This window comes from Canis lupus, chromosome 29 (genome assembly GCF_011100685.1).
Source record: "Canis lupus familiaris isolate Mischka breed German Shepherd chromosome 29, alternate assembly UU_Cfam_GSD_1.0, whole genome shotgun sequence".
Taxonomy (NCBI): Eukaryota; Metazoa; Chordata; class Mammalia; order Carnivora; family Canidae; genus Canis; species Canis lupus.
This window is the reverse complement of record NC_049250.1, coordinates 41,271,438-41,343,526: the sequence shown is the minus strand read 5'-3', so window position 1 is coordinate 41,343,526 and position 72,089 is coordinate 41,271,438. Positions and strand designations below refer to the sequence as shown.

General features: G+C 48.3%; 1 protein-coding gene across 1 annotated transcript in view; it reads left to right on the top strand.

Moving 5' to 3' along the window:
- GDF6 (growth differentiation factor 6) overlaps nt 1–1,504 on the top strand; it is an 18,983-nt gene extending 17,479 nt beyond the window's left edge. Inside the window, 2 exon segments of the mRNA XM_038579260.1 lie at nt 1–300; nt 716–1,504. The exon segment at nt 1–300 is cut by the window's left edge and continues 1,255 nt beyond it. The gene's annotated coding sequence lies outside the window, so the exon portion shown is untranslated.
- The last annotated feature ends 70,585 nt before the right edge of the window (nt 1,505–72,089 follow it).

The window sequence follows — 72,089 nt, the reverse complement described above, 5'->3', positions numbered from 1 at the left end:
CCTTTACTGTTGCTCTTTCTGGTAGGGGAAAGGGGAACTGGAATGGATGGAATGACAAGAATGAGTCCAAATGGAACCCCCTGAAGGATAATGAGAAACCACAAGGCCTGCCTCCAACGGGCTGACACTGAGGGGTGTTAACCAGGCTGGAGGTAACCCAGGAAAAGCCCTTTTGCGGTGTCTGTTTCTAATTGATCTCTTTGAACAGAACTTGTCAAAATTCAGACATCCCCTTTTAAAGGGAAGGTGATCTTCCAGCTAAACAGAAAGTCAGCAGGGCTGGGAAGCCGTGTAACTAAGGTAAGAGGTGCAGAGGACGGGGAACGGGCCAGGAAGCAGAGGGTGAAGTCAGGAGGAGAGACGCTGGGCCCCTCGGAAGGAAGGAAGGACAGATGGACAGACAGACAGGGAGACAGGGCAGGCCAGAAGCAGGGAAGAGAAGGACGAAAGGGGACTCAGCTCCCTGTGCCCAGAGATTTCTTTAGAATCTGTGTTCCCTCCTCTCTCTGGAACATTCCTGAAAGATTACCAGCCAGCAATAGCCCAGGGCTCCCCCAAAAGAATTGTTTCAGATTGTAATTACCAGTTAGGCAATGTTTTTAAAACTTAGTAATGAGAAACTGTGAAAAGAGCAAAGTGTTACATTGAGCTTGGGGTGGGGGACGGGGGAGGGACAGTGAGGAAGGAGGCAGGGGTGGAATTATTCGTCTTTCAGAAGGAAGCCGGAGAGAGCAGCGCCACGCCATCTAGATACCCATTCCCAGGCTGTCAGACACAGGACCTTTCCCCAGCCTGCACCAGTATTATCTTGCAGACATTGCCCGTAAGCAGGCCCTTTGCAGAGTTAGTTTCCTTCTCAGCTTTGACCATGAAATGGTTTAAACAAGGGAACCAACCATTAAAAAAAAAAAAAAGTCTTTGTTTTTCCTAAGTGGTTTTGCTCTCTCTCAATCTAAACCTGTTGCTGGTTTGGTACAGAGAACTACAAACTGTCCAAGAAAGGGTGAGAATGATAAGAAATGCTAATATAAAATGCTAAGTAAAAAAGAGAAAAAAAAAAAGACTTGGCCAGGAGAAATAATTTAAAATGCACATTTGCTTTGGATGCACTGTTGTTCTGTTAAGGCTGTATATATTTGTTTATTTAAGGTGACTGAAAGTGCAAAGAGGAAGTGGACAGCATGCAATTCATCTTAATGTACAAACGTTATATGCACTCAAATGTTATAATTTCTAATATTTTTAAAGTTTATATTCGAGTTGTACAAAGTTAAGCATTAATCAGATATTTCATTCTTTCATAATGTTATCATTTTCTTAAATATTATTACAAAATTTTAAGTCTGTCTAATGGAGAGTTTTTTTTAAACTGTCTACCTCACTATAATACAAGTATTTACAACACTAAAGTTACCAGAGGTCGATTTTATATTCAAACATTTTTTTTTTTACAATACACTTTTCCTGGATGATACTCAATCTAATACTGTATTATTAAACTCATTTCCCCCCTTAACAACTCGGCCTGGTTTATGTGGATCTGTTTAGAAAAATCCTTTTCTCGAGGAATTACTGTCTATGGTGTTTTGGTCCAGTATGGGACGGGACGTCCGCAAGGGCACTGATTACTTAGATGTGCATCACTTAGAGCATTGCACTTTTTCTTCCTAACTCTTCCACGAGTCTTCATGAAATTTTCACTCCCCGGAATAAAGCCAAATCCTTGTCAACCGGTAGAGCAGCGTTCATAAGCCGTAACTCGTTCCAGCATATCAAGACCCCAAATAAGAGTTGGATTATTTCCGGGCGCCTTGGATGTTGAAGAGAAGCTGTCAGTCACTTGAGGCAACCGAGGCGCCAGGGACTGCCGTCCACGTGGATGGCACGGGCCCGCGGAAGAGAGGCGCTGTGTCTCTGACCGTGGGCTCCCGCAGATGAGGCTGCGCTCGCCGTCCACGCCCGAGCCCTCCCGCGTGGCAGGTACCGGATGCACATGCGTTATCTCATTTAAACTCCGCGGAAACTCCGCAAGACGGGGGCAGTATTTTATGCCCACTTCACAGGTGAGGAAACTGAGGTGCGGAGAGTTTAGGTGACCCGTGGCTGGTCGTGGCCAGGGCATGGCCCCTCGGCCTTTGACCTGGTTCTCCCAGACTCCAGAGCCCGAGGCCTTAGCCCTCTACAGTCTGCGCCCACATCACCCGCCTGCTCTCCGACTGGTGCCTAAATGCCCGCGTGGGGCATTGGCCGTGGCTCACAACCACGGGGGTCGCCCAGCTGTCCCGGGGCCACCAGCACTGACGGGGGTGGAGTGTGTGAAGTGCGTGCACCTGCTGGGATGTGGGAGCGACATGCGCTGCTCAGGGCGTCCTCAGCATAGGCTTGGCCCCTGGAAACCCATAGCCTAGGTCGCTGCTGGGCCTCTGTAGAGTCTCTGCAGTTTTCTGGAACTGCCTGGGTGTGGTTTCTGGAACTGCCTGGGTGTGGTTTTGTGAGGTTTGGTTCTAGAAATAATGGTCAATAATGGTTGTAAGTGGCCTGTGTGGGACCGAGAAACATTTTCCCATGGAAACAATGTGGGTTTGAGTTTCCAGGTCACTTTGCATAAGTTTTATTTACCCAAATGGAACTTTTTAATAAAGCAATTTTGACTTCTGGGTCTTGGGAACAGATAATCACCTGGGAAAGAAAAAAGGAGGCTCTTGCTCCTTTTTTCCTGGGAAGAGGCAGTTTTTGAAACCGTTGAGGATTCTTTGCATTTTTCCATCACCCTGTCTATATCTCTCACCCAATTCCCCGACCTCCCAACTGCCCCAGGGACTCCCAGCCCTACACTGTTACATATGTCCCCACTCCAGAGAGCTCCCTTTTCTGCATAAACATTTCCAGCCCCAAAGTTATTTTGCCCTCTTGCCTCCATCGGAAAGTTTACTCCTTCGCTCAGGCGGTAGAAGCAGCGCCATCTGATTGAATCACGTGAAGGTGTAAATATCTCCTCGCCCCTAACCTTGGAGACATCTGCATTTAAAGAAAAGAATCTTGGTTAACTCAGATTTCTTATGAGTGATGTGAAAGACGGTAGAGAAGAGTCTGGAAAGTTCGGGAAGTTGGATGTGATCCAGGCACTAATGATACAGGGTGATTGGACAGCCTTGCTGATGTGGACTTGCTGAGGTCCCCTGGGGTCTAGTTTGAAGAGACTGTCCCTAGCTCACTTGTTTTACAAATCAATATCCCACGTATTAAAACAAAACGTTAAATAACTTTGCTGCTTTTTCTGAAGCTCTTGAGTTTACTGGGTGTAGGCCCCATAGAGAGTTTGTGGCCCTTGATTTTGCTCCTTGCTTGTGTTCTCAGCATCCAAACTGATATCCAACCCACGGCACATGCTCAATAAATATGCAGAATGGATAAGTTTATGAATCCTATTTTGCTTGTTAATCTGATAATTTTAACAAGCGCTTTGAAGGGAGCCTTAGATTTATGTCTCTTCATCTCAGGTTGAATGGATCAACGTCCCTTAATCAATTCCAGTTATAAATCTAGTTAACAAACTTCCTTTGAATATTGTACACTGCTTTTATCAATTTAATTATTCAGTTTGCTTTTAAAGCCCTTCACATTTCTCTAACAGGAAAAACCTTCCTATGTACTTAAAGCACTCCCATTTAAAGCCAGTGAACTTCTTAAGATGATGACTTTTAATTTCTAGTAAGCATTTCAACACTGTTTATGTCATCCATTTATCCTTATTTTTTTAAAAAATATTTTATTTATTTATTTGAGAGAGAGAGAGAGAGAGCATGAGCCATGGTGGAGAGGGAGAAGCAGGCTCCCCACCGAGCAGGGAGCCCCATGTGGGGCTGGATCCCAGGACCCCGGGATCATGACCTGAGCAGAAGGCAGACGCTTGATGGATGGAGCCACCGGCGCGCCCCTGTTTATGTCATTTGGCTTAACATCGAGAATCTAAAATTAATTACCGAATTACACATTTAAATTGATTTCCGAAGGCTAGCCTGTTAGGCACCTTAATAAACAGCAGCGTTTATTTTTTTTTAATATTTTATTTATTTATTCATGATAGAGAGAGAGAGGCAGAGACCCAGGCAGAGGGAGAAGCAGGCTCCATTCTGGGAGCCCGATGCAGGACTCGATCCTGGGACTGGAGGATCGCGCCCTGGACCAAAGGCAGGCGCCTAACCGCTGAGCCACCCAGGGATCCCAACAGCAGCGTTTAAAGCTTGCAAATGTTTTACATACCAAATATATACAGATTGTCTCGATGACTAAAAAATCACTATTTTTGAACTTAGCACAACCGTGCTAATGATTCAGATTCAATTTACTTCATCTTTGTACTGTATCCCAAAATTTCCTTGGGTCAAAGACAGTAACCCACTGCTGAAAACTATAGTGTCACAAGCAAAATGGGGAGACGCCTTCGGCAGCCTGTGACTGCAAACCTACCACCGGCTCCAGCGAGAAAGGAGACGCGTGCCCCCCGGGACGCTGACCGCATGCCAAGCCCCCAACTCTCACCGTGCTCACAACGTGAACCCCAACGCCTATATGTTATGAGTCAGGGTTCTCTTGGTTTCGAGATAGGTTATTAACTATTTTTTCCTCCTGATTTTAGCGCATTGAATTCCACATTCCTCATTAAGATCATAGCTAGCTTTCTTCACCGATTAACTGGATTTCACGTTTATTTAATGATCTTAGGACACACGTTGGTTTTCACCTTTCGCTTTAAAATTACTTCACTAAAATAAAAGAAATAAAAATAAAAAATAAATTAAAATAAATAAAATAAAATAAAATAAAATAAAATCACTTCAGTGCCAGGGCGCCCGGGCGGCTCAGTCAGTTAAGCGTGTAGCACTTGGTTTCAGCTCCGGTCATGACCTCAGGGTTGTGAGATCGAGCCCAGAGCTGGGCTCCAGGCTCAGCCCGGAGTCTGCTTGGGATTCTCTCTCTGCCTCTTCCTCTACCTCTCTCCCTGCTCATGCTCTCTCTCTCTCTCTAAAATAAAATAAAATCTTAAAAAAATAAAATTACTCTACTGCCACTTTACTGACTTGTTCTGCCCTTACAGAACTCTTCCACAACCTCCTCCAACTTTATTCTCAAGCCCTGGTAATCAGAATTCTGCATTTCCCCCCGTAATCCTCCCTGGTGGAAGAGCTCCGACTCTTCCGGACATTGAGATGCTGTCTGCTGGGAGCCGCACGGCCCTTGGTCCTGGTCTGGCTCCGTGGTCCCGGTCGTTATTAGACTGTGTCCATGGAAACACAGTGCCTATGCTTAGGAGGTCACAGGAGCAATATCATCGCGACTATGATCCTGGGAGGCAGTCTGTACGAAAACTCCAGGTAGCATCACTCTGCTTTACAGATGAGGCAGCCGAGGCTTAGGCAGTGTCAGCCACTCGCTGAGAGCGGCCCGCACACAGCCTGGCGGTGCCCGGAGCCCAGCCTCACCTTCTCCCTCTGGGGCAGGAGTAGCTCCTAGAAGCCGGCGCGGCTGCCAGGCAGTGTTCGAGGCTCCAGGGGACTCCCCGCGTTGGGCGAGAGGCAAAGGGACATCCAAAATTGAGTTCCAGGGCTGCTCTCTTTACCCAAACTCTGCATTTTTATAGCTGGTTCTTTTCCTTTCCAACCCACAAATTCCCTGAAAGCTTAATCCACCTTTTCCCATAACTGTTGAGGAAGTAGGGAGATTAGGATTTAGCTCTGACGGGCGGGGTAACGGCGACAGCCAGGAGTTCTCTACCGTCCGGGTAGTCACGATTACAGAGGACGCAGTGCCTACCTTTCCAGGAAGTCCAAACTTCTTAGGAACAAATGTGTTTGATTTAAAGAGTTTAATAAATATTTGTTAGGTATTAGGGTCATCTCTGGCGAAAGGCAGGCCTCACCACATGTGACCGAGAGTGATCACGTGAGTAGAAAGTAGAACCTCTTTGTTTTTGAAAATTCATATTTCCAAGTGATTATTCTTTTACTTCTTTTTTTAAAAAAATTTTTATTTATTTATTCATGAGAGACACAGAGAGAGAGAGGCAGAGACACAGGCAGAGGGAGAAGCAGGCTCCATGCAGGGAGCCCGACGTGGGACTCGATCCCAGGACCCAGGATCACGCCCTGGGCCGAAGGCAGGCACCAAAATGCTGAGCCACCCGGGCGTCCCTATACTTTTACTTGTATGGGGAGACCTTAATCACGATGATTCAGTAGCAGGAATGTGATACTAGTTAGTATACTGTTTTTTTTTTTTTAAAAAAAAACCTTCAAAACAGCTAGGAAACCAATAGTATGTGTCCAGGGAATTTTAAAACAAGTTTAACAGGATTATTTACTCTTGACCTAGGGCAATGACCAAATGGGATTACATCTGTGATTCGATTTGGCCCTCCGCAACTCCAGGTTTGGTTGCCCTTCTGGAGCAGAGACAATCTGTGTCTTTGTCCAGAAGACCTGAGGATTTTCTTGTGAATGCCAGCTGACTGACACCAACCAGTTGTGCCCTAAACTTTTCTTTTTTAAAAAAATTCTTTTTTTAAAAAATTTATTTATTTATTTATTTATTTATTTATTTATTTATTTATGATAGAGAGAGAGAGAGGCAGAGACACAGGAGGAGGGAGAAGCAGGCTCCATGCACCGGGAGTCTGACGTGGGACTCGATCCCGGGACTCCAGGATCATGCCCTGGGCCAAAGGCAGGTGCTAAACCGCTGAGCCACCCAGGGATCCCCTCTTTTTCAAAAAAATTCTTGATTTGATCTCGACTTTGGATTTTTCTAAGTTCTTAGGAAATGATGGACTCAAATTTGCTGGAAGAAAGGAGCCATTGGCCTCCCAAATGTCTTCACTCCTTTCCTTTGAAACTAATATAGTCATTTCCACAGGGGAATATTTACTTAGGTCGAGCTAGCCTTAAAAGTCTTGGAGTTTCGGGTTTAATTTTGAGACTTACCTTATCTCCAGTTTTTTTTTTTATTTTTATTTTTATTTATTTTTATTTTTTATTTATTTATTTTTATCTCCAGTTTTATACCTAAAATCTCCGACGAGTTGAGCAAATCTAGAGATAATTAGCTTCTGAGTTACATTATTAGTTTTGCCGTTACTAAATGGTTTTTTTTTTTTTTTTTGCCGTTACTAAATGTTAATGTTTATGAGACAACACTAGCATTCAAGTCACTGTAGAAGATTTAGATTTATTCAAGACCTTTGGTTAGAGAGCTCAGTTCATGGTTTATTCACACCAGAAAGAATTTTTAACGTTGCTGACCTTAAAATTGCTATCCAGAGCACATGGCCATCTACCTTATAAGAATGTTTGGTTTAGGCTTAAACAAAACTGTATATATTCATTCTGGATTTCAACTCTTGCCGAAACCTTACTGCTGAAGTTCATTGGGAATGGGTTGCCGGTGAGCAAGAGCCTCTGCCATTGCAATGAACAAATGGTTCTTCAAATAAATAGACACTAGTTTCACTAAAAAGCCATTGTCTGATTTCTAAAGGTTACTTGTATTACTTGGAAAGTGACTTCTCAGCCAGCGCATCGGTAGCTGTTGTTGCCTGGCCGTCAGTGGGAGTGCCCTGAACTGAGCACTAGGACAGCACAGTGATTAAAATCCACCCGAGGCATGATCTGAACAGCCGTTGTATCTTAGAATTCCTCCAAAATCTTTGAATCTGGGCTATCTGTCTTGTGGTGGGACACAGGGACCGCAGATCTGGCTCCTTCCTATCAGTGTCTCCCAATCTCTCGGTGTGACCCAGGCTGTCGGTGCTTACCCTATGATCGTATTTCCTGGGTCTGTGCAACTCCACCTTTGTTCTCTAGTAGGGGAGTAGCAAGGAATTCGTACCTTCCCTAGAAATTCAAGAATGTGAGGGAGACATCATTAGGGCAGGAATTTTGCTCCCTCTTTCTGGAATGTTGGTGGCTTTTGTGGTTGGTGGTGAGATTTGATTCTCTGCTAGTTATATAATGTTATAGACAATGGTGGTGGTAATGGTGGTTGTAGGGTCAGTCATTTTAACCATTAGAAATTAGATATAAAGTTTTGACAATAAAAGAAGGTTGTATCACTTAATCCTTTGTTCAGTTTTATTTTTTATTTTTTAAAGATTTTATTTATTTATTCATGAGAGACAAGGAGAGAGAGGGAGGCAGAGACACAGGCAGAGGGAGAAGCAGGCTCCTCGCAGGGAGCCAGATGTGGGACTCGATCTGGGGTCTCCAGGATCATGCCCTGGGCTGAAGGCAGGCGCCAAACCGCTGAGCCACCCAGGGACCCATGTTCAGTTTTATTTAACAGAAACCTCCAGGTTAAGAGTACCTTAAATTTAAAAAGTTTAGTTTTCACACACGAACAGAAAAAGTTAAATGATAGGCACTTCGGGGCTTCACAGGGTTCCACAGTGTCTTCAGAGCCTGAGATTCCTAACTTTCTGATCCACCGTTCTATCTAGTGCATAGTTTTCATATTCAAAGTCACTTCATGGTCCAAGATGGCAGCTGAAGTCCAAGCATCACATCCCAGCTGTAGGCCAAAAGAAAGAGGAAGGTCAGAAGGAAAAAAAGGGCTTCTCCTAGCTGGATCAGCTCCCTTTAAGCAACCTTCCCACAAGTCCCAAACAACATTTCTTTTGATTTTTTTCATTGGCCAGAATATACCTACACTTGGCTTGCAAGGAGACAAGGAAATGTAGTCTTCTCAATAAAGCCTACGATCGGTTTTTGGTTGGGCAACAAGTAGCCTAGGGTTTTAATCCATGGACCCAATCCTATCACTTACATCTCCTCTTCCCTGAAGATGTCCTAACCCTGAGAGCTCCTCACAGAGAGTACACTTAGCTATAAGGGAAAACAAGTGTCCCTAAAGTGATGGTGGAGGAGCACCAACCTGCCAGTAAAAGCTTGACTGGAGAACCAAGCTGAGGCTTGGAAGACAGGCGTTTTGCTCTCTCCCTCCAGAAAATGCCTGGGTCTACAAAACACACTCTGATTTAGCAACATCGGTGCAGAAACAAAGGTTAAACTGAAAAGAAATGTGTTAAGTGTGTATTAAGGGAAGTGTTGACCAGTAAGGCAAATGGTAACTCTGACCAATCAGAATAGGAACTCCTCCTGCTGTGGGAAGGTGTTAACTAGGGAGAGACCATCAGGTAGAAGGTCTTATCTCAACCTTAGGTTGCCTACTGCAGAGGTTCTTGTTAGGCTGTACGCACATCTAGACTTGGATACTTACAGATGTAAGTATCCCATCCCATTATATATACACATAGAAATATTCCATAATGATGGGATTATATAATAAGCCCATTATATAATCCCATTATTATATACATGCAGAAATATTCTGTGTTTTTATACATTCCCTGTGTTCATATAATATACCACATAGTCTTATAACTCTGAGCTCTGCAACTACTGGGTCCTTAAGTTGTGCTGAGATATTGGGCCTGGGGCAGCCAAAGCCTATAGCAGATCATGTCTACCCAAGAGGAGACTCTTCTGTTTGCCCCCAAGTGTTTCACAAACATTACCACTTTCAGTGTGAGCTCTGGTCCCCCAAATGCTATACATTAGTTTATTCCAGACAATCTTATGGTATGTGTCACAAGAATATCACTTTCATTGTCATTTATCAGTGATGGAAAGTAAGTATAAACTCAAGTTAGTTGTAGGCATCAAACCACACTTACTCTGACTGAAATGAAGTGCTGACCTGGGATCGCAATCGGTGGATAAAGGTAAGCACTAGTCAGGGTAACCGTAATGAAGAACTGAAACCTCCTTGGCTTCCAGATCAAACATCTTTAATGAGGTAGATGACAAGATCAGGTTACTCCAAGAAATTACATTTGACCCTTGAACAACTCAAGGATTAGGGATGCTGATCCTGCATAGCTGAAAATCTGAGTATGACTTTTGACTCCCCTAAAACTTAACTACGAATAGCCTATGGTTGACCAGGAGCCTTAACAACAAGCAAATAGTTGATTAACCTATATTTTGCATGTCATGTGTATTGCATACTGTATTCTTACAATAAAGCTAGACAAAAGAAAATCTTATTAAGAAAATCAGAAGAGAAAATACATTTTCAGTGTTGTATTTATCAGAGAAAATACACATGTAAGTGGACCCATGCAGATGAAACCCATTATTCAAGAGTCACCTACATAACATCAAGATATTGTGACTTTTTCCATAATGAAGAGCAAAACTAAAAGCAATATTTCATGACTTGGATGTTTCCAGTAGGGTTTTGTGAGGCCATGCCATGCGAATGGCATCTTTTGCCTCATCCCTAAAGCATTCTACATCGTTCATTGTTTAACACTGATCTTTATTCCACAGACGGGCAAAATGGTAAACAACATGAGTGTCGAGTTCCTTTCATGGAGTGAGCTTTGGGTGCCTGATAACCTCATATATTATTTTGCTTCCTAAAGTTAGATTACAGGACGAATACTTCTTATAACAAGGTTGCTCTGAGAGACACTCACAAGCCAGTTCAGGCTCTCTGGATGTGGAATGGTCTGTGACTGGGTCATGGCACCAAATTACACAGCTTTTTTTTGAGAGAATGTGTAGTCTGAAAGCGTGGACCATAAAGATAAAATATAGAAATACATAGACACATATTTCTAGCTCTTTTACAGAGCTTTTTCAAGTTTAACAAATGACCTAGTATGTGGAAAGTTAATTATCGTTATCATCATTATTATATGTTTTTGGTTAGATTTTTGAAAGCTACATTATTTTCGACTGATGATAGAAATGATAGTTCAAACGAGCCTCTAGTAAGGTATCATTCATTCATTAGGGAATTGTGACTCTGGGGACATCTATCATGTGCCAGGTGCGTGTTTGGCACTAAGAATACAGACTTAAATACGGAAATTCCCTTAAAAGAGAAGGCTTGCTAACATCATTGCAGCACAACATGGAGAATATGATTAGAGACTTGAACATGATGCCGAAGAGTAGAAATGACACCCCCTTGAGTTTTTAGTGAGCCATTCACCCTGATGGTTGATCTCTCACGTTGGTGAAGTGGGTGGGTTGCCAAGTTAGTGTGCAGTGTGTGGTCACCAAATTGTTTTTTCTCTCTTCCTAAAAGGAAATATACCTTTGAAGAATCAAAGTTTTGACACACATCCTATTAACCCCACTGAGCAAACTCATCTGGACTTTATATTTTATTAAGCTATCTTAAAGGTCACAGAGTGGGCAGAGAAATAAAACTTGCCATGTTATCTTGGATAGAACGAACTCTGAGAACGGATATTCAGATGAGCCAATATAGAGAATTCATCCTGCCTACCCTCACCCCCCAACCAAAAAGGAAAAAAAAAATAGGTATGTCAATAGGGTCAAATTCATCTGCATAACACAGAAAGCCCCAAATAACAGTGGCTAAAACCAGAGAGTTTATTTCTCTCCTATAAAAGCAAAATTTGGAATTTGACATTGCAAGATTGATACGGTGATTTCTTAGACATCAGAGGATTTTTCGTCATTTAAATGTGCTTTTCATCTTCAAGTTTGCCACATAGTCCAAAATAGCTGCTGGAGCTCCTGTCAGTCTCATCCATGTTCCAGTAGGTAAGAAAGAGAAAGAAGGAAAGGCAAGAGGGGTACACTCCCGTCCAGCAGCGTCTGTTATCTCTATGGAGTGCTTACGAAGTTTCACATAACACTTTAGCTTGTATCTCATTGACTAGAACTCACAGGGCTTCACCTGGCTACAAGGAAGGGAAATGTAGTCTTTTGCCCCGGGCACATTATGGCTGGAAATAAAGCCGAGGTTCTGTAATCACGGAAGGAAGAGGAACATGCACATTGGGAAGATATTGGCAGTCTCTGAGGTAACAGGTATGAATACAGATTGCCAGGTTTTTTTAAAAAATATTTTTATTTATATATGAGAAAGAGAAAGAGAGAGAGAGAGGCAGAGACACAGGCAGAGGGCGAAGCAGGCTCCATGCAGGGAGCCCGACGTGGGACTCGATCCAGGGTCTCCAGGACCAGGCCCTGGGCTGAAGGCGGCGCTAAACCGCGGAGCCACATGGGCTGCCCAGATTGCCAGGTTTTTAAGGGAAGTGTTGGCCGAACATAATAAAAGTCATATATGAAAAACCTGTAGCTAACATCATACTCAGTTGTGGAAAACGGAGAGCTTTCCCCCTAAGATCGGTAACAGGACAAGGATGTCCACTTTTATCACTGTTATTCAACGTAGTATCGGAAGTTGTAGTCACAGCATCAGACAAGAAAGTGAAAGAAAAGACATCCACGTTGGGATGACGGTAAGATTTCCCACGTGGGAAATTACCTTTCCCACGTTCAGGGAAAAGGTAAAATTTTCGCATTTTGCAGATGACATACTATATAGAGTATAGAGAAAACTCTAAAGCCTCCACCAAAAATCTACTAGAACTGATCAATGAATTCATGAAGATCACAGGATATAAAATCAATATACAGAAATCAGTTGCATTTCTATACATTACTAATGAAGTAGCAGAAAGAGAAATAAATACCCTTTACAATTACACCAAAAATAATAAAATGCCCAGGAATAAACTTAACCAAGGAGGTGAAAGACCTGTATAAAACACTGATGAAAGAAATCGAAGATGATACCAACAAATGGAAAGATGTTCCAAGCTTATGGATTGGAAGGACAAGTATTGTTAAAATGGCCACACACTCGAAGCTATCCTCAGATTTAATGCAGTCCCTTTCAAAATATCGGAAAGGGAGACAGAACATGAGAGACTCCTGACTCTGGGAAACGAACTAGGGGTGGTGGAAAGGGAGGTGGGCAGGGGATGGGGGTGACTGGGTGACGGGCACTGAGGAGGGCACTTGATGGGATGAGCACTGGGGGTTATGCTATATGTTGGCGAATTGAACACCAATAAATAAAATTTAAAAAATATCAACAGCATTTTTCACAGAACTAGAACAAACAGTCCTAAAATTTGTATGGAACCACAAAAGACCCTGAATAACCAAAGCAATCTCGAAAAAGAGGAACAAAACTGCAAGTATTGTAGCCCCAGATTTCAAGATATATGAAAGAGATTTCAAGCTCTTTCAAGCTCTAGAGATTTCAAGCTCTAGGAAGCAGAACAGTATGGTACTGGCACAAAAATAGACACGTAGATCAACAGAATAGAATAGAGAGCCCAGAAACAAACCCACGATGATATGATCGATTCATCTTTGACAAAGGAGGAAAGAGTAGGCAACGGGAAAAAAAGACAGACTTTTCAACAAATGGTGATGGGAAAACTGGACAGCTGCATGAAAAAGAATGAATTTGGACCACCGTCTTACACCACACACAAAAATAAACTCAAAATGGACTAAAATGTGGTACCCGAAACCATAAAAATCCTAGAAAAGAGCACAGGCAATACTTTCTCTGACGTCAGCCACAGCAGCATCTTTGTAGATATGTCTCTTGAGGGAAAGGAAACAGAAGCAAACATAAACAATTGGGACGACATCAAAATAAAAAGCTTCTGCACAGCAAAGGAAACATCCAACAAAACTAAAAGGCAACGTACTGAATGAGAAAGATACTTGCAAACGACATATCCAATAAAGGATTAGTATCCAAAATACATAAAGAACTCCGGCAACTTAACACCAAAACCCTACAAACAACCTAATTTAAAAACGGGCAGAAGATGTGAATAGACATTTCTCCAAAGACAGGCATCTCTCTCCAAAGATGGCCAATAGACACAGGAAAAGATGCTCAACATCTGTAATCCTCAGGAAGTGACAAATCAAAACCACAATGAGGTGTCACCTGACACCTGCCAGGATGTCCAAAATCAAACACACAAGGAGCACGTGTTGGCGAGGATGTGGAGAAGACTGGGATCCCCATGCGCTGCTGCTGGTGGGAGGAGCCACTGTGGAAAACACCGTGGAAGCTTCCCCCAAATTAAAAATAGAATGACTGTAAGAATCAGTAATTCCACTGCTGAATATTTACCCAAAGAATACAAAAACAGTGGTTCAAAAAGATAGATGCACCCGTATGCTTATTGCAGCATTATTTACAACAGCCAAGTCACGGAAGCAGCCCCAGTGTCCACGGGTAGATGGGTGGAGAGACAAGATGTGGCACAGGTACACGACGGAATATTACTCAGCCATAAAAAGAACGAAATCTTGCCATTTGCAACAACATGGTTGGATCCAGAGGGTTAATGGTAAGTGAAAGAAGTCAGAGGGACAAATACCATCTGATTTTACTCACATGTGGAATTTAAGAAGCAAAACCCATGAACACAAAAGGAAGAGACAACCCCAAAAGCACACTCTTAACTATGGAGTATAAACTGGTGGCCGCCAGGCGGAAGTGGGAAAGGGAATGGGTGAAATAGGGGAAGGAGATCGAAAGTACACTTACAAGGAGCACTGAGTAATGTACAGAATTGCTGTCACTACACTGTACACCTGACACCGATACGACTACGCTTTAACTAAAATAATTAAAAAAATAATAAATAGAAAAACTAGAAGAAAATAAAGCGCAGTGTTGCGTAAATTCTCTCACGGTGTGGGGCATGTTCATGGGACTAGAGAAGCAGAGGAGCCAGCGATGTAGGGTGAGGCCCCCCCCCCAAAAAAAAAACCCAGAAAAAGTTGCCTATTTGTCTCATTTATGAAGAAAATGTATCTTTGATATTACATAGTATCGTACGATGTGCATGTAAGGTATTGCCTTCTTGGGGCGCCTGGGTGGCTCAGCAGGATCTGCCTTCAGCTCGGGTCACGATTGCGGGGTCCTGGGACCAAGCCCCATGTTGGGCTCCCTGCTCGGGGGAGCCTGCTTCTCCCTCTGCCTCTGCTTTTCCTCCCTGCTTGTGCGCTCGCTCTCTCTCTCTCTCTCTCTCTCTGTCTCAAAGAAATAAAATCTTAAAAAAAAAAAAAGAAACTGTTTTCTTGGGGCACCTGCGTGGCTCCTTTATTTGCAGGCCCAGCTCTTGATCCCAGCTTGGGCCTGGGTCCCGGGCCGTGAGTCCAAGCCTCGTGCTGGGCTCCACGCTGGCGGTGGTGCTTACTTGAGAAAAAAAAAAAAAAAAAAAGATACTGCTCTCTTGACTTATCTGGAAAACCATGACCTTGTGAGGGAGAACGATCTCGCCGGGTGGCCAGGCCAGCGCGCTGGCCGCGTGCCCTAGGAGCAGTGGCCGCGGGTCCCACGCACCAGGCAGCTGCACAAGGGTTAATGTGCTCGCGCTCACCCGGGGCTGCAGGATGCAAACCAGTAGGCCGGGGCATTATTTTTATTGTGTTGACACAGACGCGTTTTCGTAAAGATTTATAAGAAACTTTTAATTTTTCAAAAGACTCTGCCTCTTGCTTTTCAAATTCCATTTTACTTATGTATGTGTCATCCGCGCCACAGCCTCGCTGGGGGAGAACAACAACAAGAAATATTTCTCTTTTCTTTAGGGTTTTCTGTTCACGTGGAGCATTTTTATGGAGTCAGTAAAGGGCTGCTTCCCCGGGAGGGTTCCCGCCGGAGCTGGTGCTCAGAGAGGTCGCCGCGGGTGGGCCAACCAGGGATCGGTCCCCGAGGGAGCAAACTAAGGACCCCACCCACTGCCAGGGGAGGCAGGAGGCTGTGCTCCGTGGGGTCCTCGCTTCCCACAACCGGGGACACGGCCAGCCCCTGTACGCTGGGCCCACGCAGCCGGGGGGCCGACACTGGGCCATCTGGTCCCCGACGCCGCCTTCACGGCGCTGCCCTGCTGCCTCACCCGCAGGTGAGGATGCAAGAGGCTGCGCCATCTCGCATCCCCCACAGAGCCTTGGGTGCCGGGACACCAAGCTGCTGGAAATCCAACCGGGCTCCTCCAGCGCCTGTTTCCACAGCCGAAGTGATGTGTCCATTTTCTGAGCCCTGCCAGGGCAGGGGGCAGGCGGGCAGGGGGGCAGGGAAGAGGGCAGGAGAGCAGGGAGGAGGGCAGGAGGGCAGGGAGGCCAGGAGCGCAGGAGGGAAGGGAGGAGGGCAGGAGAGCAGGGAGGAGGGCCCGCCTCCGCTCTGACCCGCAGCCTCTGCTCTGACCTGCAGCCTCCACTCTGAACCTCAGCTCTGCCACTCTGACCTGCAGCCTCCTGCTCTGACCCGCGGGCCTCCGCTCTGGCCCCCAGCCTCCGCTCTGACCCGCAGCCTTCCGCTCTGGACCCTGGCCTCCACTCTGGCCCCCGCCTCCACTCTGGCCCACGGCCTCCGCTCCTGACCCGCAGCCTCTGCTCTGACCTGCAGCCTCCACTCTACCGCAGCTTCCACTCTGACCTCGCCTCTGCTCTGACCCGCGGGCCTCCGCTCTGGCCCCAGCGTCCGCTCTGACCCGCACCTCCGCTCTGGACCCTGGCCTCCACTCTGGCCCGCGGCCGCTCCGCTCAGACCCGCAGCCTCCGCTCTGACCCCAGCCTCCACTCGGCCTCAGCCTCCGCTCACTACTCCCCCTGCAACTTTCCCGATGGGAGTGAGGCCTGCCTGCCATGGATTCCTCCTGCAGGCTGTGCCGCTGGGCACGCCACCTACACCTGCTCAGTCCCCCACAGAAATCCCGCAGGGAAACCAGTACCACGCCCCACTTTGCCGCCGAGGCAGCCGAGCTCAGGGACTGTCCTAATCGGGCCCACACTGCGTGCTGAGAATTCGCTGGTCTGTCCAGCGGTCTGCTGGGCCGCGGCCCTGGATGACGTCACTGTCCTCGAGTCCGAGGGAGTGCACAGACGCATTTATGACAGTTTACAGAAGCCCACTGTAAGCTCTCCCAAGCAGAGCCGCGAGTGTGGAGCAGGGAGCACAGGGGCTGGCGAGGGGGAAGTCCCGGAAGGCTTCCAAGGGCCGCCACAGCAGCTGAGTCCTCCGCTTGCAGAGAATCACGTGGGGAGCAACCACGCCGCGGAGGAAAGAGTCGTGGGCGGGAGCCAGGCCACGCCCAGGGCAGAAGCAGCCCACGCGGGAACCTGGGGGGCTCAGGTGCTGCCGGGGCCCACGGGTCACCTTGGCGGCCTTCGCAGCCTGAAGTGGAATCTTCGGGTTTTTCCATGGGGGTTTTGAAGCACCTGAAGCCGGTGTCGACAAGGACGCAGCTCGTGCCGCAGATGTGTGAGGTCCCACGTGCAAACTGGCTCAGGACTGCCCCAGGTGGCCTGTGCACATGGGGGTGTCACGGGACCTAAGTGGGGCCTGCAGACGCTCTGCCTGCCGGGGACAACGGGCCGACGACAGGGGACAAGCAGCCGAGCCGCCGAGGTGAAGGGCCTGAAGCAGCGGGGCTCAAGAGCGCAGGCGGCGGACGGGAGCGGGAAGTGCTGTGCAGCAGGTGCCACTTACTGGTTGTGTAAGATGGGAAGGTTCTAGACTGCTGCTGCCCACCCCCACCCCACGTGCCCACGATGCTGAACCGACACTTGCAGTGCTGATAGGCTTAAGCCCCCGCCGGATGTTCCCACCGTCACAGACGTGCGTGTGCCCAGGGAGGTCCGCACTGCACGGCACATGCATATGTGTTGGCGGGAAGCTCCAGGCTCGGCTTTTGCACTTCCTGGCTCCCCGCAGGGACCGGGGCGGGGCCACCCGCGTTCACGTCCCTCCATGAAAGAGGCTGGAAGTGCTGTGTCGAGCCGCCGTCCAGGACCTCCCCGACGGTCCGTTCTAGGCTCGGGAGTGCGACTGCGATCTTTGCTTTTGTTCCCCGCGACCTCTGCGTGTCCCCACTACCCCCGAAAGGTCGCAGCGGGCACCCCGACGACACAGGAGTCCGGGGAAGTGTCCCAGTTGATGCCGCCTCCCTCCAGGAGAAACAACTGGGAGTCACGCGGGCCGTCAACCGCCTCTGTGAACCATGGACAGAAAGAGGACAGAAAAGGAGCCGCAGGACAAGATGCTCGTGGCTGCAAGAAAGCCGATGTCAAGCCTCGTGGCCCGTGGTACACCCAGGCAGCGTCAGGCACTCACGTGGCTGCGCTTTGGATTGCTGGCTCCGTGTTGAGCCCTGAGGGGGACCGCAGGCCCTGCTCGCCCTCCTTCTGGCCCCAGCTCTGGTGTCCCCGAGGACAGGGCCTGCGGAGGGTTCAGGGTTGCCCACAGGGGTCACCAAGCCCCGTAGAGCCGCAGCGGCCTCAGAGCTCCCCCGCGGGACCCCGCCCCGCCGCTCATGAGCCAGAACGTCGGTGAGGCGTCTCTGGTCTCCCCGGCAGAAGTGCGTCCCAAAGGCCCACGGGTCGTGGGACTAGAGGACTGTCCCCTGCCGAGCCTTAGGGAAAAGCCCCCGGCAACACGCGAGTGCACAACCGCCTCCCTGCAGGTGTGGGAGCCACGGCGGGGGGACAGGCCGCAGGAGAATCGCGGGGGTCCAGTGAGACCGGGGGCCTCGGGGTGCTGGGTGTGTCTTGCCGCTGTGACACCTGTCCCCTGGTTAGTGAACAAAAGCCCGTGTCCTTTGCGGTGCCTCAAGCCACTCAGAGCCGCTGTGCGCCGGAGCAAGTGCTGGAGCCGGGCCGCGGAAGGGCATCGGGGACTCGGTGCGGGCCACCGGGTGACCTCAGGCAAGTGGGCACTGAGGCCCAGCACTCTCCCCCACCCCGCCCGCCCCCGCTCTGCCGGGGGGGCGGGGCAGCCCGCTTGACGGGCCCCGTGGCCCCTGCCGGCCCCACTCGAGACGCCAGCACCCGCCGCCAGCCGCGGCCCAGGCGCCACAAGTCCCCACCTGGGCGCCACTCCTCGGCCGAGGCCTGCCCCAGGAATGACCCGCAGTTCCCGCCAGCATCCAGAGTGACGCTCCCGACAGTCGCTTCTCGCCCGGGGTGGGCCACGCGGGCTGGCTGCAAACCCTGTCGGCAGTGCCGCGCTCATTCCCGCACGCCGCTTGCCGTGGGCTCTTGCGTTCCCTGCGCGGACCCCGAGTCCAGGTTGCAGGCCCCACGGGCTGGCTTTCTAGAACGATCGGGTCGCGGGGCTCGGCGCTAGAGAGACTCACCACAGGACGTCCTGGGGTCCCCACTTCCCTCTGCCCGTGGGATTAGTGTTCTCAAAGAAAATCCACAGCGCCTGGGACGCTATAATTATCGGCGGCCATTTAAGGCTTATTCTCCTGGAGACTATAATTACCCAAAATGTTGCATTCAGGAGTATTTTACTTACAAGGGAGCGCCTTCATCTCTAAGGCTCTTTCAAGGGGCCCGAAGGGTGTTCTCTCTAATGTGTTTCCTGAAGAAGCCAGAATAAACAACTGCTGCTGGCGTGGGGCTGAGCCCCTGACTCCAGCCAGCCAGGACTGACGACGCGGCACAGAGGGACCCGCTGCCTTTCGTCGTCCCTTTAAAGGTGTTTATCAGTCCTCTAGGCCCAACTCACCACCCGACCTCTTTCCGTCGCCCATCCCACCGCTTCCTCCTCCCACCCATCCGCAACACTTCCTCCCCTGAATCCATCAACGTTGGAAAGAGCGTCAGGGGCGCCCGGGTGGGCTCGCTCGGCGAAGCATCTGCCTTCGACTCAGGCCATGACCCCGGGTCCCGGGATCGAGTCCCACGTCGGCTCCCCGCTCAGCCCCTCCCTCTCCCTCTTCCCTTCCCCTGCTCACGCATTCTTCTCTGTCTCTCAAATAAGTACGTAAAGTCCTTAAAAGAAAGAAACTCCGCTGTTTAAAATAAAAAGAAGAAAATACAAGTTGTTAAGGAGTTCTAGGCATTTAAGACGTCACGTCCCAGAGGTTGGTGGGCGTGTCATTCCGCACCACGAATCCCCGCACCCTGAGGGGCGACCCTTTCTGAGTCCCGGCAATCCACTAAATTCCCCTAGGAATGATACAGCCTAAACCAGGCCAAGGGCTGCAGAAAAGAAGAAGGGGACGCAGTGTCGGAAAGGACGCTTAATTGAAGGACTTGCCTGATTAAAGGCCACCTCCTCCGCGCGGGAAGCAGTGCTCAGCTCCGCGTCCCATTCGTCGTCACGTGTCCTTAAGAGGCACCCACCGTCCGCCGCCCCCGTTTACAGATGATGAAATCCAGAAACCGAGTGGGTTGGGGCCCTGCTCGGCTGTCACCACGTGGCTGGCCCGACGCTGGGGTCTGTCTCCAACCCACCCCCAGGCCCCGGGCCAGGTCTCTTCGAGGGCACGGGCACCCGTCCAGCCTGGCGTTGCGCAACGCAGTGGGGAGGACAGAGTGATGAGAAACCACGGGGCCCGGCCTGGGGATCTGGGGTAGCCGTGGGGAAGAGGTGCCCTGTTCCATGCGGGATGCACAGAACCTGGCAGGTGTGGCAGGACAATGGTGGACCAATTCTGCAGTAGGGCGAGGCGGTGGGCGGCTCCGGGTGGGCCATGGGTGGCTAGCTCGCCGTCGGCACCCTGACGTGTCCCCCATGGGGGCAGCCACTGTGACATCTCAGCTGGCGGGAGCTGGCCAAAGTCAGGGTGTGGCAGGCCAAGAACGGCTGGGTGAGTCGGCAGGCAGCCCGTCCGCCTGGTGTCCCAGTGCCAGGCCATCGCGTCTTCCACCTTCGCCTGTGGGAGCAGTGGGAGGGCCATGCGGGGATTCGGGCAGCTACGAACCATGCCCCTTATCGCTCACGTCCCAGCCCGAGATAAGAAGTGCCAAATATGCTCCTGGCTTCAAAAGCTAGTGACTTGCACCATGGAGGTTTGGTGCTTGAGCCAAAGCCAGCGAGGAGAAACATCAGGCTGAAAGTAGTGTCTACACTTTAATTGGACCCTGCTAAAAAAAAAAAAAATTTCAACTAAAAGACATTTTAGGACAATGAGGATTTAATTGAAATTTGACTTTGGGACACCCAGAGGCTCAGTGGTGGGAGCGTCTGCTTCAGCCCAGGTCCCGACACCCAGGTCCTGGGATCGAGTCCCACATCGGTTCCCCATAGGGAGCCCGCTCTTTCTCCCCCTGCCTGTGTCTCTGCCTCTCTCTCTGTGTGTCTCTCAGACATAATAAATAAAATTTTTAAAAAAAGGAAGTTGACCTCTATGGAAATCAGAAGTCAATGTTAATTTTCTTAATATAATAGTGGGTATTGTGATTATCCGGGACTTGTCCATATTTTTGAAAGATGAGTTATGGATTATTTTTCAAGATGAGATATATTTGCAACTTTCAAATGATTCAAAAAAAAAATCACCAACTGAGAAGACAAAGCAAATATTGGCCAAAGGTTAACAATTATTGAGTCTAGGTGGGTAATAATATGGTTGAATGATTATACTATTCTTTCAAGTTTTCTGAAATTTTTTTGCAGTAAATGTTGGAGATAAAGAAAAAATGGTTATTTCTGACCTCTCCATGGGAGAGGTTCCCCTAGAGCACCCCAAAAGAACTATACATAAAAAGAATCGTAATTAAAAGGACCACTCCCTCACGAATACCCTGACTTGGGAGGTTCCTATCAGCAAGTAAAGTACCGCCTTCCTACTGGAAACATTTTCAGAACCGCCAGGGTTAAAGTCTGAAAGAGATCCTCCTGAGCGGAAGGGAAGCTGCATCGACGTTGCTACAACCCTGCTGGCTACCCTGTGCTTCATTTCTGAGTCAAGAAAGCAAAAATATTTTCCTTCTTCCTTCCTACGCTGAGAGGCCATACTGCAAGAGGCTTTCCTTTATGACAGAAAAACAACACAGAACTCAGAAGAGATAACATCAGGAGATAGGGCAGTGGTACTGATCCCCCTCCACAGCTTCCCACCTGGTTTTTATCCACACAAAGATCATCTTGAGCCAACCATCATACTGAGGCCAACATCATCGTGAGTCTAACCTCATCTTGAGGCCAACCATCAACAGAATGCCAACCATCATCGTGAGCCAACCATCATCGTGAGCTGTCCAACCATCATCCTGAGCCAATCCATCTTTGTGATGCCAACCTCACCCCCTGAGGCCAACCATCATCCTGAGGCCACCATCACCTGAGACCACTCATCCTAGACCAACCATCAACGTGAGTCTAACACTCCTGAGCCAACCATCATCGGACGCAACCATCATCCTGAGGCCAACCATATCCTCAGACAGACCATCATCGTGATCTAACCATCATCCTGAACCATCATCTGTGATCACCATCACCCTGAGCCAACCATAAACATATGCCAACCATCTCCTGAACCAACCATCTCCTGAAGCACATCACTGGAGCCAACCACATCGTGATCAACCATCATCGCTGAGACCAACCATCACATGATGCCAACCCTCATCGTGAGGTCCAACCATCACATCGTGAGCTAACCTCATCCGGAGGCCAACATGATGCAACACTACCACCCCATCTGCCAACCATCATCGTGATGCCATCCTAATCTCCCTCAGTTCTGAGTTCGAGACATCAAGGATGCAGACTGCCCTCCTCCTGGATTGCTTTTAGGTTCTAGTGTGGGGTCTGAGGGCAAGCTTTTTCCCAGAAGACGGTACACCGTCCAGTGGACTCCATGCCTGAAGCCAAAAGTACAACTTCATATGAGGCAAGAGCCATTATGTTCTTATAAAAACAGTAACACACTCCTGCTTTCCCCCGAGCCTCCTCTGCCTTCTCTCCCAACAACACCACACAGTGCTGCCCTTCCCTCCTCCTTAACTCTCCCCACACTAATGTCGTTATAATTCACTTTATCCTCCACCACCAGCTCTACACATGCACGCACACACACGTACCACACACACACACCACAGTGTTAGGAAAGGTCTCTCTCCCCCCGGCTTCCATGCTATTTCTCCTTTTCTTTCACCACCTTCGTTGTTGCTGATCCCCTTCTATTCTGCATCTTTTTCCAGCTCTTCTTCCTTCTTACAAGAGTGTTCACCAAGGATGTGTTTTTTACTCCAGTGTCCGCAGTCTTTCTGAGAGTAATGTAAGCATTACCTGTGGGTCTTCAAAAAAGAAATATGTGCAAGCCTGCCCTTGAGTTTCTGATTCAGTTGTCTGCAGTGGAGAGCAGCCATTCATATCTTAGAGCTCCCAGTGATTCTCATATACATATCTTCCTCAACTTAGGTGAGGTTCTGGTCCTGATAAACCATCATATGTTTAAAATATCATAAGCTAAAAATGCATTCAATATACCTAACCTCCCAACATCCCCGCTTGGCCTGGCCTGTTCCTAAAGGTGCTCAAACATTTACATTAGCCTGTAGTTGGACAAACACAATCTGACCCAAACCCTATCTTATGACAAAGTGTTTAATCTCATGTGTAATTTATTAATATTGAAAGTGAACAAATAGAAGGTGGTGTGAGTGTATCAGTTGTTCACATTCAATGGTTGCCTGGCCTGCAGAACTGGGGCGGCCCCTGTCCAGCACGGGAGAGGATGGTACTACTATTACTGGCTTGGGAAAGGATCTAATTCAAAATTCCAGTACAATTTCTACTTGAATATGTATCATTTTGCACATCATAAAGTAAATAATCACGTCAAACCATCATAAGTTTTGGGACCTCTCCGACATCGAGATGAAACCACTGTTCTGTTCTTTCTCTCCTGACATCCTCATCAGTAAATGAATAAATGAATGAGTGAGTGAAGGAATGATAACTTCAAATGCTAATATTTAATATTATTTTTAAATAGATTCCTTCATTGGGATCTTAGTGGCTCAGTTGTGTGAGCATCTCCCTTCAACTCAGGGCGTGATCCAGGCCTGGATCGAGTCCCACATCGGCTCCCCACAGAGCCTGCTTCTTCTCCTCTGCCTTGTCTCTGCCTCTCCTCCATGTGTCTCTCATGAATAAATAATAAATCTTAATAAAGAATTAATTACTTCTTTAAATTAGTTGCTGTTAATATGCCGATGACCCATATCAATAAAATACAATTTTCCCCCCCGGATATGAATTTAGCCTCCTATATGGCATTTGTTAATTTCTGGTGCCACACAGCTAGCCTTAGCTCCAGCTTTAAGCGGCAATTTTGGATTTCAGCAAATAATTATTGAATGACTCGTGGAGTCATGTTATTTGTAGCCCTCACATCTACAAGCTCTAGCCTGATGTGCCGACTGCCTGCTGGACCATCTACAACATCCCGACCGAACTGGTCTACCACTGCAACTCATTGTCTCTCATGCAAAAATTGAGTTTCTAGCATCACCATCATCTCAGTGTCTTAGGCTGGAAACTTGAGGCATCATCTTGGTCTCCACACGTCTATGAAATAGTAGATCTGACCAGGTGCCAAGTCCTTTCACACTCTCAAGCTTGTTTGCAACCGTGGGAGTAAACCCCTCGTGGTAAAGATGAATGTCCAAGTACCAGATGCAGTACTCGTCCTTTATTTTGAAGAGGACGTCTTGCAATGTTCTAGACCGTTGGACCTCTAAAGGTTTCACTGATAAGCAGGCCCCTGAATCCTCTAGGGTTGACCTCTTACCCCCTCTGGGCCCACGTACCTTCTCCATATAATACCTGCCACTTCTTAGTCATCTGGCCTGACTAGCGTGTTGCATCAGTGAGTACGTCAGTGCTACGTTCTGAATGATCGGATGGCCGGGTTTTCTTTGAACTATTGTGACAGAAGACAGATAATTACCATAACCCTGGTAGGACCGTGATGTGTCCTACTGTCCACTCCAAGTGAATGCCAACTGGTTTCCAACCTCCTTTCTTGATGTGAAGTGGGGGAAAAATATTTCCCGGATCACTACATCCGTTCTTCATACCATATGCCCAGGCCAGGTCAATCTACTTTAGCAAAGATACCGCAATCTTGAAGAGCAGCCTCATGTGGGGGCTTCTATTTGATTTAGGTGTGTGGGATCTGTCATCTTCCATGATCATCTGGTATTTGTAAGGGTCACATGGATTAAAATTAAATGCAGAAATCATAGGGAACCACCACCTTTGCCTGTGTCAACCCTAAAGGTGGCAGTTCTCTCTCCCTCTCTCTCTCTCTCATTCCCCTGGGAGGCAATATAACTTTTGATTTACTATCTTGGCTGGGGGAATACCAGTTTTCATGAGCTTCCACTTGATTTCTCCACTACAAGAGTCCTTACCACCCCGAAGCCAAGGAACGAATGTGTAGGTTGTGCCAACTACAAGTTTGTCCAGGTGTGTTCATGGTCCCAGTGGACCCCTTGTGAACCCGATCTGGGTTAGGAAGCCTCTTATTACTGAGCCCTTGTGTGTCCTTACTCTAAGAGCAGGCTATCACGATGCCTTGGGTCCCCAGTGTACAAAGTCAGTCAGGACTTGAAATGTTTGACTATTTCCCTTTGCCCAGGATACAGTTACAGCATGACAGTATATGGTTACATGACAGAAGGAAAGTTCTTTTGGAAGATTTCCAGCGATAAAGCAGGAAAAAAGCACCATTTCGTAGCCTCTTAATGAAGAATGAACGCAGGCAACCATTGAAAAAATGAATGGTGATGTGAATGTCATGACGAAGGGCTACGGCCAACACAGATCCATTGCTCACCTTAGTACCACTCGAGGAAAACAGCTCACCCAGCTGCCTCCTGACTTAGCAAACTAGGAAGTGTCCACCTGTTTCTCTACCTTTCAACAGTCTTTTGCTAAATAAAATGAAGAGAACCTAATTAACCTAGAGCTAACTACCAGCTTATAGGAAATAAAAGAAATAAAATAATAAATTAAAGAATACCAAGAGTAAGCTAAGCAATCAGCCAAGTGTACAACGTGAGACATTCTACAGACCAAACGGCCCAGTTCCTTCACACATAAACAACATGGGGGGATGAGGAGTTGAGGAAAGAGGGGGAACGGGTAATGGAAACAGAAGACTTAAGTAAATGCAAAGTATGGACCTTTTTTGGATCCTTATCGAATAGTCGACTGTAAAAAGTCGACATTTCTGAGACAAATAAGGGAATTTTAAAAAGAAGTTGCGTATCCATGATATTCAGAGAACATCGTTCATTGTGGTGTGAAATGATGATATTGTGGTTGATTTAAAAAAAAAACAACACATCATTTTGATCAACTAGTGGCTTTGTTTTAGGAACTTGTTTTAAATACACAAGCAAACTCACGCTAACGTATGCTTTTTATACATCTTCTACGTTGTCCCATGTCCTGTTTCCTCCCTTTAATGAAAGTATCAGCTAATGCTGCAACATGTATAACAACGTGACAAACAAACCGGAAAAAGTTCCGTAGACTATGTAGGAAGTGCCAGTGAACACTTTGGGAGAATTATATTACTTTTGGATGAGATCAGGTGGTCGGTTTAGGCACCAGGTACCCCGTACAAATCCAGGGTCCGATTCAGCGAGCTGAGAGCACTCGGAAAGCAGATCACTCACTTACTTCCACGGCAGAAATCCATGAACCAGCCATGAACTCAAATGTCTCCCAGCTTTGAATGATGCTCACGTGAGCTGATATTCTGCCTGTCATTTTTGGATTAAAAAACAAAACAAACAAACTGGTGCCTGTGAGCCAGTTTTTGAGCAGGACGGCAGGTTTGTCCTGAAGAAGTTTCATGCACATATCTTACAAACCAACACGGATATAGAAACCAAAGTTCCCAAAACGAGAATGTCTTTGGATATCACTCCATCTCAAATATCTGAATTTCCTCCAATGATAATGTGAAACTTTCATACGATATGATCTATTAAAAGCCAAGACCTCAAGAGTCAGACCAGTGTGCAGTATTTAAAACAGCCGCTAACAAATGTCTCCCTGCATACCTTATAATTAATCTAAACTTTGTGCCCCCAAGCCTCCGCAGATTGAGGCCGTCCCAGGTTACGCCACTGTACAGAAATGACCTTGAAAGATCCAACAAACACGACTAAATACGACCATAGGTCAGAGTCACCCATTTTATGTACAGATATTTCTGTTTCCACACCCATCCTATCCACTCGTATTGTGGGTGCTTTGTTACGTTTTTTCTATCAATCATTATCGTTGAGCGAATGAACGTTTGGGGTATCGTATTAGTTCAGACTCTCTCAGTATCTGATTTAATAGAAAAACTCAAGATGGCTAAGAGTCAAGGAAAAAAAAAGATAGAGGCGGGGATTTATTTCCTTGTGTAACTAAAAAATTTCAGGCTAATCTGGTTTCGCGGGCCCAGATGAATCAGTACACAAACAATGTCATCAGGATGTGGTTTCCTTTCCATCTCCACGGTGGCTTTCCTCTGGAGGACTCTATTTTCGGGCATGCCCTCCGTCCGGGGCTACCCACACGCTCCCCACACGCCAGCACCAGGAGTGTCACCCGAAGGGCTGGCGTTCCCTCTGCCCACACCTCTGCCATCACCTGGCCCCGAGGGACTCCATGAACTCTGGTTCAGCCAGCGGAGACGCGGGGGCATCGGGGTCTCTGATTGCCCGCTCTGTGTTGTTGTGCCTATTGCTGGGTTGGGGAGGGGACCCCCACCAGAGTCATGCGACAGAGGAAGGAGGCGTGTCCCCAAGGGAAACTGGAGTGTCGTCGCTCAACCGGGAGGAACAACACGTCAAGGCGGCTATGTGCTTTGTGTTGCCTACCTGGCTTCCCGGGTTTGCTCCGGAGGAAGGAGCCGCCCTTAAGGTTGTTACTCCGCTCACCTGTCCCTAAGGTGATTCCCCGTCGCTGAAAAGTTTGGACATCAGGCTGTGACAGCGCATTTCAGAAAGGTGCTTCTTTGCTGAGGAGGGCGCGTGACGGGATGAGCACTGGTGTTTCTATATATGCTGGCAAATTGAGTTTAAATTTTTTAAAAAACTGTAAAAAAAGAGAGAGAGAGAAAAGAAAAGAAGTTGCTTCCTGAGAGCACATCATCATCATCACGGCGGGGGCACAGGAGCACCTGGTCTGGGTCTTAGAGTTAACGCGCCCCTGCTCTTCCCCCCGCAGCTCGGAAGCACAGGTCTATCCCTGATCCGGAGGAGACAGCTGCGCCCGCACCGGACGAGTCCGCCTCAAGCGACGGCCTTTCAGAACGGAAGCCTCTAACGGAGGGTTCTCGCCGAAGCTGTGGGAGGGGCGGCGCCCTGACCAGCAGGCCCGTCGGAGACTCCTGAATTTGCCTTCGGAATCCATTTCCGAACCTTGTAGACAATAGGACTTTGTCCGTCTCGTGAGTACAGAAGCCCCCCAATGGGCACGATGCCTGCTTTCTAATAGGTGGTCAAGAATACTTTGGCCATAAATATATAAGACACTTCAAATCTCCTCCGATTGACTTTTGTGACACCACTCCCCGCCAAGGACATAGCTCGGAGTAACTTTGGTCTGTTTGCCTCTTAGGAAGAGGATAAAAGGCCCTGAATTTTAAAAAAATGTACCTCCCCCCAGTATATTGTGCAGCGTTTCTGGCACCTAGCACGTATATTCTCCTTCAGAAGGACTCTCGGCTGGGGACAGGCCACGAATATTATTATGGCATGCAAAGAACAGAGGCTCCTGGACGTTAGGGCGCCAAGATCAAGATCTCCCCCTGCTCCAGCACATCCTTTCTGATCGTCACATTGCCATAATCGGTGTGACCTCCAACAAATCTCTAAAAAAGTGGTCCATCCCTAAAAGATTGATCGGTATCGTGACCTTCAAATATTGTATGCAGCAAAACCCTTTTTTCCCACAAAACATTACTGGAGCCCCGATTTAAAATAAACAAAAAGCTAAAAAGACCTAAATAATGTGAGTCCTCTGGCTGAGGGAGGTGGGGGGGAGGGCCTGGAGTCTTTTTTTTTTTTTTTTTTTTTTTTTTTAGATTTTATTTTATTATTTATCATAGAGACAGAGAGAGAGAGAGAGAGAAGAGAGAGAGGCAGAGACACAGGCAGAGGGAGAAGCAGGCACCACACAGAGAGCCTGATGGGGACTCGATCCCGGTCTCCAGGATCATGCCCTGGGCTGCAGGCGGCGCTAAACCACTGCCCACCAGGGCTGCCCAGGGCCTGAGTCTTGAGGCTCCTCTGCTAATCCCACAGCTACTGAACAGAATTGATCATCATTAAGTTTCTTTTCAGGTCCGGTAGAAAACAAAGAGAAGAAAGAGGAAGATTTTCTTGTGATGGAAAAAATATTATTGAGCACTAGTAGCCGCGACTAATGACCCTCTGACTGGTTTTTCGATAATGTCTCGTAGAGTCCAAAAACTCTACAAAACAATGAGTTTATCAAGCTTGTTTGAACACGGGAATCATGGTGGAGCTTTTATAGTGATGTCCTGGTCCCACACCAGTCCCATTACAGGTGACTTGCCAGGGGCTGGAACCAGGGCATGTGTGTGTGTGTGTGGTGTGTTGTGTGTGTACCCGTGCAAGTGTCCCAGTGATTTTATTCTGCCTCAGGGATTGAGAACCTGTGACTTGAGCCTACCATGAGATCCCTCCTCATCTCTGAGTCCTTCTCAGCCTGATTTCTCAACACTGTCTAGGCCATCCAGCTGAGCCAACCTATTTTTTTGACCCTTCAAACGATATGTTTATTCTGATGATGGGTGACTCTTCCCCTGTGGTCTAAGAAAATCTGGCAGAAGATTTTGAGTCTTGAATTAAGGTGTAAGGACAGAAGTGACATAAAGATGGATTTTCCTCACCTGAGCTCAGCAAGAGTGAAGTTGAGAATGCCTCACTAATGCCAATAGCTGGGGGAAAGGAGACAGCCCTAAAAGAATAACGGAGGCAGAATGTTCTCCAAAGTGCTGGAGCACGTGATGCAATGAGCACCAAAAATCAACAAATTAAAAAAAAAAAAAAAGATTTCCACAGAAAATGAATGAGGTGAAAATAAACCAATCTAGAAACTGTATTCCTTCCTCGCATGTGCACCTGTTTCTATATCCCAGCCCCCCTTTCACCCCCATCACCACCCACACTGAACCAAAAATGTGATTCCCAGTTCTCTCGACCCTAGCCACATCCCAACCCAGCCCCCCAACCCTTGCAGTTTTGAAAGAGAACAATTCATCTTGTTATTTTCGACGTGGGTACAGTCAATGTGAATTTCATTTCTGAAATGTGTCGCCCGACAGGTAGAACTGGATTGGAATCAGTAAGATTAGAGCCGGGAAACCGGCTTGGACATGCTGACCACGGAGCGGACACCACCTGGGATCACCTACAGGCAGTTTTCCAGTCCTTCCTGTGTCCACGTGACAGCTACACTTCTCAGCCACCTGGCAATAGTGGACATAGGGAGCGATACTGTGCATCACCGCCGGGCTGAGCCGCCGCGGCGTTCTCTCTCCTGGGCTGCAATGACCTTGGGGCCCCAGCGGAAGGCGCTGTCACAAGGTGAGGAAACCTAAATCCCGGGAAGCCCCTCCAGCACCTCCCCACCATCCCTGCACACAGCATCAGCATTCGCATGAGACAACCTCAACTTTTGAGCTCATGTTAAGTAAAGGCTTCATTCTCACCGCCAAGAGCCTTGTCTATGAGGAAGATGGGGGAAATACCAACGGATCAATCGAGAGTAATACAAGGCAGTCTGGGGCTGAGAATGAGGTCAGATGGATAGGTTGTCACGCGAGGATAGTCTGGAAGGCTTCACGAACAGTAGGCCCTGTAGAGCCTCGAGGAATATCAAGACCTTGAAGAGGTCACAGAGGTCACCGGGCAGTGGTTGAGAGGAACATCACAAATATGCCTGCTTTAATCGGAACCGCTTGACTTCTCGTGGTGCAGGATTCTATAAAGGATGGTGATAGCTCAAGTTTCCATCTGATTGTTTTTTCCAAGTGAGGAAGATCGAGCCTGGTTTGTTTTTTTAACAAACCATATTTTTAGTGGAGTCCATTATGAATCTACATTTTCAAGCTGTCTCAAGCTTATTTTATGTTGACATATTTCAAAGCTTGCAAAATTCTTGCTCGGCTGAGACGGGGTTCAAAATGAAGGAAAGTGCATAGACAAGAGCATTACTTCATAACCCATTTAAGAAGAGAGACTTGAGAGAGAAATGATCATTTGTGAGATCCCGCACGTTATCATCCTGCTATTTTAAAACACTCCTGTTTATAGTAGGCCTTGCTCGGGAGAGTCCATCGCAGACCAGGTGCCACCTTCTGCTCCGTCCCCTTCTCAGGTCTACTTCAAAGCAAGCCACCCTTCTCACGGCTCCGCAGCAGATCCGGAACCGTGCTATGCAGGGAGCCCTTACGATTCCTTTATCCGGGTCCTGTTGGCCTCACCAACTACAGGCCAAAAAATACTCTCTCCTCGACTGGCATAAGACTTGGCTCTTTTAATGTACATCACCTGCTAATACCAGATCCTAACTGATTCGTTGGATGATTCCACTCAGCAAACGTCCAGTGATGGATACCATATCCAAAGTATGCTACAAAGAGCCAAGGGACAGATAGGATGAAGATGTGGCCTCTTATCTCCAAAACGCCCAGGCTTCTATCTTCTCTTGGCTTTGTGGTTAGGCACAGAGGTTGCTCCACATACCCGTTCGGATAAATCGGGGTTTTCGCTGGTATTATGGGAAACCAAGTCCACTAACTTCGGAGCCCTGCCTCTTGACTAGCTAACTCTGGGCAAAAACCAAACAGAAGTGTTGGCCGCAGCCAAGTCACCACCCTCTCTTCCAGCCGGAGTTGGAGCGCCAGTATGGGACCTCCGGAGCCCAGAGACTTTGCTCTGCATGCCCTACCATCTCGCTGGTTGCGGAATCCACTCGGTCGGCCTGGATCTTCACGCAAAAGTAGCTCAAGACAGACGCCGTCGTCCCCCCCTCGGCTGGCCGGCTAGAGGGGGTTTTACTGAACCATCAACCAAGTCCATTACAAAATTCCTAACTAGCTTGGTGGCCCAAGCAGAACTGACACAAAAAGCTCTAGGGTATCCAGAGGAAGAAAATGTCCTCCCTAAAATCTGGTAAGTGACGGCTTAATTTAATAATCAGAAGCAGCAAGAGCAATAACCCATTTCTCTTCCTTCATTCACCTTCCAATGCACCTGGCCCTGATATTAACAGAAGAGAGGGTGAGGTTTAACTCTATAGTAGGAACGTGCTACTATGTAAAAGCATCAGCTAACAGATCAAACACGGACCATAATCCTATCACATGAAAACATAGGTTTTATTTTTTTAAGTTTATTTAATTTATTACCACTTAACATACAGTGTGATAGTAGTTTCAGGCGCACAATATAGTGGCTCACCACTTCCGTACACCACCCAGTGCTCATCACAACAACATGCCCTCCTTCATCCCCATCACCCATCTCACCACATCCCCCATCCACCTCCCCTCTGGGGACCAGCAGTATGTTCTGTATATAGTTAAGATTTTTTTCTTGGGGCGCCTGGGGGGGGGGGCTCAGTTAATCATGTGACTCTTGATTTCAGGGTCGTGGAATCGAGCCACAAGTCGGCTCTGTGTTCAGCGTGGAGTCTGCTTGTCCCTCTCCCTTCACTCCTCCTCCTCCTTCTCTCTCTTCTGATATAAATAATAAATAAATAAATAAATATAAATAAATAAAATCTTTTTTAAAAGAGTCTGTTTCTTGGCTTGCCTCTCTCTCTCTCTCCTCTCTCTCTCTCTCCCTTTGCTCATCTGTTTTCTTTCTTAAATTCCACATAGGAGTGAAATCATATGGTATTTGTCTTTCTCTGACTTATTTCACTTAGCATAATGCACTCTAGTTCCATCCATGCTGTTGCAAATGGCAAGATCTCATCCTTTCTGAGGGCTGAGGAATATTCCATGTATATACGGACCACATCTTCTTTATCCATTCATAGTCGATGGACACTGGAGCTGCTTCCATCGTCTGCCTATTGTAAATAATGCTGCTATGAACATCGGGGTGCATGCATCCATTTGTTTAGTTTTTTTGTATTATTGGGATAACCCCTCGTAGTGCAATTGCTGGGTCCTAGAGCACCTCTAATTTTGACTTTTTGAGGGACCTCCAGAGTGGCTGCACTTTTCCATTATGGGCTTTTATTTTTAGCTATTTTTTTTTTTAGTTCCATAAACCCATACATAATTTTTAATATCACAGCACAAAGGACAAAGAATTAATTTTTTACAAAGAAACAAAGGTCGGCTATTAGAGCTAAGGGACCAACAGTGATTAGTGATAGCCTGATCCAGAGCCTTCTCTCTTGGCTTTTCTAATGCATTTTATATTGTGCCTGGTTTGTTTTGTGTAGTATCTGTCTGACTTACGCGTAGCCATTGTTTGCAAAAGTGGAAGACACTTGTTTTGTTTGTCAAAGAACTGCCTTGAGAAACACACTTGTTCTGGGATATTTAATTGAACGGGCATCATCCTGTTTTAAAACACTGCCGTGTTAAATAAACTTGACCTGTGGCACCAAAGCACACCTTCCCCTCCAGCCGTGTCATGCCGCCAAACGTATTTGCACATATGTCATACCCTTACTTCCCCAGCTGACAAGAGCAAACCTCTTTCCTTAAAATAATTAGGACCTTCTCCTCACCTACCAACCCTGAGACGCTTACCTCTTCTTGGAGGCAAATTCTTACAACACACAAAATAGAACATTCTTATTTACTAGTCCCTGGGCAAAGGATTTTCCCTGAAATTAGCTGCCAGAGGTGAGCATCCACCCCTAGACTGGATTCCTCTAATGTCAATGAATAGTGTTAAAAATCGAGCAGTCTTCAAGAATTCTAAAATCAGGTAAGGATTATGCACAAATGTGCTCACTGCACATTCTTCATGATTGCAAAGGAAAAGCAAAGAAAAAATGTCCAATATTAGAGATGCTTGAGTAAATCATGATGCAAGTCTTGTAATGAAATATTAAACATCTGGGGCACCTGGGTGGCTCAGTGTTTGAGCATCTGCCTTTGGCTCAGGTCATGATCCCATGAGTCCCACATCAGGCTCCCCTGCAGGAACCTGCTTTCTCCTTCTATGTCTCTGTCTCTCTTGTCTCTCATTAATAGGGAATAAAGGGGAAAGGAGAAAAATGAGTGGGAAATATCAGAAAGGGAGACAGAACATGAGAGACTCCTAACTCTGGGAAACGAACTAGGGGTGGTAGAAGGGGAGGAGGGCGGGGGTGCGGGTGAATGGGTGACGGGCACTGAGGGGGCACTGTGGGATGAGCACTGGGTGTTATGCTATATGTGGGCAAATTAACTCCATAAAAAAAATAAATTTATTTTAAAAAAATAATAATAAATAAATAAAATCTTTAAAAAAGAAATATTAAACATCCTCTAAAATTATGTTAATACTTCAGGTGGCATGTGGAAATGAGCATCATATAAGTAAGTCAATGAGAGTGCAAAGTGGAGAAAAAAACAACTACTGCAAGAAATAGGTGAAAATGTGTATCCATCATTGTGACAGGTTGGGGGCAGGGCGGAGATTAGGAATTAAGAGTGATTATTATCCTATTCTATATTCTTTATATTTTCCAAAATTTCCACAATCGCGTGCGTTACCTCCGTGTTGGCTGTTGCCGTGTAATATAAATTAAGGCAAAGGAAAAGGACCTGCCGTCCCTGGAGCACAACCTAGTTATCACCATGACCAATTTCTAACTTATTTTAAGATAGTTTTGTGGGATGTCTGGGGGCTCAGTGGTTGCGCGTCTGCCTTCAGCTCAGGGTCGTGACCCCGGGGTCCTGGGATGAGTCCACATCGGACTCACTGCAGGGAGCCTGCTTCTCCCTCTGCCTGGGTCTCTGCCTCTGTGTGTGTGTGTCTCTCATGAATAAATAAATAAAATCCTTTAAAAAAAAATAGATGGTTTTGTGATTCTGGAACTGGATAGTAACTCATCCATTAGGAACAAGATTGTGTTTGGGGGGATTTAAAAACAGGAAGTAACTTAACTTTCATTTTAAAACACATGGAGAGGGGATCCCTGGGTGGCTCAGCAGTTTGGCACCTGCCTTTGGCCCAGGGTGTGATCCTGGAGACCCGGGATCGAGTCCCACGTCAGCTCCCTGTGTGGAGCCTGCTTCTCTCCCTCTGCCTGTGTCTCTGCCTCTCTCTCTCTCCATGTCTATCCTGATAATAAATAAATAATAAATAAATAAATAAATAAATAAATAAATACTAAAACACATGGAGAGCTGGAGGAGAAAGATCCAAACAGCAAGTGGCACCAAGAGGGAATAAGCATGGAGGTGGCGAAGGCCTAGCTTGTGTGAGGTCAGGAGCGAAGAGGCAGGGTCTGGATTCACGACTAGCACTGATGCGTCCGGGGGGTGGGGGGGATACATGAAATGGGCATCACCCCATTGTAAAGAGCTTTTCTTCCTTTTCTGGGTACCCGATTTCAAGATTTCAAAGGTTGATCCCCCTTACTCAATGCTTAACGCAATCAAATAAAGCCTGACAAAGTCCCGTACTATAAATAACCCTTCCTGCCCCTCCCCTAGGTAGGTGGACAAATCAACACCCCCCCCCCCACAGAGAAAAACGAGGCTCCCAGGCCCCTCTGGCTAAGGCCGGAGCAAGCCGGGAATAGAAGCGAGCAGTTGAGTTCCAACCAGGTTCCAAACGCGCCAAGATAGGCGAGAATTTCCAAAGAGCAGAAAAGAATGAATGAAGAGGAGTCGATAATGATTTAAAGAGAAGGCCGTGCTCTTACATTTGGTGCATCTCTGGGCTGTTGGGTTATTTTTTTAAGGGGAAAAAAAAGAAAGAAAAACACAGAAAAGAGCCCCTTGTGGTTACAAAAATCACATAGCTATGTTTATGAGGACCAATAAAACTATTAGCTGCTGGCCCGAAGCCAAGAATCCATTAATGACAGACTGGTATCTATCCAGGAATGTAAAATGTTTTACTAAATAAACACTGGGGCAGGAAACAGTCAACTTCTGTCATTATGTAAAACTTAAGTGTGATTCTATTCTGAGTGGAACAGCAAACAGGCCGGTTCAAAAGCAGAAAAAGGGAAGAAAAAAAAAGAGAGAGAGAGAAGGAAGCCGCAGCAGTGCTGGTACCAGCAGGAAGCAACAGAGCTTCAGATGCTGTACACTGTGACCAGGAAGCCCGCTGCCCGGAGGGGGACACGGCGCCGAGAACGCCAACCGTGCCACTCTTCGGGGCCGGACGGGAGGAGGAGCTGGTTTAGAAGGAAGCGGAGTTAGCCACCCCGGGTAATGGTTAGTAATTAAACTATAATGACTGATTTTTACAGTTTTCAAGGCTGTACAAACAAAAGATTAAGGCTAATTGAAATATGAGATTAAAATAACGATTGCTATTTGTCACTTGAGGCTAACCACCGCTTTCTCACACTTAGTTACATATTTCTTCAGCGTAATGAAATCTTGGGAAAAATCACCAGTAAATACAGATTCCCAGACTGCACCGAGCTTCCCATAAGAAGTGCGAGCCGAGTAACCTCCCTCCCCCGCCGCGGGGCACGCTCAGGACCTCGTATGTGTCCCGGAACCCTGAGGATTGTCCCCAACCGTGTCACGTTCCGAGACCACAGGGGTGGCCTTCAGCTTGCAGTGGCCCCGGCCCTCAGCGGGGCGGAGAACCTGATCTCGCTGGAGATCCCGAGCGGGAGATCTACAGGGTTACACAAAATTGTCACTCAGTTATTTTAAAGACGCACAAGGGCCGCAGCAAACAAGTGATCCGGACCCAACCCATCACGTTGGCCGAAAGTAGCCACGTGGTGTCCCCCGACCGTCCCGTCCCAGCGTCCGCCCTGAGCCTGTGCCGTGACCCCTCTCCCCTGTGGGTGTCTTTCATCCTTGGGAGGCCAAAACGGACGTGAGGAGGGAAAACAAGACTCAAATTATATTCCTGAAGGCAGTTCAGACGGTCAGTGATGAACCAGCTCCGACTTTTCTCGATTTGTAAAACAAGACCTTTCTCAGGATGTGGTTTTCATCCTCAGCTGTCAGATGAAAGCAAGGTCACATGTTAGGGCTCCGGGGCGGGGGGGATGTGAATTTAGGGGCAACCTTCCCACCTCAGGATATGAAATAGAAGCAGAAGATGAGGGGCGGCCCGGCCGCAGACCCAGCCCCGCGAGCCCCCGGGCGGCCCGAGCGCTTCGAGGGCTAGTGCTCCACCACGCCAGGGTCAAGTTAGCGCACGGGACCCCTGACCTTCTACATACCGTTTCCACCTTTCGCTGACACACAGGTAGGAGACCTGCGCGTGGGCACCCCAGGCCGCCGCGGCAGGCCCGCGCCCTCTCCACCGCCGGACCAGAGGCCACCTGCAGCAAAGCCCGCTCTGGGGAAAGGCCTGTCTAGTCCAGTGACCACCCAGGCAACCCCTTGAATTAACAGGAAAAAATAAATTCTGAATTAGTGAAAAGTCTGAAACAATAGAATGTTAAAATCTGTTTATTTCAAATATGTACACTTCCCGCCATAGGAAATAACCTGTCGGAAATCAGAGCCTGGCTTCAGTTTTAAAGAGAAAATTCCATTTCTCTAGATACTATTGGTGTTTTGCAACAACCAACCTTTAAAGACTGTATTAACTCACAACACCGTAACTCCGCACCAGAAAATAGCTTTTAAAAACATCCATAGAGGATCCCTGGGTGGCTCAGCGGTTTGGCACCTGCCTTCGGCCCGGGGTGTGATCCTGGGGTCCCAGAACCGAGTCCCCCGCGTCGGGCTCCCTGCAGGGAGCCTGCTTCTCCCTCTGCCTCTGTCCTCTGCCCTCTCTCTCTCTCTCTCTCTATGTCTATCATGAATAAATAAATCTTTAAATAAATAATAAACAAATCTATAAATAAATAATAAATAAATAAATAAATAAATAAATAAAATAAATAAATAAATAAATAATAAAACATCCATAGATCCAGGGGTGCGTGGCTGGCTCAGTGGAGTGTGTGAGTCTTGATCTTGGGGTTGTAAGTTCCGAGCCCTGCAGTGGGGGTGGAGACTACGTGTAAATAAATCTTTGTGAAAATAAATAATAAATAAATAAGCAAAACATTCAGAGGTCCAATATCTTAATTATTGACATCTATGGACTTGTGCACATTTGGGACTATCATCCACAATAATATCCGTAACGAAATATAATGTCTGTAAATTAAATTCAATTTCCCACATTAGCCAAGATGAAAGAAGGGGAATGCATTTTTACAGTGTTGAACAACAACAGGACTTTGTGATGCAAAGAAATTAAACCCTATCAGGATTCCACCATACTGTGCTAATGTTCTCACAAGAGTTTGTTGTCCACCACCTGGTTTATGCTATTATTTATTTAGCAAACCCCTCATTCCACAGCAAGGGCATATGTAAACCCAGTTCAAGATGAGTTATCACAGTCTAAATTAGGGAACTCTTAATAAAGAGGGTTTTTTGTTTGTTTGTTTGTTTTTTTACCATTTTTGGAAATCCCTGCCCACAACCAAGTCTGCTACCTATTGCTGGTAACAATCATACCCGATCTGACTCTAAAGTCGTGAAAACCATTTTACCAAGTCCTGTAACATCAGTCTGGCAATTTTTAAGAAGATGATTTCCATAGCTTAGATCCGTGAGAAGGATCTTTTAAAAAATAAACCCAGAAGTGGAGGAAAATTTTTTTTGACATGCTACCACAGCACAAAATTGACAGTAATCAGTAAAAAAAAGGAAAGATTAGGCAAAAATCTGGAAAATCTCAGAACAAAAGTATCCAAGACCAGGAGTAGAAACAGCTTCGTTATTTGAAACAACAGAAACGTAAAATAACACAATAGAAAATAAGACTGCGTATTGTAGATAAATCTTGGTAACCCAAATGCAATGGAATTTTCTACATTCTCTAATATTTGCAACCGAACTAATGGATAAAAACCAGAATGTTGGGCAGCCCCGGTGGCTCAGCGGTTTAGCGCTGCCCTTCAGCCCAGGGCCTGACCCTGGAGACCAGGGATCGAGTCCCATGTTTGGGCTCCCTGCATGGAGCCTGCTTCTCCCTCTGCCTGTGTCTCTGCCTCTCTGTCTCTGTGTCTCTCATTAATAAATAAATAAAATCTTTAAAAAATATATATAATAAAATAAAATTTAAAAACCAGAATGTTCACTACGCGATCGTTGTTACATACATACACCAAGAAGCCACTAAAATAACATTATTTGAAAAGACAGCAATATACAGATTTTTTTTAATTATACAAACTAAAATATACATGAAATATTTACAGTAGACGGCAATGTCCTTCCGACGTCTCGGTATTGACGTGGGCCAGGTCGTGTGCATGTGTGCACAGGCCGAGGTACGTGCAAACACGTGCGTGTGCACGCCAACAACCCACACACGTGTTCCACAAACAGATAGATGTTTGGAGGAGGAAATGCGAAGGTGGAAAAGCGATAAAGTCCTTATGACTCTCTTAAATGAAGTTAAGACCTATTAGGTCAAACCCTGCTGGGTAAATAAACTGTTCCCTGGCGTAAATTAGAAACTTTTTGGAGGTGCATTCACTTTTTTAGGCCCTTACGGTACCGTTTGGTAAATTACTGTTCCAGTGAACCAAATGATGCCCCAGGAGCCTGAAAGAGTTAATGCACCTTCAAAAATGAGCAATTTACTCTCTTCTCACCAGTAGGATATCACACACCTGCACCCCCGTGCCTCGCTAGCTGAGCGCGCCGATGAAACGTCTTCGTCCATTCATCCGTGCACGCGGGCACTCCCTGGGCAGCTGTGCAGAGGCCGCGACGTTCCCACGCTGGGAGCCCCGAGGGAGACGACCGGGAGGCCGCCCAGGGACACGCGGCGGGGAGAGCCCAACACTGGAGAAGTAAAGAAACAGGACACGCCGGGCGCCGGGGGCAGGGGGCAGCCGGTGCAGCGTCGGCCTTCAGCTGGGGTCATGACCCCGGGGTCCTGGGACGGAGCCCCGAAAGTGGGGAGTCTGCTCCTCCCTCGCTCTCTACCCTTTCCCTTGCTCATGCTCGCTCTCTCTCTCTCTCTCCTTGTCTCTCTCAAATAAATAAATAAAATCTTTTAAAAAAAAGAAAGAAATAGGACATATCAGAAGTGATCGTTTCAAGGAAGACAGTAAGACAGGCAGGTCTTAGGAAGAGACTGAATGCGGAGGGAAGTAAGTCAACCGGAGAAGGACAATGATCATATGGCCTCACGCGTACGTGGAGGATAGGAAGCAGCGCAAGGGACCACGGGGAAGGAGGGGGGCTGAGTGGGGAAAAACCAGAGAGGAGGATAAATCACGAGAGACTCTTAAATCCGGGAAACAAACAGAGGGTCGCTGGAGGGGAGGTGGGGGCGATGGGGCGACTGGGTGACCGGCACAGAGGAGGGCACGTGACGGGTGAGCCCTGGCTGTCGTACCTTATGCTGGCAAATTGAAATTTGAAGAAAAAAGAGACAGGGAGACTGGAGAGCTGCTGTGTGCCGGGCGCTAGAAGCTTCCCAGGCGTCGACCTGTGAGCCAAGAAGGTCAGTGCACCTGCGTGAGAGCGAACGGTAAGAGGTGGGGGCGCCCACCGGGGACCGGAAACGCCCGTCCCCACCAAGTTCACCTTCAGAGAGCAATCTGGTGCGAACAGGGAAAGTAGGGGGTTCTCTGTAACTTTTAAAAAATTAGAAGAGAAAATGTCTTTGGGATGTTCAGGAGCATTGGGCAGAGCTCTCCAGAGGAGAGAAACAACAAACGAGCCTCAGGGATCCTAGAGGAAGAGTCATCTAACTCTTCACTACGGTTTCAAAGGGATTCTGACCTAAATGCTTTTAAGATTTATTTATTTATTCATGAGAGACACAGAGAGAGAGACAGAGACACAGGCAGAGGGAGAAGCAGGCTCCCTGCGGGGAGCCCGATGCAGGACTCGAACCCGGGACCCCAGGGTCACGCCCTGAGCCTAAGGCAGATGCTCCACCACTGAGCCCCCCAGCGACCCAGATTCTGACCTAAACTGAACAGGCTCTGTATTGGTTAGGTTTTCCAGAGAAACAGCACCTGGAGGACGTGCACACACACATATAAGGAGAGAGAGAGAGAGATTATTTTAAGGGATTGGTTTGTGTAATTATGAGGCCTTGGTGAGTCCAAAACCCTCAGGGCAGGCCCACAGGCTGGAGGCCCAGGAAAGAGCAGCACTCTGCTGGTAGGGTTCCTTCTTGCTGGGAGGAAGGTCCGTCTTTGTCCTGTTAAGGTCTTCAACTGATTAGACACGGACCACCCACATTATGGCAGGCAATCGGCTGAACTCAAAGCCTACCTATTTAAAATGTTATTCGAGCCCACCCAAAAAAACAACCCGCACAGAAGCATCCAGAATAATGCCTGAGCAAGTATCTGGGCACCGTAGCCCAGCCAAGCTGACACGTAAAATCAACCATGGCAAGGTTCACGAGAGGAAATGAGAGCAAACGATCCAGGTTAGGGGAATGAGTCCACATACAGCGCTTCCAGGGCCTTCGGCGTCCCCACAGACCCCACAGACCCCACACCACGTGAGATTGAGGTTCCTGAGGCCAGTCTGCAAGGCCTCCAGGCCAGATCTCTGGGACACGTGGAGCCCACAGGCTTTGGCCATCCTTGTGCAGACCTCGCCACCTGGCTTGGACCCTCAGTCTGCCCAGAACCGCTGGGAGCACAGTCCCGCTGAGCCCCACTCTTCTCGTCTTTAAGAGGAGGCGAGAAGAGCAGACACCTCGGGTGATGGGTTTTCTGGCGACGATAGAGTAAGATGGGAAATGAGATCCTGCAAAGTGCCCAATGCATAGTAAGCACCCGACGCCTAGTGCTCTAGCGCTGTCTAAGGAGTCTCTGCCATCACGTCTGCTCGCCAAAGCCCTCGAATGTTGACTACAGCTGCACGCACGCGCTTGAAGACACCTGAATTCAAGTACGTGCGCACGGCAGGGTGTGTGTGCACATGTGTGCACATGCGTGCACGTGTGCACACATAGTGGCAAGAGCAGGGACAGGCCCACAGTAAAACTCCCCCAAGCAAGTAGGGAAAACACAGCTCCCCCAGTGGCCCAGCCTATTTCATCAACCAAGAAGAAAAGGCAGCATCTGTTGGAAGAGACCTCGGAGCGGAGATAATAACATTTTCTAAATGAGCTTTTTAAAGTGTTTCCTAAAGAATAATTCAGTCCTACTCTTAAGCATCCACAAGAATCCAGGATTTCACAAGCAGCGCGATAACACATCTTAATAACAACATACCTGCAAAATCCACACCCTGCTGCTCGAACGCTCGCCGGCGAGCACGATGGGCCGAAGCCGAACTGTTACCCGAGAAGGCGGCCAAACAGGGATGCGGCCCGGGTCTCTCCCCTCAGGTCACTCACTTGAACGGGGGCCGCGAATGCACGAGGCGTGTGGCGTGGACGAGCCTCACGGCCGAGGCATCACACCTGCGCGTTGCAAAAGGCAAATCCCAGCTGGCTTTCACCATAGGCGCTCCGCTCGACGGAAGGCCGGATGCTCAGAAGCTGCTCCGCTTCCTGGGCCGGCGGCTTCCTCAGACTGGCCCCGCCCGTGGAGAAGGGGGAGGACGCGGCCGTCACTCTCCCAAGAACCGAGTGTTCATAGCTGTGGGTAGGGCCAAGTGCAGAAGCCCAAGGTCAAGCCGGCTCCTCACTAAGCAGATCACCTGATAAGATCAAAACAAAGTCTTCTGTTCCAGCCCAGTTTTCAAAAAAAAAAAAAAAAAAGAAAAAGAAAGAAAGAAAGAAAGAAAGAAAGAAAGAAAGAAAGAAAGAAAAAGAAAAAAGAAAAGAAAAAGAAAGAAAGAGAAAGAAAATAAAGAATAGAAATAAAAGAGAGAAAAGAAAGAACGAAAAAAAGAAAAGAAAGAAAAGAAAATAAAAAGAAAAGCAAATAAAAAAACGAAAAAAAAAAAAGAAAGACAAAAGAAAAAGAAAAAGCAAGGACCAGCCGAGATCCTACCACACCGACCCCACCCTCCTTTTCTTTTCTTTTCTTTTCTTTCTGGAACGCGGAATCAAATCCTTATTTTCTGGCATGTTATTTTCTTATTTTTTTGGCTCGTCCCCACTACACTATATGCAACAGGGATGTATTTGGAGTGCCGGGGCCACACGCCGGGACGCATGTGCGGTACGTGTGTGTCTGTGCACACACATCCCCGTGTCGTCGCGCCAACAGCGAGCTCCGGTTGAGCGAGCGTTTTGTGTCTCAGGCGGGTTTAGGACGTTAGCACTGGTGTAAAGGACTGTCTTACAAGAGTATTTTCACGACCCTGGAAACTCATGCGTCGACCCGTTCATCTGGGGGCCATCCTTGCGCAGGGGCCGCGCTCACCTTCCCCGCATTGTTTCCAATTTCCGCCCAAGCAAGCACCAGCGCTGTTGCATTAAAATGCACATATACAACGATTCTAATTTTGCAACCAGCAAAGTGTAAGTGGACACGCTCGCAGGTGCGTGTAGGCACGGACGCTCACGGGCCGGGAGGCGACTTCCGCACGTGGGCAGCCGCCGCTGCCAAGCACTAAGGTGATGGGTGATTCGTAGTTCTGGGTTTTTTTTTGGGGGGGGGGGGGGGGGTGTACTTTTCTATATTTTCCAGCACGAACATATTTTGCTCCTTCAATCAAAGGAAAATAATATTATTTCCTAAACCAGTGAAATCTCTTCTTCAGGCATGAGATAGTGACGTCATGTGATGCTGACCCGACGTTGAGTTCCCGCAATGAACCCATGGATGACTCATGACAAAACGCCTGTGAGAGCGGTCTGGAGATGCGCATCGCGGGAATTCACCGTTCCCACCTTTCGGCCGACGGCCCCACTTCTGGAATTCATCTTAAACCCCTCACCCTACAGGCGCGTGTCTAACGACATCCGTGAACTATAACTGCGAAAAGTCGGAAATAACCAACATGTTTAACAACGAAGAGCTGGTTAAGAAAATCATGGCATCCGCCCAATGAGATATTAGGCCGGTATTAAAAACGATGTTCGGTTAAAAAAAAAAAAAAAAAAAAAAAACGATGTTCGGTCGAAAAGCTTAAAAAGAATTGGGGGGTCGGGGGCGGAATCAGGACCTAACAGTTAACGGGCACAGAGTTTAGTCCCCACACTCAAGGGTGAGCAGCACTTTTTTACAACAGTCCAGGGTCCCTTGGAGGTGTCCCCCCGGGAGCCCGAGGCCCCTGAGCTCAGGACCAGGCCTCCTCCCTTCCACGAGCTGCCCTCGGGGTCACAGGGACGCAGACAGTGCCTCTGCTCTGCAAGCTGGCCTGTGTCCCCAGCCCTTTGCCCGCAGACGAAGGGACAGTGCAGAGGAGGGCGCCGGCCTGGGCCCGTCTACACCTCAGCGCCCGGCTTCTCCAACCCAAAGCGGGGGAGAAAGAGGCTCTCCCCCACCCGCTTTGTGTTGGAAAGCGGGCGCTGAGGTGTAGACGTGTCCCAGGCCCGGCGCCCTCCTCTGCACTGGTCCCTTCGCCTGCGGGCAAAGGGCTTGGGGACACAGGCCATCTTGCAGAGCGTGAGGCACTGCTCCGCATCCATGTGAACCCCGAGGGCAGCGCGTGGGAAGGGAGGAGGAGGCCCCTGGTCCTGAGCTCAGGGGCCGCGGGCTCCGGGGGACACCTCCAAGGGACCTGGGACTGTTGTAAAAAGTGCTGCCTCCCCCTTGAGTGTGGGGACTAAACTCTGTGCCCGTTAACTGTTAGGTCCTGATTCCGCCCCCGACCCCCCACCCCAATTCTTTTAAGCTTTCTGATCTCCGAACATCGTTTTTTTTTTTTTTTTTTTTTTAACCGAACATCGTTTTTAATACCGGCCTAATATCTCATTGGGCGGATGCCATGATTTTCTTAACCAGCTCTTCGTTGTTAAACATGTTGGTTATTTCCGACTTTTCGCAGTTATAGTTCACGGATGTCGTTAGACACGCGCCTGTAGGGTGAGGGGTTTAAGATGAATTCCAGAAGTGGGGCCGTCGGCCGAAAGGTGGGAACGGTGAATTCCCGCGATGCGCATCTCCAGACCGCTCTCACAGGCGTTTTGTCATGAGTCATCCATGGGTTCATTGCGGGAACTCAACGTCGGGTCAGCATCACATGACGTCACTATCTCATGCCTGAAGAAGAGATTTCACTGGTTTAGGAAATAATATTATTTTCCTTTGATTGAAGGAGCAAAATATGTTCGTGCTGGAAAATATAGAAAAGTACAACCCCCCCCCCCCCCCCAAAAAAAACCCAGAACTACGAATCACCCATCACCTTAGTGCTTGGCAGCGGCGGCTGCCCACGTGCGGAAGTCGCCTCCCGGCCCGTGAGCGTCCGTGCCTACACGCACCTGCGAGCGTGTCCACTTACACTTTGCTGGTTGCAAAATTAGAATCGTTGTATATGTGCATTTTAATGCAACAGCGCTGGTGCTTGCTTGGGCGGAAATTGGAACAATGCGGGGAAGGTGAGCGCGGCCCCTGCGCAAGGATGGCCCCCAGATGAACGTGTCGACGCTGAGTTTCCAGGGTCGTGAAATACTCTTGTAAGACAGTCCTTTACACCAGTGCTAACGTCCTAAACCCGCCTGAGACACAAAACGCTCGCTCAACCGGAGCTCGCTGTTGGCGCGACGACACGGGGATGTGTGTGCACAGACACACACGTACCGCACATGCGTCCCGGCGTGTGGCCCCGGCACTCCAAATACATCCCTGTTGCATATAGTGTAGTGGGACGAGCCAAAAAATAAGAAAATAACATGCCAGAAAATAAGGATTTTGATTCCGCTGTCCAGAAAGAAAAGAAAAGAAAAGAAAAGGAGGGTGGGGTCGGTGTGTAGGATCTCTGCTGGTCCTTCTTTTTCTTTTCTTTTTTCTTTTCTTTTCTTTTCTTTTCTTTTCTTTTCTTTGCTTTTCTTTTCTTTTCTTTTCTTTTCTTTTCTTTTTTTCTTTTCTTTTCTTTTCTCTCTTTTCTTTTCTTTCTTTTCTTTTCTTTTCTTTCTCTTTTCTTTTCTTCTTTCTTTTCTTTTCTTTCTCTTTTCTTTCTTTTCTTTCTTTTCTTTTCTTTTTTTCTTTTCTTTCTTTCTTTCTTTCTTTCTTTCTTTCTTTCTTTCTTCTTTCTTTTTTTTTTTTTTTTTGAAAACTGGGCTGGAACAGAAGACTTTTTTGATCTTATCAGGTGATCTGCTTAGTGAGGAGCCGGCTGACCTTGGGCTTCTGCACTTGGCCCTACCCACAGCTATGAACACTCGGTTCTTGGGAGTGACGGCCGCGTCCTCCCCCTTCTCCACGGGCGGGCCAGTCTGAGGAGCCGCCGGCCCAGGAAGCGGAGCAGCTTCTGAGCATCCGGCCTTCCGTCGAGCGGAGCGCCTATGGTGAAAGCCAGCTGGGATTTGCCTTTTGCAACGCGCAGGTGGTGCCCGCGGCCGTGAGGCTCGTCCACGCCACACGCCTCGTGCATTCGCGGCCCCCGTTCAAGTGAGTGACCTGAGGGGAGAGACCCCGGGCCGCATCCCTGTTTGGACGCCTCTCGGGTAACAGTTCGGCTTCGGCCCATCGTGCTCGCCGGCGAGCGTTCGAGCAGCAGGGTGTGGATTTTGCAGGTATGTTGTTATTAAGATGTGTTATCGCGCTGCTTGTGAAATCCTGGATTCTTGTGGATGCTTAAGAGTAGGACTGAATTATTCTTTAGGAAACACTTTAAAAAGCTCATTTAGAAAATGTTATTATCTCCGCTCCGAGGTCTCTTCCAACAGATGCTGCCTTTTCTTCTTGGTTGATGAAATAGGCTGGGCCACTGGGGGAGCTGTGTTTTCCCTACTTGCTTGGGGGAGTTTTACTGTGGGCCTGTCCCTGCTCTTGCCACTATGTGTGCACACGTGCACGCATGTGCACACATGTGCACACACACCCTGCCGTGCGCACGTACTTGAATTCAGGTGTCTTCAAGCGCGTGCGTGCAGCTGTAGTCAACATTCGAGGGCTTTGGCGAGCAGACGTGATGGCAGAGACTCCTTAGACAGCGCTAGAGCACTAGGCGTCGGGTGCTTACTATGCATTGGGCACTTTGCAGGATCTCATTTCCCATCTTACTCTATCGTCGCCAGAAAACCCATCACCCGAGGTGTCTGCTCTTCTCGCCTCCTCTTAAAGACGAGAAGAGTGGGGCTCAGCGGGACTGTGCTCCCAGCGGTTCTGGGCAGACTGAGGGTCCAAGCCAGGTGGCGAGGTCTGCACAAGGATGGCAAAGCCTGTGGGCTCCACGTGTCCCAGAGATCTGGCCTGGAGGCCTTGCAGACTGGCCTCAGGAACCTCAATCTCACGTGGTGTGGGGTCTGTGGGGTCTGTGGGGACGCCGAAGGCCCTGGAAGCGCTGTATGTGGACTCATTCCCCTAACCTGGATCGTTTGCTCTCATTTCCTCTCGTGAACCTTGCCATGGTTGATTTTACGTGTCAGCTTGGCTGGGCTACGGTGCCCAGATACTTGCTCAGGCATTATTCTGGATGCTTCTGTGCGGGTGTTTTTTTGGGTGGGCTCGAATAACATTTAAATAGGTAGGCTTTGAGTTCAGCCGATTGCCTGCCATAATGTGGGTGGTCCGTGTCTAATCAGTTGAAGACCTTAACAGGACAAAGACGGACCTTCCTCCCAGCAAGAAGGAACCCTACCAGCAGAGTGCTGCTCTTTCCTGGGCCTCCAGCCTGTGGGCCTGCCCTGAGGGTTTTGGACTCACCAAGGCCTCATAATTACACAAACCAATCCCTTAAAATAATCTCTCTCTCTCTCTCCTTATATGTGTGTGTGCACGTCCTCCAGGTGCTGTTTCTCTGGAAAACCTAACCAATACAGAGCCTGTTCAGTTTAGGTCAGAATCTGGGTCGCTGGGGGGCTCAGTGGTGGAGCATCTGCCTTAGGCTCAGGGCGTGACCCTGGGGTCCCGGGTTCGAGTCCTGCATCGGGCTCCCCGCAGGGAGCCTGCTTCTCCCTCTGCCTGTGTCTCTGTCTCTCTCTCTGTGTCTCTCATGAATAAATAAATAAAATCTTAAAAGCATTTAGGTCAGAATCCCTTTGAAACCGTAGTGAAGAGTTAGATGACTCTTCCTCTAGGATCCCTGAGGCTCGTTTGTTGTTTCTCTCCTCTGGAGAGCTCTGCCCAATGCTCCTGAACATCCCAAAGACATTTTCTCTTCTAATTTTTAAAAGTTACAGAGAACCCCCTACTTTCCCTGTTCGCACCAGATTGCTCTCTGAAGGTGAACTTGGTGGGGACGGGCGTTTCCGGTCCCCGGTGGGCGCCCCACCTCTTACCGTTCGCTCTCACGCAGGTGCACTGACCTTCTTGGCTCACAGGTCGACGCCTGGGAAGCTTCTAGCGCCCGGCACACAGCAGCTCTCCAGTCTCCCTGTCTCTTTTTCTTCAAATTTCAATTTGCCAGCATAAGGTACGACAGCCAGGGCTCACCCGTCACGTGCCCTCCTCTGTGCCGGTCACCCAGTCGCCCCATCGCCCCCACCTCCCCTCCAGCGACCCTCTGTTTGTTTCCCGGATTTAAGAGTCTCTCGTGATTTATCCTCCTCTCTGGTTTTTCCCCACTCAGCCCCCCTCCTTCCCCGTGGTCCCTTGCGCTGCTTCCTATCCTCCACGTACGCGTGAGGCCATATGATCATTGTCCTTCTCCGGTTGACTTACTTCCCTCCGCATTCAGTCTCTTCCTAAGACCTGCCTTGTCTTACTGTCTTCCTTGAAACGATCACTTCTGATATGTCCTATTTCTTTCTTTTTTTTAAAAGATTTTATTTATTTATTTGAGAGAGACAAGGAGAGAGAGAGAGAGAGCGAGCATGAGCAAGGGAAAGGGTAGAGAGCGAGGGAGGAGCAGACTCCCCACTTTCGGGGCTCCGTCCCAGGACCCCGGGGTCATGACCCCAGCTGAAGGCCGACGCTGCACCGGCTGCCCCCTGCCCCCGGCGCCCCGGGGTGTCCTGTTTCTTTACTTCTCCAGTGTTGGGCTCTCCCCGCCGCGTGTCCCTGGGCGGCCTCCCGGTCGTCTCCCTCGGGGCTCCCAGCGTGGGAACGTCGCGGCCTCTGCACAGCTGCCCAGGGAGTGCCCGCGTGCACGGATGAATGGACGAAGACGTTTCATCGGCGCGCTCAGCTAGCGAGGCACGGGGGTGCAGGTGTGTGATATCCTACTGGTGAGAAGAGAGTAAATTGCTCATTTTTGAAGGTGCATTAACTCTTTCAGGCTCCTGGGGCATCATTTGGTTCACTGGAACAGTAATTTACCAAACGGTACCGTAAGGGCCTAAAAAAAGTGAATGCACCTCCAAAAGTTTCTAATTTACGCCAGGGAACAGTTTATTTACCCAGCAGGGTTTGACCTAATAGGTCTTAACTTCATTTAAGAGAGTCATAAGGACTTTATCGCTTTTCCACCTTCGCATTTCCTCCTCCAAACATCTATCTGTTTGTGGAACACGTGTGTGGGTTGTTGGCGTGCACACGCACGTGTTTGCACGTACCTCGGCCTGTGCACACATGCACACGACCTGGCCCACGTCAATACCGAGACGTCGGAAGGACATTGCCGTCTACTGTAAATATTTCATGTATATTTTAGTTTGTATAATTAAAAAAAAATCTGTATATTGCTGTCTTTTCAAATAATGTTATTTTAGTGGCTTCTTGGTGTATGTATGTAACAAACGATCGCGTAGTGAACATTCTGGTTTTTAAATTTTATTTTATTATATATATTTTTAAAGATTTTATTTATTTATTAATGAGAGACACAGAGACAGAGAGGCAGAGACACAGGCAGAGGGAGAAGCAGGCTCCATGCAGGGAGCCCAACATGGGACTCGATCCCTGGTCTCCAGGGTCAGGCCCTGGGCTGAAGGCAGCGCTAAACCGCTGAGCCACCGGGGCTGCCCAACATTCTGGTTTTTATCCATTAGTTCGGTTGCAAATATTAGAGAATGTAGAAAATTCCATGCATTTGGGTTACCAAGATTTATCTACAATACGCAGTCTTATTTTCTATTGTGTTATTTTACGTTTCTGTTGTTTCAAATAACGAAGCTGTTTCTACTCCTGGTCTTGGATACTTTTGTTCTGAGATTTTCCAGATTTTTGCCTAATCTTTCCTTTTTTTTACTGATTACTGTCAATTTTGTGCTGTGGTAGCATGTCAAAAAAAATTTTCCTCCACTTCTGGGTTTATTTTTTAAAAGATCCTTCTCACGGATCTAAGCTATGGAAATCATCTTCTTAAAAATTGCCAGACTGATGTTACAGGACTTGGTAAAATGGTTTTCACGACTTTAGAGTCAGATCGGGTATGATTGTTACCAGCAATAGGTAGCAGACTTGGTTGTGGGCAGGGATTTCCAAAAATGGTAAAAAAACAAACAAACAAACAAAAAACCCTCTTTATTAAGAGTTCCCTAATTTAGACTGTGATAACTCATCTTGAACTGGGTTTACATATGCCCTTGCTGTGGAATGAGGGGTTTGCTAAATAAATAATAGCATAAACCAGGTGGTGGACAACAAACTCTTGTGAGAACATTAGCACAGTATGGTGGAATCCTGATAGGGTTTAATTTCTTTGCATCACAAAGTCCTGTTGTTGTTCAACACTGTAAAAATGCATCCCCTTCTTTCATCTTGGCTAATGTGGAAATTGAATTTAATTTACAGACATTATATTTCGTTACGGATATTATTGTGGATGATAGTCACAAATGTGCACAAGTCCATAGATGTCAATAATTAAGATATTGGACCTCTGAATGTTTTGCTTATTTATTTATTATTTATTTTCACAAAGATTTTATTTACACGTAGTCTCCACCCCCACTGCAGGGCTCGAACTTACAACCCCAAGATCAAGACTCACACACTCCACTGAGCCAGCCACGCACCCCTGGATCTATGGATGTTTTATTATTTATTTATTTATTTATTTATTTATTTATTTATTTATTTATTTATTATTTATTTATAGATTTGTTTATTATTTATTTAAAGATTTATTTATTCATGATAGACATAGAGAGAGAGAGAGAGAGGCAGAGACAGAGGCAGAGGGAGAAGCAGGCTCCCTGCAGGGAGCCCGACGCGGGACTCGGTTCTGGGACCCCAGGATCACACCCCGGGCCGAAGGCAGGTGCCAAACCGCTGAGCCACCCAGGGATCCTCTATGGATGTTTTAAAAGCTATTTTCTGGTGCGGAGTTACGGTGTTGTGAGTTAATACAGTCTTTAAAGGTTGGTTGTTGCAAAACACCAATAGTATCTAGAGAAATGGAAATTTTCTCTTTAAAACTGAAGCCAGGCTCTGATTTCCGACAGGTTATTTCCTATGGCGGGAAGTGTACATATTTGAAATAAACAGATTTTAACATTCTATTGTTTCAGACTTTTCACTAATTCAGAATTTATTTTTTCCTGTTAATTCAAGGGGTTGCCTGGGTGGTCACTGGACTAGACAGGCCTTTCCCCAGAGCGGGCTTTGCTGCAGGTGGCCTCTGGTCCGGCGGTGGAGAGGGCGCGGGCCTGCCGCGGCGGCCTGGGGTGCCCACGCGCAGGTCTCCTACCTGTGTGTCAGCGAAAGGTGGAAACGGTATGTAGAAGGTCAGGGGTCCCCGTGCGCTAACTTGACCCTGGCGTGGTGGAGCACTAGCCCTCGAAGCGCTCGGGCCGCCCGGGGCTCGCGGGGCTGGGGCTGCGGCCGGGCCGCCCTCATCTTCTGCTTCTATTTCATATCCTGAGGTGGGAAGGTTGCCCCTAAATTCACATCCCCCCCGCCCCGGAGCCCTAACATGTGACCTTGCTTTCATCTGACAGCTGAGGATGAAAAACCACATCCTGAGAAAGGTCTTGTTTTACAAAATCGAGAAAAGTCGGAGCTGGTTCATCACTGACCGTCTGAACTGCCTTCAGGAATATAATTTGAGTCTTGTTTTCCCTCCTCACGTCCGTTTTGGCCTCCCAAGGATGAAAGACACCCACAGGGGAGAGGGGTCACGGCACAGGCTCAGGGCGGACGCTGGGACGGGACGGTCGGGGGACACCACGTGGCTACTTCGGCCAACTGTGATGGGTTGGGTCCGGATCACTTGTTTGCTGCGGCCCTTGTGCGTCTTAAAATAACTGAGTGACAATTTTGTGTAACCCTGTAGATCTCCCGCTCGGGATCTCCAGCGAGATCAGGTTCTCCGCCCCGCTGAGGGCCGGGGCCACTGCAAGCTGAAGGCCACCCCTGTGGTCTCGGAACGTGACACGGTTGGGGACAATCCTCAGGGTTCCGGGACACATACGAGGTCCTGAGCGTGCCCCGCGGCGGGGGAGGGAGGTTACTCGGCTCGCACTTCTTATGGGAAGCTCGGTGCAGTCTGGGAATCTGTATTTACTGGTGATTTTTCCCAAGATTTCATTACGCTGAAGAAATATGTAACTAAGTGTGAGAAAGCGGTGGTTAGCCTCAAGTGACAAATAGCAATCGTTATTTTAATCTCATATTTCAATTAGCCTTAATCTTTTGTTTGTACAGCCTTGAAAACTGTAAAAATCAGTCATTATAGTTTAATTACTAACCATTACCCGGGGTGGCTAACTCCGCTTCCTTCTAAACCAGCTCCTCCTCCCGTCCGGCCCCGAAGTGGCACGGTTGGCGTTCTCGGCGCCGTGTCCCCCTCCGGGCAGCGGGCTTCCTGGTCACAGTGTACAGCATCTGAAGCTCTGTTGCTTCCTGCTGGTACCAGCACTGCTGCGGCTTCCTTCTCTCTCTCTCTTTTTTTTTCTTCCCTTTTTTCTGCTTTTGAACCGGCCTGTTTGCTGTTCCACTCAGAATAGAATCACACTTAAGTTTTACATAATGACAGAAGTTGACTGTTTCCTGCCCCAGTGTTTATTTAGTAAAACATTTTACATTCCTGGATAGATACCAGTCTGTCATTAATGGATTCTTGGCTTCGGGCCAGCAGCTAATAGTTTTATTGGTCCTCATAACATAGCTATGTGATTTTTGTAACCACAAGGGGCTCTTTTCTGTGTTTTTCTTTCTTTTTTTCCCCTTAAAAAAATAACCCAACAGCCCAGAGATGCACCAAATGTAAGAGCACGGCCTTTCTCTTTAAATCATTATCGACTCCTCTTCATTCATTCTTTTCTGCTCTTTGGAAATTCTCGCCTATCTTGGCGCGTTTGGAACCTGGTTGGAACTCAACTGCTCGCTTCTATTCCCGGCTTGCTCCCGGCCTTAGCCAGAGGGGCCTGGGAGCCTCGTTTTCTCCGTGGGGGGGGGGTGTTGATTTGTCCACCTACCTAGGGGAGGGGCAGGAAGGGTTATTTATAGTACGGGACTTTGTCAGGCTTTATTTGATTGCGTTAAGCATTGAGTAAGGGGGATCAACCTTTGAAATCTTGAAATCGGGTACCCAGAAAAGGAAGAAAAGCTCTTTACAATGGGGTGATGCCCATTTCATGTATCCCCCCCACCCCCCGGACGCATCAGTGCTAGTCGTGAATCCAGACCCTGCCTCTTCGCTCCTGACCTCACACAAAGCTAGGCCTTCGCCACCTCCATGCTTATTCCCTCTTGGTGCCACTTGCTGTTTGGATCTTTCTCCTCCAGCTCTCCATGTGTTTTAGTATTTATTTATTTATTTATTTATTTATTTATTATTTATTTATTTATTCAGGATAGACATGGAGAGAGAGAGAGGCAGAGACACAGGCAGAGGGAGAAGCAGGCTCCACACAGGGAGCCTGACGTGGGACTCGATCCCGGGTCTCCAGGATCACACCCTGGGCCAAAGGCAGGTGCCAAACTGCTGAGCCACCCAGGGATCCCCTCTCCATGTGTTTTAAAATGAAAGTTAAGTTACTTCCTGTTTTTAAATCCCCCCAAACACAATCTTGTTCCTAATGGATGAGTTACTATCCAGTTCCAGAATCACAAAACCATCTATTTTTTTTTAAAGGATTTTATTTATTTATTCATGAGAGACACACACACACAGAGGCAGAGACCCAGGCAGAGGGAGAAGCAGGCTCCCTGCAGTGAGTCCGATGTGGGACTCATCCCAGGACCCCGGGGTCACGACCTGAGCTGAAGGCAGACGCGCAACCACTGAGCCCCCAGACATCCCACAAAACTATCTTAAAATAAGTTAGAAATTGGTCATGGTGATAACTAGGTTGTGCTCCAGGGACGGCAGGTCCTTTTCCTTTGCCTTAATTTATATGACACGGCAACAGCCAACACGGAGGTAACGCACGCGATTGTGGAAATTTTGGAAAATATAAAGAATATAGAATAGGATAATAATCACTCTTAATTCCTAATCTCCGCCCCTGCCCCCAACCTGTCACAATGATGGATACACATTTTCACCTATTTCTTGCAGTAGTTGTTTTTCTCCACTTTGCACTCTCATTGACTTACTTATATGATGCTCATTTCCACATGCCACCTGAAGTATTAACATAATTTTAGAGGATGTTTAATATTTCTTTTTTTAAAGATTTTATTTATTTATTTATTATTATTTTTTAAAATAAATTTATTTTTTTATTGGAGTTAATTTGCCCACATATAGCATAACACCCAGTGCTCATCCCATCAAGTGCCCCCCTCAGTGCCCGTCACCCATTCACCCGCACCCCCCGCCCTCCTCCCCTTCTACCACCCCTAGTTCGTTTCCCAGAGTTAGGAGTCTCTCATGTTCTGTCTCCCTTTCTGATATTTCCCACTCATTTTTCTCCTTTCCCCTTTATTCCCTTTATTAATGAGAGACAGAGAGACAGAGACATAGAAGGAGAAGCAGGTTCCCTGCAGGGGAGCCTGATGTGGGACTCATGGGATCATGACCTGAGCCAAAGGCAGATGCTCAAACACTGAGCCACCCAGGTGCCCCAGATGTTTAATATTTCATTACAAGACTTGCATCATGATTTACTCAAGCATCTCCTAATATTGGACATTTTTTCTTTGCTTTTCCTTTGCAATCATGAAGAATGTTGCAGTGAGCACATTTGTGCATAAATCCTTACCTGATTCTTAGAATTCTTGAAGACTGCTCGATTTTTAACACTACTTCATTGTACATTAGAGGAATCCAGTCCTAGGGGTGGATGCTCACCTCTGGCAGCTAATTTCAGGGAAAATCCTTTGCCCAGGGACTAGTAAATAAGAATGTTCTATTTTGGTGTAAGAATTTTGCCTCCAAGAAGAGGTAAGCGTCTCAGGGTTTGGTAGGTGAGGAGAAGGTCCTAATTATTTTAAGGAAAGAGGTTTGCTCTTGTTCAGCTGGGGAAGTAAGGGTATGACATATGTGCAAATACGTTTGGCGGCATGACACGGCTGGAGGGGAAGGTGTGCTTTGGTGCCACAGGTCAAGTTTATTTAACACGGCAGTGTTTTAAAACAGGATGATGCCCGTTCAATTAAATATCCCAGAACAAGTGTGTTTCTCAAGGCAGTTCTTTGACAAACAAAACAAGTGTCTTCCACTTTTGCAAACAATGGCTACGCGTAAGTCAGACAGATACTACACAAAACAAACCAGGCACAATATAAAATGCATTAGAAAAGCCAAGAGAGAAGGCTCTGGATCAGGCTATCACTAATCACCTGTTGGTCCCTTAGCTCTAATAGCCGACCTTTGTTTCTTTGTAAAAATTAATTCTTTGTTCCTTTGTGCTGTGATATTAAAAATTATGTATGGGTTTATGGAACTAAAAAAAAAATAGCTAAAAATAAAAGCCCATAATGGAAAATGTGCAGCCACTCTGGAGGTCCCTCAAAAAGTCAAAATTAGAGGTGCTCTAGGACCCAGCAATTGCACTACGAGGGGTTATCCCAATAATACAAAAATACTAAATCAAATGGATGCATGCACCCCGATGTTCATAGCAGCATTATTTACAATAGGCAGACGATGGAAGCAGCTCCAGTGTCCATCGACTATGAATGGATAAAGAAGATGTGGTCCGTATATACATGGAATATTCCTCAGCCCTCAGAAAGGATGAGATCTTGCCATTTGCAACAGCATGGATGGAACTAGAGTGCATTATGCTAAGTGAAATAAGTCAGAGAAAGACAAATACCATATGATTTCACTCCTATGTGGAATTTAAGAAAGAAAACAGATGAGCAAAGGGACAGAGAGAGAGAGAGAGAGAGAGAGAGAGAGGCAAGCCAAGAAACAGACTCTTTTAAAAAAGATTTTATTTATTTATATTTATTTATTTATTTATTTATTTATATCAGAAGAGAGAGAAGGAGGAGGAGGAGTGAAGGGAGAGGGACAAGCAGACTCCACGCTGAACACAGAGCCCGACTTGTGGCTCGATTCCACGACCCTGAAATCAAGAGTCACATGATTAACTGAGCCCCCCCCCCCCAGGCGCCCCAAGAAAAAACTCTTAACTATATACAGAACATACTGCTGGTCCCCAGAGGGGAGGTGGATGGGGGATGGGTGAGATGGGTGATGGGGATGAAGGAGGGCATGTGTTGTGATGAGCACTGGGTGGTGTACGGAAGTGGTGAGCCACTATATTGTGCGCCTGAAACTACTATCACACTGTATGTTAAGTGGAATTTAAATAAAAACTTAAAAAAAATAAAAACCTATGTTTTCATGTGATAGGATTATGGTCCGTGTTTTGATCTGCTTAGCTGATGCTTTTACATAGTAGCACGTTCCTACTATAGAGTTAAACCTCACCCTCTCTTCCTGTTAATATCAGGGCCAGGTGCATTTGGAAGGTGAATGAAGGAAGAGAAATGGGTTATTGCTCTTGCTGCTTCTGATTATTAAATTAAGCCCGTCACTTACCAGATTTTAGGGAGGACATTTTCTTCCCTCTGGATACCCTAGAGCTTCTTTTGTGTCAGTTCTGCTTGGGCCACCAAGCCTAGTTAGGAATTTTGTTAATGGACTTGGTTGATGGTTCAGTAAAACCCCCTCTAGCAGGCCAGCCGAGGGGGAACGGCGTCTGTCTTGAGCTACTTTTGCGTGAAGATCCAGGCCGACCGAGTGGATTCCGCAACCAGCGAGATGGTAGGGCATGCAGAGCAAAGTCTCTGGGCTCCGGAGGTCCCATACTGGCGCTCCAACTCCGGCTGGAAGAGAGGGTGGTGACTTGGCTGCGGCCAACACTTCTGTTTGGTTTTTGCCCAAGAGTTAGCTAGTCAAGAGGCAGGGCTCCGAAGTTAGTGGACTTGGTTTCCCATAATACCAGCGAAAACCCCGATTTATCCGAACGGGTATGTGGAGCAACCTCTGTGCCTAACCACAAAGCCAAGAGAAGATAGAAGCCTGGGCGTTTTGGAGATAAGAGCCACATCTTCATCCTTATCTGTCCCTTGGCTCTTTGTAGCATACTTTGGATATGGTATTCCATCACTGGACGTTTGCTGAGTGAATCATCCAACGAATCAGTTAGGATCTGGTATTAGCAGGTGATGTACATTAAAAGAGCCAAGTCTTATGCCAAGTCGAGGAGTAGGTATTTTTGGCCTGTAGTTGGTGAGGCCACAGGACCCTCGGATAAAGGAATCGTAAGGGCTCCCTGCATAGCACGGTTCCGGATCTGCTGCGGAGCCGTGAGAATGGGTGGCTTGCTTTGAAGTAGACCCTGAGAAGGGGACGGAGCAGAAGGTGGCCACCTGGTCTGCGATGGACTCTCCCCGAGCAAGGCCTACTATAAACAGGAGTGTTTTAAAATAGCAGGATGATAACGTGCGGGATCTCACAAATGATCATTTCTCTCTCAAGTTCTCTCTTCTTAAATGGGTTATGAAGTAATGCTCTTGTCTATGCACTTTCCTTTCATTTTGAACTCCCCGTCTCAGCCCGAGCAAGAATTTTGCAAGCTTTGAAATATGTCAACATAAAATAAGCTTTGAGACAGCTTGAAAAATGTAAGATTCATAATGGACTCCACTAAAAATATGGTTTGTTAAAAAAACAAACCAGGCTCGATCTTCCTCACTTGGAAAAACAATCAGATGGAACTTGAGCTATCACCATCCTTTTATAGAATCCTGCACCACGAGAAGTCAAGCGGTTCCCGATTAAAGCAGGCATATTTGTGATGTTCCTCTCAACCACTCGCCCGGTGACCTCTGTGACCTCTTCAAGGTCTTGATATTCCTCGAGGCTCTTACAGGGCCTACCTGTTCCGTGAAGCCTTCCAGACTACTCCTCGCGTGACAACCTATCCATCTGACCTCATTCTCAGCCCCAGACTGCCTTGTATTACTCTCCGATTGATCCGTTGGTATTTCCCCCATCTTCCTCATAGACAAGGCTCTTGGCGGTGAGAATGAAGCCTTTTACTTAACATGAGCTCAAAAGTTGATGTTGTCTTCATGCGAATGCTGATGCTGTGTGCAGGGATGCGTGGGGAGGTGCTGGAGGGGCTTCCCGGGATTTAGGTTTCCTCCACCTTGTGACAGCGCCTTCTCCGCTGGGGCCTTCCAAGGTCATTGCAGCCCAGGAGAGAGAACGCCGCGGCGGCTCAGCCCGGCGGTGATGCACAGTATCGCTCCCTATGTCCCTATTTGCCAGGTGGCTGAGAAGTGTAGCTGTCACGTGGACACAGGAAGGACTGGAAACTGCCTGTAGGTGATCCCAGGTGGTGTCCGCTCCGTGGCTCAGCATGTCCAAGCCGGTTTCCCCGGCTCTAATCTTACTGATTCCAATCCAGTTCCTACATCTGTCGGGCGACCACATTTCAGATGAATATTCACATTGACTGTACCCACGTCGAAAATAACAAGATGAATTTGTTCTCTTTCAAAACTTGCAAGGGTTTGGGGGGCCTGGGTTGGGATGTGGCTGAGGGTCAGAGAACTGGGGAATTCACATTTTTGGTTCAGTGTGGGTGGTGATGGGGGTGAAAGGGGGGCTGGATATTAGAAACAGGTGCACATGCAGGAAGGAATACAGTTTCTAGATTGGTTTATTTTCACCTCATTCATTTTCTGTGGAAATCTTTTTTTTTTTTTTTTAATTTGTTGATTTTTGGTGCTCATTGCATCACGTGCTCCAGCACTTTGGAGAACATTCTGCCTCCGTTATTCTTTTAGGGCTGTCTCCTTTCCCCCAGCTATTTGGCATTAGTGAGGCATTCTCAACCTTCACTCTTGCTGAGCTCCAGGTGAGGAAAATCCACTCTTTATGTTCACTTCTGTCCTTACACCTTAATTCAAGACTCAAAATCTTCTGCCAGATTTTCTTAGACACACAGGGGAAGAGTCACCCATCATCAGAATTAAACATATCGTTTGAAGGGTCAACAAATAGGTTGGCTCAGCTGGATGGCCTAGACAGTGTTGAGAAATCAGGCTGAGAAGGACTCAGAGATGAGGAGGGATTCTCATGGTAGGCTCAAGTCACAGGTTCTCAATCCCTGAGGCAGAATAAAATCACTTGGGACACTTGCACGGGTACACACACACACACACACACACACACACACATGCCCTGGTTCCAGCCCCTGGCAAGTCACCTGTAATGGGACTGGTGTGGGACCAGGACATCACTATAAAAGCTCCACCACTGATTCCCGTGTTCAAACAAGCTTGATAAACTCATTGTTTTGTAGAGTTTTTGGACTCTACGAGACATTATCGAAAACCCAGTTCAGAGGGTCATTAGTCGCGGCTACTAGTGCTCAATAATATTTTTTCCATCACAAGAAATCTCTCCTCTCTTCCTTCTCTTTGTTTTCTACCAGGACCTGAAAGAAACTTAATGATGATCAATTCTGTTCAGTAGCTGTGGGACTTAGCAGAGGAGCCTCAAGACTCCAGGCCCTGGGCAGCCCTGGTGGCGCAGTGGTTTAGCGCCGCCTGCAGCCCAGGGCATGATCCTGGAGACCCGGGATCGAGTCCCACATCAGGCTCTCTGTGTGGTGCCTGCTTCTCCCTCTGCCTGTGTCTCTGCCTCTCTCTCTCTCTCTCTCTCTCTCTCTCTGTCTCTATGAATAAATAAAATAAAATCTAAAAAAAAAAAAAAAAAAAAAAAAAAAGACTCCAGGCCCTCCCCCCACCTCCCTCAGCCAGAGGACTCACACTTATTTAGGTCTTTTTAGCTTTATTTGTTTATTTTAAATCGGGGCTCCAGTTAATGTTTTGTGGGAAAAATGGGTTTTGCTGCTATACAATATTTGAAGGTCACGATTACCGATTCAACTCTTTTAGGGATGGACCCACTTTTTTAGAGATTTGTTGCAGGTCACACCGATTATGGCAATGTGACGATCAGAAAGGATGTGCTGGAGCAGGGGTGAGATCTTGATCTTGGCGCCTAACGTCCAGGAGCCTCTGTTCTTTGCATGCCATAATAATATTCGTGGCCTGTCCCCAGCCGAGAGTCCTTCTGAAGGAGAATATACGTGCTAGCGTGCCAGAAACGCTGCACAATATACTGGGGGGGAAGGGTACATTTTTTAAAATTCAGGGCCTTTTATCCTCCTTCCTAAGAGGCAAACAGACCAAAGTTACTCCGAGCTATGTCCCTTTGCGCGGGGAGTGGTGTCACAAAAGTCAATCGGAGGAGATTTGAAGTGTCTTATATATTTATGGCCAAAGTATTTCTTGACCACCTATTAGAAAGCAGGCATCGTGCCCATTGGGGGGCTTCTGTACTCACGAGACGGACAAAGTCCTATTGTCTACAAGGTTCGGAAATGGATTCCGAAGGCAAATTCAGGAGTCTCCGACGGGCCTGCTGGTCAGGGCGCCGCCCCTCCCACAGCTTCGGCGAGAACCCTCCGTTAGAGGCTTCCGTTCCTGAAAGGCCGTCGCTTTGAGTCGGACTCGTCCCGTGCGGGGCGCAGCTGTCTCCTCCGGATCAGGTATAGACCTGTGCTTCCGAGCTGCGGGGGAGCAGCAGGGGCGCGTCTACATCTAAGACCCAGACCAGGTTGCTCCGTGCCCCCGGCCGTGATGATGATTGATGTGCTCTCAGGAAGCAACTTTCTTTTTCTTTCTCTCTCTCTCTTTTTTTACAGTTTTTTAAAAATTTAAACTCAATTTGCCAGCATATATAGAACACCCAGTGCTCATCCCGTCACGCGCCCTCCTCAGCAAAGAAGCACCTTTCTGAAATGCGCTATCACAGCCTGATGTCCAAACTTTTCAGCGACGGGGAATCACCTTAGGTGACAGGTGAGCGGAGTAACAACCTTAAGGGCGGCTCCTTCCTCCGGAGCAAACCCGGGAAGCCAGGTAGGCAACACAAAGCACATTAGCCGCCTTGCGTGTGTTCCTCCCGGTTGAGCGACGACACTCCAGTTTCCCTTTGGGGACACGCCTCCTCTCCTCTGTCGCATGACTCTGGTGGGGGTCCCCTCCCCAACCCAGCAATAGGCACAACACACAGAGCGGGCAATCAGAGACCCCGATGCCCCCGGTCTCCGCTGGCTGAACCAGAGTTCACTGGAGTCCCTTCGGGGCCAGGTGATGGGCAGAGGTGTGGGCAGAGGGAACGCCAGCCCTTCGGCGTGACACTCCCTGGTGCTGGCGTTGTGGGGAGCTGTGGGTAGCCCCGGACGGAGGGCATGCCCGAAAATAGAGTCCTCCAGAGGAAAGCCACCGTGAGAGATGGAAAGAAACCACATCCTGATGACATTGTTTGTGTTACTTGATTCATCTGGGCCCGAAACCAGATTAGCCCTGAAATTTTTTAGTTACACAAGGAAATAAATCCCCGCCTCTATCTTTTTTTTTTCCCTTGACTCATTAGCCATCTTGAGTTTTTCTTTATAAATCAGATACTGAGAGAGTCTGAACTAATACGATACCCCAAACGTTCATTCGCTCAACAGATAATGATTGATAGAAAAACGTACAAAGCACCACAATACGAGTGGGATAGGATGGGTGTGGAAACAGAAATATCTGTACATAAAATGGGTGACTCTGACCTATGGTCGTATTTAGTCTGTGTTTGTTTGGATCTTTCAAAGGTCATTTCTGTACAGTGGCTTAACCTGGGACGGCCTCCAATCTGCGGAGGCTTTGTGGGTCACAAAGTTTAGATTAATTATATAGGTATGCAGGGAGACATTTTGTTAGCGGCTGTTTTAAATACTTGCACACTGGTCTGACTCTTGAGGTCTTGGCTTTTAATAGATCATATCGTATGAAAGTTTCACATTATCATTTGGAGGAAATTCAGATATTTTGAGATGGAGTGATATCCAAAGACATTCTCTGTTTCTGGGAACTTTGGTTTCTATATCCTGTGTTGGTTTGTAAGATATGTGCATGAAACTCTCTTCAGGACAAACCTGCCGTCCTGCTCAAAACTGGCTCACAGGCACCAGTTTTGTTTTGTTTTGTTTTTAAATCCAAAATGACAGGCAGAAATATCAGCTCACGTGAGCATCATTCAAAGCTCGGGAGACATTTGAGTTCATGGCTGGTTCATGGATTCTGCCGTGGAAGTAAGTGAGTGATCTGCTTTCCGAGTGCTCTCAGCTCGCTGAATCGGACCCTGGATTTGTACTGGGTACCTGGTGCCTAAACCGACCACCTGTATCTCATCCAAAAGTAATATAATTCCTCCCAAAGTGTTCACTGGCACTTCCTACCATAGTCTACGGAACTTTTTCCGGTTCTGTTTTGTCACGTTGTATTACATGTTGCAGCATTAGCTGATACTTCATAAAGGGAGGAAACAGGACATGGGACAACGTAGAAGATGTATAAAAAGCATACGTTAGCGTGAGTTTGCTTGTGTATTTAAAACAAGTTCCTAAAACAAGCCACTAGTTGATCAAAATGATGTGTTGTTTTTTTTTTTAAACTCAACCACAATATCATCATTTCACCCACCACAATGAACGATGTTCTCTGAATATCATGGATACGCAACTTCTTTTAAAATTCCCTTATTTGTCTCAGAAATGTCGACTTTTTACAGTCGACTCATTCGATAAGGATCCAAAAAAGGTCCATACTTTGCATTTACTTAAGTCTTCTGTTTCCATACCCGTTCCCCCTCTTTCCTCAACTCCTCATCCCCCCATGTTGTTTATTTGTTGAAGGAACTGGGCCGTTTGGTCTGTAGAATGTCTCACGTTGTACACTTGGCTGATTGCTTAGCTTACTCTTGGTATTCTTTAATTTATTATTTTATTTCTTTTATTTTCCTATAAGCTGGTAGTTAGCTCTAGGGTTAATTAGGTTCCTCTTCATTTTATTTAGGCAAAAGACTGTTTGAAAGGTAGAGAACAGGTGGACACTTCCTAGTTTGCTAAGTCAGGAGGCACGCTGGGTGCAGCTGTTTTTCCTCGAGTGGTACTAAGGTTGAGCAATGGATCTGTATTGGCCGTAGCCCTTCGTCATGACATTCACCATCACCCATTTCATTGTTTTCAATGGTTGCCTGCGTTCATTCTTTCATTAAGAGGCTACGAAATGGTGCTTTATTCTTCCTGCTTTATTCGCTGGAAATCTTCCATAAAGAACTTTCCTTCTGTCATGTAACCATATACTGTCATGCTGTAACTGTATCCTGGGCAAAGGGAAATAGTCAAACATTTCAAGTCCTGACTGACTTTGTACCTGGGGACCCAAGGCATCGTGATAGCCTGCTCTTAGAGTAAGGACACACAAGGGCTCAGTAATAAGAGGCGTCCTAACCCAGATCGGGTTCACAATGGGTCCACTGGGACCATGAACACACCTGGACAAACTTAGTAGTTGGCACAACCTACACATCAGTTCCTTGGCTTCTGGGGTAAGGACTCTTGTAGTGGAGAAATCCAAGTGGAAGCTCATGAAACTGTGTATTCCCTCCAGCCAAGATAGTAAATCAAAAGTTATATTGCCTCCCAGGGGAATGAGAGAGAGAGAGAGGGAGAGAGAACTGCCACCTTTCAGGGTCTGACACAGGCAAAGGTGGTGGTCCCTATGATGTCTGCATTTAATTTAATCCATGTGACCCTTACAAATACCAGATGATCATGGAAGATGACAGATCCCCACACACCTAAATCAAATAGAAGCCCCCACTGAGGCTGCTCTTCCAGATGCGGTATCTTTGCTAAAGTAGATTGACCTGGCCTTGGGCATATGGTATGAAGCAACGGATGTAGTGATCCGGGAAATATTTTTCCCCCACTCACATCAGAAAGGAGGATTGGAAACAGTTGGCATTCACTTGGAGTGGACAGTAGGACACATTCACGGTCCTACCCAGGGTTATGGTAATTATTCTGTCTTCTGTCACAATAGTTCAAAGAAACCCTGGCCATCCGATCATTCAGAACGTAGCACTGACGTACTCCACTGATGACAACACGCTAGTCAGGCCAGATGACTAAGAAGTGGCAGGTATATTATGGAGAAGGTACGTGGGCCCCAGAGGGTAAGAGGTCAACCCTAGAGGATTCAGGGGCCTGCCTTATCAGTGAAACCTTTAGAGGTCCAACGGTCTAGAACATGCCAAGACGTCCTCTTCAAAATAAAGGACGACTTACTGCATCTGGTACTTGGACATATCATCTTTCACACCGAGGGGTCTTACTCCCACGGTGCAAACAACGCTGCTGAGAGTGTTGAAAGGACTTGGCACCTGGTCAGATCTACTATTTTCATAGACGTGGAGACCAAGATGATGCTCAAGTTTCCAGCCTAAGACACTGAGATGATGGTGATGCTAGAAACTCAATTTTTGCATGAGAGACAATGAGTGCAGTGGTAGACCAGTTCGGTCTGGGATGTGTGTAGATGGTCCAGCAGGCAGTCGGGCACATCAGGCTAGAGCTTGTAGATGTGAGGGCTACAAATAACATGACTCCACGAGTCATTCAATAATTATTTGCTGAAATCCAAAATTGCGCTTAAAGCTGGAGCTAAGGCTCAGCTGTGTGGCACCAGAAAATTAACAAATGCCATATTAGGAGGCTAAATTCATATCCGGGGGGAAAATTGTATTTTATTGATATGGTGTCATCGGCATATTAACAGCAACTAATTTAAATGAAGTAATTAATTCTTTTAAAGATTTTATTTATTTATTCATGAGAGACACATGGAGAGAGGCAGAGACACAGGCAGAGGGAGAAGCAGGCTCCCTGTGGGGAGCCCTGATGTGGGACTCGATCCCAGGACCTCGGGATCACGCCCTGAGTTGAAGGGAGATGCTCAACAACTGAGCCACCTAAGCATCCCAATGAAGGAATCTATTTAAAAATCAATATTAAATATTAGCATTTGAAGTTATCATTCCTTCACTCACTCATTCATTTATTCATTTACTTGATGAGGATTGTCAGGAAGAGAAAGAACAGAACAGTGGTTTTCATCTCAGATGTTCGGAAGGTCCCAAACTTATGATGGTTTGACGTGATTTATTTACTTTATGATGTGCAAAATGATACATATTCAGTAGAAATTGTACCTGGAATTTTGAATTTAGATCCTTTCCCAAGCCAGTAATATGTAGTACCATCCTCTCCTGGTGCTGGACAGGGGCAGCCCCAGTTCCTGGTCAGCCAGGCAACCATGAATGTGAACAACTGATACACTCACACCCCTTCTATTTTTCACTTTCAATATTTAATAAATTACACATGAGATTAAACACTTTGTCATAAGATAGGGTTTGGGTCAGATGGTTTTGTCCAACTACAGGCTAATGTAAATGTTCTGAGCACCTTTAGGACAGGCCAGGCCAAGCGGGGATGTTTGGGAGGTTAGGTATATTGAATGCATTTTTAGCTTATGATATTTTCAACATATGATGGGTTTATCAGGACAGAACCTCACCTAAGTTGAGGAAGATATGTATATGAGAATCACCTGGGAGCTCTAAGAATATTGAATGGCTGCTCTCCACTGCAGACATACTGAATCAGAAACTCCAAGGGCAGGCTTGGCACATATTTCTTTTTTTGAAGACCCGACAGGTAATGCTTACATTACATTCAGAAAGACTTGAGGACACTGGAGTAAAAAACACATCCTTGGTGAACAGCTCTTGTAAGAAGGAAGAAGAGCTGGAAAAAGATGCAGAATAGAAGGGGATCAGCACAATCGAAGGTGGTGAAGAAAAGGAGAATAGCATGGAAGCCGGGGGGAGAGAGACTTTCCCTAACACTGTGTGTGTGTGTGTGTGTACGTGTGTGTGCGTGCATGTGTAGAGCTGGTGGGTGGAGGATAAAGTGAACTTATAACTGACATTAGTGGGGAGATGTTAAGGAGGAGGGAAGGGCAGCACTGTGTGGTGTCTGTTGGGAGAGAAGGCAGAGGAGGCTCGGGGGAAAGCAGGATGTGTGTACTGTTTTTATAAGAACATAATGGCTCTTGCATCATATGAAGTTGTACTTTTGGCTTCAGGCATGGAGTCCCACTGGACAGGTGTACCGTCTTCTGGGAAAAAGCTATGCCCTCAGACCCCACACTAGAACCTAAAAGCAAGATCCAGGCAGGAGGGCAGTCTGCATCCCTTGATGTCTCTGAACTCAAGCCAACTTGAGGGAGCTTAGGATGGCATCACGATGATGGTTGGCCTCAGGATGATGGTTGGTCTCAGGATGATGGTTGGCATCACAAAGATGATTGGCCTCAGGATGATGGTTAGCCTCACGATGATGGTTGGCCTCACGATGATGGTTGGCATCATGTTGATGGTTGGTCTCAGGATGATGGTTAGCATCACGATGATGGTTGGCCTCACGATGATGGTTGGCCTTCAGGATGATGGTTGGTCTCAGGATGATGGTTGGCATCATGTTGATGGTTGGCCTCAGGGTGATGGTTGGCATCACAAAGATGATTGGTCTCAGGATGATGGTTAGCATCACGATGATGGTTGGTCTGAGGATGATGGTTGGCCTCAGGATGATGGTTGGCGTCACGATGATGGTTGGCCTCAGGATGATGGTTAGACTCACGTTGATGGTTGGTCTCAGGATGATGGTTGGTCTCAGGATGATGGTTGGCCTCAGGATGATGGTTGGCCTCAGGGTGATGGTTGGCATCACAAAGATGATTGGCCTCAGGATGATGGTTAGCCTCACGATGATGGTTGGCCTCACGATGATGGTTGGCATCATGTTGATGGTTGGCCTCAAGATGATGGTTAGACTCACGATGATGGTTGGCCTCAGTATGATGGTTGGCCTCAAGATGATGCTTTCGTGTGGATAAACACCAGGTGGGAAGCTGTGGAGGGATCAGTACCCTGCCCTATCTCCCTGATTGTTTATCTCTTCTGAGTTCTGTGTGTTTTCTCTTGTCATAAAGGAAAGCCTCTTTTGACAGTTATGGCCTCTCAGCTGTAGGAAGGAAGAAGGAAAATATTTTGCTTTCTTGACTCAGAAAATGAAGCACAGGGTAGCCAGCAGGGTTGTAGCAACGTCCGATGCAGCTTCCCTTCCGCTCCAGGAGGATCGTCTTTCAGACTTTAACCCTGGAGGTTCTGAATAATGTTTCCAGTAGGAAGGCGGTACTTGCTGATAGGAACCTCCCAAGTCAGGGTATTCAGTGAGGGAGCTGGTTCCTTTAATTACGATTTCTTTTTATGTATATTTCTTTTTGGTGTCTCTTAGGGGAACCTCTCCCATGGAGAGGTCAGAAATAAACCATTTTTTTTCTTTATCTCCAACATTTTACTGCAAAAACATTTCAGAAAACTTGAAAGAATAGTATAATCATCAACCATATTATTACCACCTAGACTCAATAATTGTTAACCTTTGGCCAATATTTGCTTTGTCTATCAGTTGGTGATTTTTTTTTCTGAATCATTTGAAAGTTGCAAATATATCTCATCTTGAAAATAATCCATAACTCATCTTTCAAAAATATGGACAATGTCCCGGATAATCACAATACCACTATTATACTTAAGAAAATTAACATTGACTTCTGATTCCATTAGAGGTCAACTTCCTTTTTTTTTAAAATTTTATTTATTTATTCATGAGAGACACACAGAGAGAGAGGCAGAGACACAGGCAGGGGGAGAAGCAGGCTCCCTATGGGGAACCCGATGTGGGACTCGATCCCAGGACCTGGGGTCGTGACCTGGGCTGAAGGCAGACGCTCCACCACTGAGCCTCCTGGGTGTCCCAAAGTCAAATTTCAATTTAAATCCTCATTGTCCCTAAAATGTCTTTTTAGTTGAAATTTTTTTTTTTTTAAGTCAGGGTCCAATTAAAGTGTAGACACTACTTTCAGCTGCTGTTTCTCCTCGCTGGCTTTGGCTCAAGCACAAACCTCCATGGTGCAGGTCACTAGCTTTTTGAAGCCAGGAGCATATCTTGGCACTTCTTATCTCCGGGCTGGGACGTGAGCGATAAGGGGCATGGTTCGTAGCTGCCCTCGAATCCCCGCTGGCCCTCCCACTGCTCCCACAGGCGAAGGTGGAAGACGCGATGGCCTGGCACTGGGACACCAGGCCGGACGGGCTGCCCTGCCGCTCCCCAGCCGTCTCTTGGCCTGCCACACCCTGACTTTGGCCAGCTCCCGCCAGCTGAGCTGTCACAGTGGCTGCCCCCCCATGGGGACACGTCAGGGTGCCCGACGGCGAGCTAGCCACCCCATGGCCACCCCGGAGCCGCCCACCGGCCTCGCCCTCCTGCAGACATTGGTCCCCACTTGTCCTGCCACACCTGCCAGGTTCTGTGCATCCCGCATGGACAGGGCACCTCTTCCCCACGGCTCCCCAGATCCCCAGGCCCCGGGCCCCGTGGTTTCTCATCCTCTGTCCTCCCCACTGCTGTGCCCGCAACGCCAGGCTTGGACGGGTGCCCGTGCCCTCGAAGAGACCTGGCCCCTGCGGGGCCTGGGGTGGGCTTGGAGACAGACCCCCAGCGTCGGGCCAGCCACGTGGTGACGCCGAGCAGGGCCCCAACCACTCGGTTTCTGGATTTCATCATCTGTAAAACGGGGGCGGCACGGTGGGTGCCTCTTAAGGACACCGTGACGACGAATGGGACGCGGAGCTGGAGCACTGCTTCCCGCGCCGGAGGAGGTGGCCTTTAATCAGGCAAGTCCTCTCAATTAAGCGTCCTTTCCCGCACTGCGTCCCCTTCTCTTTTTCTGCAGCCCTTGCCTGGTTTTAGGCTGTATCATTCCTAGGGGAATCTTAGTGGATTTGCCGGGACTCAGAAAGGGTCGCCCCTCAGGGTGCGGGGATTTCGTGGTGCGAATGACACGCTCCACCAACCTCTGGGAGACGTGACGTCTTAAATGCCTAGAACTTCCTTTAACAACTTTTATTTTTCTTCCTTTTTATTTTAAACAGCGGAGTTTCTTTCTTTTAAGGACTTTACGTACTTATTTGAGAGACAGAGAGAATGCGTGAGCAGGGGAAGGGAAGAGGGAGAGGGAGGGGCTGAGCGGGGAGCCCGACGTGGGACTCGATCCCGGGACCCCGGGGTCATGGCCTGAGCTGAAGGCAGATGCTTCGCCGAGCGAGCCCCCCGGGCGCCCCTGACGCTTTTCCAACGTTGATGGATTTCAGGCGGAGGAAGTGTTGCGGATGGGTGGGAGGAGGAAGCGGATGGGATCGGGAAAGAGTCGGGTCGTGAGTTGGGCCTAGAGTGACTGATAAACCACCTTTAAAGGCGACGAAAGGAAGCGGGTCCCTCTGTGCCGCGTCGTCAGTCCCTGGCTGGGCTGGAGTCAGCGGGCCTCAGCCCCACGCCAGATGCAGTTGTTTATTTCTGGCTTCTTTCAGGAACCACATTAGAGAGGACACACCCTTCGGGCCCCCTTGAAAGAGCCTTAGAGATGAAGGCGCTCCCTTGTAAGTAAAATACTCCTGAATGCAACAATATTTGGGTAATTATAGTCTCCCAGGAGCATAAGCCTTAAATGGCCGCGATAATTATAGCGTCCCAGGCCTGTGGCATTTCTCTTTTGAGAACCTAATCCCACGGGCAGAGGGAAGTGGGGACCCCAGGACGCTCCTTGTGCTGAGTCTCTCTAGCCCGAGCCCCGCGACCGATCGTTCTAGAAAGCCAGCCCCGTGGGGCCTGCAACCTGGACTTCGGGGTCCGCGCAGGGCACAGCAAGAGCCCACGGCAAGCGGCGTGCGGGAATGAGCGCGGCCACTGCCGACGGGTTGCAGCCAGCCCCGCGTGCCCACCCCCGGGCGAGAAGCGACTGTTCGGGAGCGTCACCTCGGATGCTGGCGGGAACCTGCGGGTCCTTCCTGGGGCGGCCTCGGCCGAGGAGTGGCGCCCAGGTGGGGCCTCGTGTGCCCTGGGCCGCGGCTGCGGCGTGTGGCCCGGGTGCTGCTTGGGCTTCTCCGAGCTGAGCCGCCCCGCAGGGGCCAAGGGGCCCGGTCAAGGCGAGAGCGGGGCGAGGGCGGGGTGGGGGAGTGGCTGGGCCTCAGTGTCCCACTTGCCTGAGTGTCACCCGGTGGCCCTGCACCGAGTCCCCGATGCCCTTCCGCGGCCCCGGCTCCAGCACTTGCTCCGGACGCACAGCGGCTCTGAGTGGCTTGAGGTCACCGCAAAGACACGGGCTTTTGTTCCACTAACCAGGGACAGGTGTCACAGCGTGCAAGACACACGCCAGCACCCCGAGGCCCCCGGTCTCACTGGACCCCCCGCGATTCCTCCTGCGGCCTGTCCCCCCCGCCCGTGGCTCCCACACCTGCAGGGAGCGGTTGTCACTCGCGGTGTGCCCGGGGCTCTTCCCTCAAGGCTCGGCGGGGACAGTCCCTCTAGTCCCACCGACCCAGCTGGGCCTTGGGACGCCTTCTGCCGGGGAGACCCAGAGACGCCTCACCGACGTCTGGCTCCTGAGCGGCGGGGCCGGGGTCCCGCGTGGGGAGCTCTGAGGCCGCTGCGGCTCTACGGGGCTTTGGTGACCCCTGTGGCACCCTGTCGCCCCTCCGCCGGCCTGTCCTCGGGGACACCAGAGCTGGGCCCAGAAGGAGGGCGAGCAGGGCCTGCGTGTCCCCCTCAGGGGCTCAACCCCGGAGCCCGCAACTCCAAAGCGCAGCCACGTGAGTGCCTGACGCTGCCTCGGGTGTCCCACGGCCACCGAGGCTTGACATCGGCTTTCTTGCAGCCACGCATCTTGTCCTGCGGCTCCTTTCTGTCCCTCTTTCTGTCCCTGGTTCACAGAGGCGCGTTGACGGCCCGCGTGACTCCCAGTTGTTTCCTCCTGGAGGGAGGCGGCATCACCTGGGACACTTCCCCGGACTCCTGTGTCGTCGGGGTGCCCGCTGCGACCTTCTCGGGGGTCGTGGGGACACGCAGAGGTCGCGGGGAACAAAAGCAAGACTCGCAGTCGCACTCCCGAGCCTAGAACGACCGTCGGGGAGGTCCTGGACGGCGGCTCGCACAGCACTTCCAGCCTCTTCCATGGAGGGACGTGAACGCCGGGTGGCCCCCGCCCCGGTCCCTGCGGGGAGCCAGGAAGTGCAAACGCCGAGCCTGGAGCTTCCCGCCAACACATATGCATGTGCCTGTGCACGTGCGGACCTCCCTGGGCACACGCACGTCTGTGACGGTGGGAACATCCGGCGCGGGGTCTAAGCCCTCAGCACCTGCAAGTGCTCGGTTCAGCATCGTGGGCCGTGGGTGGGGGTGGGCAGCAGAGCTCTAGAACCTTCCATCTTACACAACCAGAACGTGGCACCTGCTGCACAGCCACTTCCCGCCTCCCCGTCCGCCGCCCTGCGCTCTTGAGCCCCGCTGCTTCAGGCCCTTCACCTCGGCGGGCTCGGCTGCCTTGTCCCCTGTCGTCGGCCCGTTGTCCCCGGCAGAGCGTCTGCAGGCCCCCACTTAGGTCCCGTGACACCCCCATGTGCACAGGCCACCTGGGGCACGTCCCTGAGCACGTTTGCACGTGGGACCTCACCATCTGCGGCACGAGCTGCGTCCTTGTCGACACCCGGCTTCAGGTGCTTCAAAACCCCCATGGAAAAACCCGAAGATTCCCCAGCTCAGGCTGCGAAGGCCGCCAAGGTGCCCCGTGGGCCCCGGCCGCCCTGAGCCCCCCAGGTTCCCGCGTGGGCTGCTTCCTGCCCTGGGCGTGGCCTGGCTCCCGCCCACGACTCTCTTCCTCCCGCGGCGTGCTCCCCCACGTGATTTCTCTGCAAGCCGGAGGACTCAGCTGCTGTGGCGCCTCCTCTGGGAAGCCTTCCCGGGACTTCCCCCCTCGCCAGCCCCTGTGCTCCCCCTGCTCCCACACTCGCG